General features: G+C 41.0%; 1 long non-coding RNA gene across 1 annotated transcript; it reads left to right on the top strand.

Moving 5' to 3' along the window:
- Positions 1–10,943: 10,943 nt before the first annotated feature.
- Positions 10,944–47,807, top strand: LOC311063959. Its single transcript, XR_014602659.1, has 3 exons — positions 10,944–11,241; positions 16,462–16,528; positions 47,680–47,807. It is a non-coding gene; the product is annotated as an uncharacterized lncRNA (long non-coding RNA).
- The last annotated feature ends 21,971 nt before the right edge of the window (positions 47,808–69,778 follow it).

Genomic DNA, 69,778 nt, shown 5'->3' with positions numbered 1-69,778 from the left:
TGCTTCTTTGGGGAATTCAGATTTTTTTTGTCATTTTTTATCATTTATATTTTAACTTTTTAGCACTTTTTCTTTTTAAATGATGGAAGTCAATGGAAAGAATATTCAAATTGACTACTTCAATATGCTCTACCTTCCTTGAGGGTAGAGTACGCTCTTCAATAATTCCTTTACTGAAAAAGCAAGGTAACTGGTTTAAATGACTGGCGACAGATAGCACTCACCCTAATAGTGAGCAAAATGCTTCGAGAAGCATGTCAAGGAGACAGTGGTGGGAAAAAGTACTCGCATGTTTTACTTAAGTAAAAGTATCAATACTGCAATGTAAAAATACCAAGTGAAATAATAAGTGAAAGTCCGTTATTTAAAATGTACCTGAGTAAAAGTACAAAAGTATTGCCATCAAAATATACTTGAAGTACCAAAAGTATACTCAATATGCAGAATGTTTTAAAATGTCTGGAATCTGTATACAAATATTTTTGAAAGATCTAGCAGATCTACAAGCTCAAGATGCGTTGTGAGCTTGTAGATCCATGCAGACCTCGGAAGGTCTTCATCAGGGCAAAAATGTGTCCTGAGGAAGACCTTCCGAGGTCGAAACACGTTTGTCAGTTGCCTTTTTACTCCTGAGTGCCCGGATCGTCATAGTTTTTTTTCTTCTCGCATGCTTGATCCCGTTTGATCCGTGAGCACCATTGACACTTTGGACTGTTATCTTTTTATATCTCCTGGCTGTGAGCACCTGGCTGTTCTGCTTTTACTCTAGTCAGGTTCACTGAGGACATGACAGTGATAGGCCTGATCACTGATGACGTTTAGACAGCCTACAGGAGAGAGGGGTGGAGAACCGGAGACAATTCTGCTAAGAGAAAAACCTGGCCCTGGCAGCGGCCCTCAGCGTTTGACAAGACACAAGAGCTGATGCAGGGACTGCAGGAAGAAGACATGCAGGCAGAGATCACACCCCCGTCTACGTTGATGCCGCCCCCAGTGGAAAATCTGTTGTGCCAGGGACCCACATACAAGATTTGTGTTATTAAAGGTTTCATGACATTCAGTTTTACCACACATTAAAAGTCTTTGTCATGGTCCTTCAAACGTGTATAAAAAGTTTTAACCCCCCCAAGATTGTCTTTAAATGGCAGCTCTATACAAGATCACAACGCGTGGCATCGTGGCACGTTGTGAGCTTGTAGATCTGCTTTATTTCCCTTTCAAATAGCTGATGTACAGCATATAGGGTTAAAACTGACTTTGATTCAATATTAACTCATTTCGCTGGGGACCCCCTGGAATCCACACAAGGACCCCTGGGTGGGTCCCTGGGGACCCCCCGGACTCCACTTTGAGAACCACTGATCTAGAACAGTGGTTCTCAACCTTTTTCAGCCTGTGACCCCCCCAAAATAATCATATTTGAACTGAGGACGCCCCCACCCAGATAAGCATTTGGAATGTAGGAGTTGAGCCATTACATTTTGTTTGCCTCAGTTCCACAGATAAATGTTGTTAGAATAGCCGATACAAGCTCACAACGCCTCAGGCGTTGTGAGCTTGCTGCGAGCTTGTTTTATTGACTGGATTACTTTTAACACAGTAATGGTCGTTTTTTTCTCAGTTTTTCCCCAAGGTATTTAAAAGGTCTTAAAAGTCCCTAGACTGTCACTTCACTGTCATCTGGGGGGACCCCAAAAATCATGTGGGGTCCCGAGTCCTGACCCAGAGGTTGAGAACCACCGATCTAGAGCAACATACAGTGACTCTTTCCGTTACGTTCATTGACTTGGGCTTTTCTGACGAGCCTTACTCCGACACTGGAAAGTGTTGGCAAAGTCCAAGCTGTTCCTTTTCTTATGAGATTCATAATACCTTATATTTTCTTCCTAAAGCAAAGGCTTTGCTACAGCATGCATCACTCACCATGCAGCACACTGCTTCGCATCCAGAAATACACAGTGGGCGGTTGTTTGTGTGGATCCCTTATTGTTTATAGAGGGCAGCGTGTTATCGATTCATTTTCTCCCGTCGTGATGCTTATTTGGCCAGCTTAATCTCTGCTGGCGCTTATTTTAGCAATCTGACTAAATGTGTGCTGCTTTCACAATGTGAAAAGAGAACGTCGCCACTTTCTGGTGGAGTTGCAATCATCACTCACGATCAATAATAATAATTGCCACCGTGTACTATATTGATGTAGAAATGTGAGTTCTCCTGCTGGTAACTGCAGAACTGGGCGCTATTGTGAGGAGTTCCCTGTTTTACCTTTTAAAACCACATTTCTAATCACTCATGACTGTGCATTGTTTGCATTCACTGTACAGTGTTTACATTTACAGCAGATGCATTTTACCTTCCATGATGGCTGTCAACGTTACATAATACCTAATAGATAAGACTGACTGACTGACTGGAATGCTTAGTTACTTTCCACCACTGGATTACAGACAATTATGCCATCCCTACGATTAAAAAAAGTGGAAATACGGTTGAAAATCTTACTGAAAATGTAATGAGCTCATCAGTCTTTAAAGTGTAGTCTTTGACAGTTTTTTTTCTAGTTCGATGTTTTGCTGCAATGATGTTAATATATTTCAGTTTTTTTTTTGTTACCTGCCTAGAGACTACAGATGTAAATTTGCATTCTTGCTAAACTCCAGCATATTTACATATTTTTTTTGTATAATGATGTTCATTAATTTCCTCTGTCGCTATCAGATAAACAAATAAAGTAAAGTTACATGTAGGTAAAGTAAAGTAATATTAACAGCTACACTTTCCATTGCTGTACATTTTGCTGTACATTTTCACCACTAAAAAACTCTATACTTAATAAACTAATACTTAGTTGTCGGCTCTGTACTTGGTCCACTCTTTTCCCCCCTCTATCACCAAATATCTTTGCCGAAAGCAAAGCAGATCTACAAGTTCACACGCTTGTAGATCTAGCATTTTTGGCAAATGTTCCCCCCCATAATAAGTGGTTAAAAAACTATGCAACCTTTGTTTAATGAATAACATGCAATCTTGACAAACATTTTGACCTGATGGTCAAGATTCAATTTATCCCCTGAGCAAGCAGGCAGGCTCTATTAGCTCAACGGTAAAAAATGTCAGCACTTCAACCGGGTTAGAAGAGGAAAGTTACATAGTGCAGCTTTAAAGTGAATGTAGGCAGCTGGCAACAGAGACGTTGATTAATGGAGAAGCACGCCCCGTCGCCCCCTACCCATTCCATTGGCCAGCTGGAGCTGACATAGGCATGAAGCCAAGCAGCGTTGCTTCCGGCAGGTAAATGTAGGTGTGAGTACTTATATATTAGATTTATTTAGAGCAACTTTGATGATGGAGAGGGCCACTATATTTCCACACTCACTCCAGAGGGCCACATTGCATATACTGTCGGGCCGTTCTATGTTACACAAAAGTAGCAAAAATAGCAGATCTACGAGCTTGTAGATCTGCTTTTTTTGCTACTTTTGATTTGGAATTCAGATTTATTTTTGCTATTTTTGAATTGGAATCCTGAAAAGTTACATTTTTATTTAATTTCAAATGCATTTAGTTATACTTATGTTAACTTCATGAACTTAAATACAAATACATTGGACATAAAAAAGACAATAGAATTGTAATACTAGTAATTAAAGCGGGTCATGTTTGGAATTGTAACAGCTGAAATCAATAATATTCCCATTTTAACCTGTGGGCCGCATTAAGTGAAGGTGGGGGCCGCATGTGGCCCCCGGGCCACCAGTTGCCCATGTATTAGATTCAGTTCTACTGTAATGGACATATCTGATTCCTATATCTATAGGTTACAGGCTACTGTTACTTTGGCCCATAGTCATTTTACCTCTTACTGGTTCCATTTGTCACACTCTCAGAGTTAAATTAACATTGATTTTATAATAAAAGTTGGGGTCCCAGAGATAGAAATGCCATTAAATGTGGGTCTGTAGCCTAATGCATGTTAAACTGGGGGTCCTTGAAATTGAAATGGTTGAGAATCATTGCTAGAGCCGTAAAAATCGTCTCTTATTGGGGTCACTGGCATAACTTTTCAAATGGGGGTCCCTGGGCTAATGTGTGTCAATTTGGGGGTCCTTGACGCAAAAAAGGTTGAAAACCACGGTTCTGGAAAATCTAGGAGTTAGGTGCCATGAAGCAAAACAAAACAGTGTTGTCCCACTCCCCCCCCCCCCCCCACAGCTATTTTCATCAGTGTTCTGTCTTTAATTATTCATCGTTCGTTTTGATTATCGTTAAACAAAACTTCATAATTGAAAACATCTGCAACCTATTTTCATAACCACTGAAAAAAACAAAACCCGTACATTCGGTAATGATCTCCCTGAGTGAAATTCCCAGGGTGGTGTTGTCACACAAGCAAATAAAAATAAACTCTACAAACAGAAGCAATTATCTGTTGTGTTGCTTTCATCAGGCGTCGTTTTGGAGTCCAATTACCTGTAAAAATCCCTTCTGAGAAACGATGAAAATAAAACTGTACAGAAACAGGAGAATGGTGAACAGTATAGTGGAGAGTAAAAGGGAAATGAGTTTACCGTAATATCATTCTGAAGCCGCGTATCGTATCTACTTCAAAGTGTCAGAAGTTGTTTTAATAGACTATATATCTGCTTCTATCAACATGACGAAAGCCTAAGAGATCGGATCGGAAAATTAAATTAGAAATTAAACTTTTTGTTTGTTTCTGATGCCATCTTTAACCACGTTCAACCTGGTGGCCATAGTCAAACTATTCAAAAATGTTCAAAACTGTATTTACTAAAGGTTTCAAAAATATTTAACATAGCAGATCTGCAAGCTCATAATGTGTTGCTTTGAGACGTGTTGCGAGCTTGTAGATAGGCTATTTTTGCTATTTTAAAATGGGGTTTAAGTGGTTATCTGAATTACAAAACAACTTTGCTTTTTAAAACATACTTTATCACTTCAAACATCTACATTCATCTGTAGTACTTGCTCTAGTCGTATTTGGGTAAGTGTGTGTGTGGATGTGATGTGTGGCCTGACAGACAGCTGTTTGAAAGCTATTTTATTACTGGCATCATTAATATAAACTTAGTAAACAGTATGGAGTTAGTGACTAAACTGTAGCTAGTCTATAATATGGACTAAAATGCTACATATTTGAGCCATACTTTATTTACTTTTTCTGCTGGGAGTACAATTTTGAGGTACTTTTACTTAACTGAAGTATTTCCATTTTTCAATACTTTATACTTCTACTCCACTACATCTCAGAGGCAAATATTGAACTATTTTTTCTCCACTACAATTATTTGACAGCTTTAGTTAATAGTTACTTTGCAGATTTAGATTATTAAACACAAAACATACAGTAACCACTTCCGGCCTATTACTTTGTCTATTAAAAAATAGCAGATCTACAACACTGTACTTTTACTCAAGTACAATTGTGAATACAGGACTTTTACTTGTATTTCTACACTGTGGTATACTACTACCTTTACCTAAGTAAAAAGAAAAAAAGGTGAGTGATGTGACTGATGATGTCACTGGTCATGTGACTACTCCTGACAGGAAGGAGCATGGCGGCCATTTTGAATACTTTCCTGTGAGGACTGAACCATGGAGGTTTCATTTGAAATGTTAAATTAAAAGTATATTTATTATTATTCTCTGGGATAGTTCACCCCCAAAATGACTTTTTTTGTAGCTATTACTCACCCCATGAAGATTTGTTTTGTTTTTGTCGCATTCCTGATCCTAAACCAATACATTGATGACTCAATGGAGACTCTTTGAGTTTTCTACCAGAGACCCCCATTTGATACCATGTTCTTTTTTATTCTCTGGGAACCCTATAATCCACTGTGTTTATTTTCTGAGAGTGTACAAATGGAACCAAATGGACCCGTAGGTTGAGACCCAGTGGATTAAGGATTCTATCAGCGTCTCTAAGGATCTGTCAGAGAAACAAGTACAAGAGAACCTGCTAAAGGTAGGGAAGTGTACCTGCATGTATGAGAGTGTGCTGTTGTGTTGATATTGTGTTGTTGCTGCTGTTGTGTGTTGTTGTTGTTGTTGTTGTTTGCTCTGATGTGTATTGTTGTGTTTGCTGTTGTTGTGTTGGTGCTGTTGTGTTGTGTATTCTTGTGTTGTTGTATTTGTGTTGCTTTGTTTTATTAGAGTGTCAAAACAGTGGGTTCTATTTGTCTCTATAAGGATGGTGTGATTTATCCTCAGTGAAACAGGGTTTAATATGGACCCTGTTGGTTTAATTTGGACACTATTGGTTTAATATGTACCCTGTTGGTTTAATATGGACCCTATGTTTGTTTAATATGTACCCTATGTTGGTTTAATATGGACCCTGTTGGTTTACTATGTAGCCTGTTGGTTTAATATGGACCCTGTTGGTTTAATATGGACCCTATTGGTTTAATATGTACCCTGTTTGTTTAATATGGACCCTGTTGGTTTACTTTGTAGCCTGTTGGTTTAATATGGACCCTGTTGGTTTAATATGTACCCTGTTGGTTTAATATGGACCCTATGTTTGTTTAATATGGACCCTGTTGGTTTACTATGTAGCCTGTTGGTTTAATATGGACCCTCTTGGTTTAATATGGACCCTGTTGGTTTAATATGGACCCTGTTGGTTTAATATTGACCCTCTTGGTTTAATAAGTACCCTGTTGGTTTAATATTGATTGAAACCTTTATTTATTCTCGAAAAGAGCATTGAGGTTTACCCTCATTTTCAATGCTGACGAGATTACATACACAAAAATCAACAATTAAGGCACATACAGGTATAAAAACACAGAAACAACAAAACAAACCACAACAGAACATTTGTAAGTTAAAAACAATTACATGTTGAGGTAGGGAGATTTAAGAGCAGGTGATTAAATTGTCCATAGGATATTGGGGCATTAATTCTTAGCGTGAGTTGTAGAGTGTTCCATGAAATAGGGGCATCGAAGCAAAAAGCAGATTTCCCCAGTTCAGACTGAACAGGTGGAACCTCAAGTGTAAGCCAGTCACTTGAGCGGGTCTGGTAAGTGCTTTTTTCCCATTCTAATAGTAATGTAAGGTAGGGTGGAACCTTCCCATCGATAGCCTTAAAAATGAACTGATACCAGTGCCTATCTCTTCTCTCAGAGAGGGAGGACCAACCTACCCTGTCATAAAGGGTACAATGATGGGTGCTGTAGCTTTCACCCGTAATGAATCTGAGTGCTGAGTGATAAACTGTGTCTAGGGGTAAAAGGGTAGTAGGAGCAGCATTTCTATAAATTACATCACCGTAATCCAATACTGACATAAATACAGCTTCAACGATCCTTTTCCTACAGATCATCGGGAAGCTGACCTTATTTCTGTAAAGAAATCCAATTTTTTGTCTCAATTTGGTGGTGAGCACAGCAATGTGATGTTTGAATGATAGTTTTTCATCAAGCCAAATACCCAGATATTTATATTTTGTAACTCTGTCAATAGAGGATCCACTAAAAGTATCTATATGTAAACAGTTATAATCTATGTTTTTAGCTCTTGAAAATAGCATATATTTAGTTTTGCTTGAGTTCAGGACTAGTTTAAGTGCGATGAGTGCATCTTGCAGGGAGTTGAAAGCTTGTTGGAGTTTTTCCATTGCCACTTGGACTGTGTCAGCTGTACAGTAAATAATGGTGTCATCGGCATATAGATGGGAATGACAGTCTTTTAGCTTGGAGACTATATTATTTATGTAGATGGTAAAAAGGACTGGGCCTAAGACGGAACCTTGAGGCACACCATTAGTAACCTGCAGGAATTCCGATCGAGCATCCCCTCCCTTGACACACTGACGCCTGCCGGTTAAATAGTCCTGGAACCAACGATGGGCCATATTGTCAAGGCCAATATTGCTAAGTTTCTCTAAAAGCAGGCCATGGTTTACAGTGTCAAACGCCTTCGAGAGATCAACAAATATAGCAGCACAGTGTTGTTTATTGTCTAATGCATTAATTATATGTTTTTTGACTAAGGTGACTGCTGATACAGTACTGTGATTTGCTCGAAAACCTGATTGCTGTGGGCTTAAAACTGAAAATGTTGAAAGAAACGGCTTGAGTTGGTTGTTGACTAATGATTCCATGATTTTAGCTAGACAGGGCAGTTTTGAGATTGGCCTGTAATTGTTTAAGTCCTCTCTATCACCACCTTTAAAAAGAGGGGTCACATGGGCCGTTTTCCACAAACTGGGGAAGACACCTTCACAGATAGAAAGATTAAAATATGTGCAAGAGGCTCTGCAATAATTGGAGCAGCTAATTTAATAAAAAATGGGTCCAAATTATCCTCCCCCGGTGAACTTTTTGCATTAATTGTTATTAATTCATCCAGAACAGCACGAGGGGTAAAAGGTTTAAAAGAAAAACATTGGCGGTGGTCCAAACGACACATGTCACTGTTGGTATTCACAAGGGGTCCTGCATATGTATTTTCAAATAAGTTCCCTGCATCCTCAAAGTGTCTATTAAAAGCCAGGCAGATTTCAGCTTTGTCTCTAAGCACCAAATTACCATATTTAATATGTATAGGCAGTGTATTTGTACTTGTTTAAATCAATAGCTTTCCAAAAATTGGCTGGGTTGGAGTATGAGCTAGTGATGAGATCTAAAAAGTATTTTGATTTGGCTTTCCTTACTGCGGTGGTACATGTATTTCTGAGTTGTTTAAAGGACCACCAGAGTGCGGGATTTCCCGTGCGTCTAGCACGAGACCAAACACTATACCTTTTTTTAAATAGGGCTGATAGCTCCTGGGAGAACCACGGTGTTGTTCTATCCTTTACTCTGAATTGCTTCAGTGGAGCATGCCTGTCAACAGCTGAGTTAAAAATATGTATAAAGAACTCTAGGGCCGGTTGTAGCTCTGAGAGTTCTGTTGTGAGGTGAATATCACTATGGTGTAGATCGGCTAAAAACGTGTGTTCATTAAAATGTCTAAAAAATCTTTTAGTGACCATGCAAGAATTTGTTTTTGTTAAACGTGTACTCCTAACACAGGCAATTGGGCAGTGGTCGCTTTGACCAAGCTCAAAAACACCACTGGCCACGATTTTATCAGGTTTATTTGAAAATAAAAGATCAATAAGGGTATCCTTGGTATTGTCCTTCAAATTTGGTCTGGTAGTCTCAGTTATCAGCTGGGTTAGATTTAAGCTACTGCAAATTTCTTTAAAGCGGTCAGATGAAGCATTAATCCATTTTTGGTTAAGATCACCCATAACGATACATTCATTGTCTAAGTATTTGGATATTACACCTGCTAAGGCATGAATTGAATCCGACACAGCAGAAGGAGGTCTATAAACACCTACCACAACTACAGGAGATGGCCCTATTTGAATCTTCAGAGCGAGCAGTTCATAATAATTTGGCCGTGTCACAGAGTCTAAGATTGATACAGAGAAAGATGATTTAACATAAATGACCACCCCCCCTCCTCATTTTTCTTTATCAATTCTAAATAAATTATATCCGGTTAAAGCAATGGCTGTATCACTTATATGTTTTTTTAGCCATGATTCGCTCAAAATAAGTAGGTCAGGATCAGTCTGATGAACTAGAATTTTAATATAGTCCATTTTTAGATTAACACTTCTAATATTTAAATGAATCATCCCTAGACCTTTCCTATTTTTAAAAACTTCTGGGGACAATGGAATAGATGAAATAGGAGTAGGGGCAGTCATGATAGGTTGAATCGAAATTGGAATTAAATTAGAGGCTGTAACAGTGTGATTTGAGTATTGGGGATGATCTCTAATAGAGATTACAGTAGGGATTTGGAAAGTAGTGGATTTCATGAGTCCACCTGGCCACCGGGGGGCGCTGGGGTGGTTGTGAGCAAGACAGTTTGGTTGTTTTGGTTGTGAACCGGAAGTAATTCGAGTGATACCGGAAGTGGTCACCTCGGCCGTGTAAACAGACTGGTCAGGTGGTGTAAACAAACAGTCAATAACGTGGTCGCGAATGTTCAGCCACAGTGCGACGCAGATTAAGTTGAAAGCATTTGGATTCCACATTTATTTGGATGTAGGCCGTCTGGCATATAAAAAGAGGAACGGTCCCAAAACAAGAAGAAATTGGGAATGTAGCTAATGTTTGGGGAGAGACTGTGACATGTAGACTGAAGCCAGTAGTGGAGGGACTGTAAACGGCTAAAGCGAACATTGCCGTGCATGGTGGGCAGAGGACCTGAAATATAAATGGTCTTCCCACAGCTGCTGAGAAGACCAAAGAGCCGTTTAAAGCTCGTCCTTGATATTTCAGAATGTCGATCATTTGCTCCTGAGTGGACAATTATTTTTGTGATGGACAGCGGGAGAGAGGCCAGGATTTCGGGGACTTTTTTCGATGAGTTTGGTTGTGGTTATTCCTGGAAAACAGTGGACTATTGCATTGATGAATCGGACATGCTTTATGATAGAATCGCCGATAATAGCCGTGGATGGAGGAAAGAGAGGCAATGGAGCGGCTACGTCAGGAGGCCCCCTGGGGGGGGCGATGGACAAGGACCCTCCGATCGGCGTTGGACAGCCACCCTCAATAGTTTGTGGCGGTCATTTCTCTGGCTAGAGAAACTAGATTTTCTGCGGGGTCCACCACCCATCGCGCCCCGGTCGGCTCGGAGGGTGCAATGGACAGTGGCTGGGGGGTGCTCGTCCACCCGGTGGAGTGACGGGGGGGTAAGTGGGGGAATAGAATGGGCGTTAAGTATGGCTCGTTCATGTCTAGGACGGAGAACGGATTGCTAGTAACTAGGGGGGGAGGCAATTCAGTTGGCGGTGAGCGTGAGGGGGGGCTCCCATGTTTACCTCTGGAGACAGTTATCCAGGGGCCTGGAGTGGAGCTGGCCGAGGGTGTAATTTTTTGCCTTACACGGGGAATAATCAAACCAGCGGCGGGGACAGTCACATCGAGCTCCCGCATCGTGGAGGCGGGGCTGCGGGGACGGTTCGGTCCCACGGCGGGGACAGTCGCGTCCAGCTCCCGCATCCTGGTGGCGACGACGGAGAGGACGCCGTCAGTCGCATCGGGGTTGGGTGCTGGGGCAACGGAATCTTGACAAAATGAGTACAAGGAGTCGAGGAGCAACTCATCGTCCTTAATTTGGTGGAGAGTGGTTATCCTTCCCTCCAGCATGGACACCCTCTGCTTCAGGTGGAGACAGCCGTCGCAGACAGGTGATAAGGTGAGTGTCGTCGTCATGGTGGTGTTGCTGGGGAAAAAACAAACTGTGTCTGTGGCCAGTAAAGGTGGAAAGGTAACAGGACAAGTAGATGTAGACTAGGAGTCGTAGTATTGCCGGGTAGCGTCTCAGGACAATACGTACACGCGAGGGCACCAACGGGTGCCCACAGCGGAGAGTAGGCCTTAGTAGCAGAACCGGAACACAAGGGAGATCCAGATGAGAGTGAAACTTACCACCAAGGCCCAGAGACTGGGCCTGTGAGTTTAGTCGGCGTTAGATCAGGTGGAGATGATGGTGGTTCTGTAGGATGGGTCCACAGCAGTAGTGGTGCTTTTTGTCCAATAATGGTATCGGTTTAAAGGGCTTATATATATGGACCCTGTTGGTTTAATATGGACCCTATGTTGGTTTAATATGGACCCTGTTGGTTTAATATGGACCCTGTTGGTTTAATATGGACCCTGTTGGTTTAATATGGACCCTGTTGGTTTAATATGTACCCTGTTGGTTTAATATGGACCCTGTTGGTTTAATATGGACCCTATGTTGGTTTAATATGGACCCTATGTTGGTTTAATATGGACCCTATGTTGGTTTAATATGGACCCTGTTGGTTTAATATGGACCCTGTTGGTTTACTATGTACCCTGTTGGTTCAATATGGACCCTGTTGGTTTAATATGGACCCTGTTGGTTTAATATTGACCCTCTTGGTTTAATATGGACCCTGTTGGTTTAGATAGAAGGATGAAAGCTTCTCGCAGATGGAGTCTGTGAATATTTTTTTTCTGTAGCATTGCTGCTGTTTACAATTTAAAGTGTGTGTGTGTGTGTGTGTGTGTGTGTGTGTGTGTCTGTGTGTGTGTGTGTGTGTGTGTGTGTGTGTGCGCGCGCGCGTGCGTGAGTGGGAGAGATGAAGCCTTTTGAACCAAAATGGTGACATCGTCAGCTGGTGCAGAGCAGAACATTTCATGATCAGATATCTCCATTGATTGATTGATTGATTGATTACTTTATTAACAGTTTGCAAAAAGAGTACAGTCTTACAATAATGCTAAACGGATAACACAAAGCCCTGAAGAGGCTATACTTTGTCCACCAGTGTGTTTCTCACAAAGTGTAAATTCCCTTGATTATCTGAATGTCAATGTTTCTAACACTTTCCTCACAGTCTGTGAAGGATGCATGGCTTGTGCTCTTTCAACATGGAACTGCTAAAGAATTGCTAATGGATTCTGCAGAAAGTAAATAACCTATTTTCCAGGCCACTGCATTGGGTCAGTCAAAAAAAATGAAAATGCAATCTGCTCACCATAGCCAACTATAAGCTTGGTACATTTCATGGTCAGGGTAGAGTTGCTATGAAATCAAAATCAATGTTTAAGTTTGTTCATAATACATAATTGCTCTTACAGTAATGTTCCCTATTGCAGTGGATCTCAAACTTTTTCATGTCAAGGACCCGTAAATTAATGTATATTTGGCCACGGACACCCATCTGAAAATGGTTTGTGCCAGGGACCCCCAGAAGAGAAGATTTGTGATAAAAACTAAATCCCCCCAAAAATTCAACCATTTTTGAGAAGTTTTCAAATGTATAAAATGTATACAAATCTTTTGAAAATAGAAGATCTAACTTACAATTCGACCGATGAGACGCATTGTGAGTTTGTAGATCGGCTATTTTCAACTGAAACAACTTTTTCTTCAATCAAAAACTATTCTAACATTTTCCAAAAGTATTTCTTGAATAAAATTGAAGAAATCAAATAGTTTCCATAATATAAATACACTAATATGTAAGAAGTAGTGAAAATAGCAGATCTACAGTACAAGCTCACAACGCGGCGCAAAGCAATGCGTTGTGAGCTTGTAGATCTGCTATTTTCACTAGTTTGGGTCCAAGGGCACTATAGTTTTGGGTCTTGAGCTAAAAAGTTTGGGAAACACAACCACTGCTCCAGCTCCTTTATTGTTGCCGTGTTTACTTTATGAAGGTACATATATTACTGTTTTATAAAAAGCAATAGGCGACGCAAGGCTGTGGTTTAACAGCTCCCCTAGTTGATCTGAAATCACTTGTAAACCACGGAAGGCCTCTCGGGGCTTTCTGTATGAAGCAGAGATAACCTGCTCCATGTAGCAGCACCTGTGTATATCTAAATGTAAGCCAAAAGAGAACATTACCATAGTAATGTAACATTTTCATGGCAAGGACCCCCACATTTATATATATTTATACATTTACATTTATGTCTATTTATATTGATCTGAATACATTTGTTATCGTTAAAAATCTTCAAAAGTATTCAACATATTTTATCATTTTTCACAGTTATAAAAAAAATGCAGATCCATAAACACATGGTTTACGGTGGTTAAATGGTTGTGGGAACCCACACTGAGAACCAGTGCCTTTTTAAAGGAAGTGAAGTACACTTAAAGGATCACTTCACCCATTTCCAACCTTATGTCATATAATTGGTCCTCGCTAATGCACATAAGGTGGCACCATTTCATCATGTTGTGTCAGGCTGTGGACAGTTACAGTATATAGAAACTATACAGCCTTTCTCTTGCTGGAAAGTTAGCACATATTGTACATGAAATGGAACCTGTGTGTGTGTGTGTGTGTGTGTGTGTGTGTGTGTGTGTGTGTGTGTGTGTGTGTGTGTGTGTGTGTGTGTGTGTGTGTGTGTGTGTGTGTGTGTGTGTGTGTGTGTGTGTGTGTGTGTGTGTGTGTGTGTGTGTGTGTGTGTGTGTGTGTGTGTGTGTGTGTGTGTGTGTGTGTGTGTGTGTATGTATGTATGTATGTATGTATGTATGTATGTATGTATGTATGTATGTATGTATGTATGTATGTATATATGTATATATGTATATATATATATATATATATATATATATATATATATATATATATATATATATATATATAGATAGATAGATATATACTGTAAATAAAATGAGCACAGGTGAGAGAACCAATCAGGTTGAGGATACGGTCTAAAATGGGTGAAGTCTTTACTAAAGCACTGTATCGTCTCTGTTGGGTGGAAAACTCTTAAGTTAAAAACTGTAACTTTTCAGGATTCAAATTTAAAAAATTGTAAAAGTAGCAGATCTACAAGCTCAAAATGTGTCGCGCCGCGTTTCGAGCTCGTGGATCTGCTCCTTTCAAAATGTGGAGATAAGAGGTTTCTGCCCGACAGCAATGATTACCGTATTTTCCGCACTATAAGGCGCATCTGAGTATAAGGCGCACCTTCAATAAATATATTATTTTCATATATAGGGCGCACCGCATTATAAGGCGCATCCGTACTATAAGGCGCACTGACGGTGCGCACTGACGGTGCGCACTGACGGTGCGCCCGATAGTGCGGAAACCAAGGGAACCAATATTGATACATATATAAGGCGCATCGGATTATAAGGCGCATCTGCACTATAAGGCGCACTGGCGGTGCGCCTTATAGTGCGGAAAATACGGTATGTCTGTCTCCTGCAAGAATCGGTGGACACAGTTATTGTCACTGAAGGTGGAAGTGGTACGCTTGAGGTATACTCCGTCGTAAGACGGTTTCTTGCGTCAAAAATAACTGATCGTCAAGCTCACAGCGGGTCGCTGCATTGGCGACACGTTGTGAGCTTGGAGATCTGCTATATAAATTAGTATATATATCGGGCTGTAGTACACATCATGCAAGATCAAGAATATTTCTCTGACTGCATATGCACTGCCAGCAGTGAGCACATTGCACAGGGTCTACCAAGGCCCTTTCGGGGGGCATAAGGAAGCAAAGGAATATAATTATGACCATTGAGAATGAAAGCTGAAGGTCTCAAGGTTTCTTTATTGGTACATCTTGTGTGTACGGGTTCTTTATCATCCATAACACATTCTTCTCTCATTCTTGTCCTCTAGGTAACAAGTGCTCCCGTCGATAGCACTACAGTCTACAGTAAAGTGTGTTTGTGCTGTGTATAGGTGTTCCATCCACTGCCCTCTGAATGCCTGGTGCGTTCTATAAACATTTGTATAAGGCATTGGTTCTCAAAGTGGGTTCCGGGGACCCCCAGGGGTCCTTGAAGGGATAATAATTTTAACCATATTTTATACTCAAAAATAGCAGATCTACAAGCTCATAGTGTGTCACTTTGTGCCGTGCTATGGGCTTGTACATCTGCTATTTTTGATTTTTTTTTTGTGCAAATCTTTGAATATAGATATATTTTGGCTATTCAAAAATAAAAAAAACAGATGTACAATGCTCATAGCACGGCACAAAGTGACACACTATGATCTTGTATATCTGCTTTTTTATTTTTGCAAATCTTTGAATATAGATACATTTTTTAAGTGAAAATGTTTTACTCAAATCTTTGCTTCTGGAGGTCCCTGGAACAATATATTTTGTGATGGGGGTCCGCAGCTAAATACATATAATCTTGGGTGGTCCTTGACATAAATACGTTTGAGAACCACTGGTTTAAGGAGAAGGGTTGCACAAAAGAATAAATCTGTTTAGTATGCACGGTGGTATGGCATCATTAAACTGAGTAAACAGCTTTGTCTGAACCTCTTCCTTATCAATGGTAGACAAAGTAGGCCACTCAACCCTAGTACTTTTTTTCTTTTTTTTTTTAATCACCGGTGGGGATTATGTTTTATCCCTGCTTCTGTTCAGACTGAATACATGCATTTCCTTTTGGGAAATGTAGAATGTTTAATATTTATGTTTTATAATAGCACTCTGTAACAATTTCATTCATCAGTTAATAGAACTAATCAGTTTGAATCGATTATTAAAAAAAGAAATACATTATTGGTCATTTACCAAATCAATTTTTGTTTTGGACATACATGTCATTATAGGTGAAAAGTTTTGAAACAATTTTTGCACGACAAGTGTAAGTATAAAATGACGTTTTAAGTGTTTAATTGATTTGCTGATATATAAAAAGTTAAAATAAAACTTGCCTGTAGATTATTGGATGAATCGAAAAAGGAATCGATATAATAATCAATTACAAAATAATCGATAGTTGCATTCCTACACTACAGTGCAATGGCTGTAAATACATCTTGTCTTTTTTTTAAAGGTTTCTTAACTCTTTCACTGCCAAGGACGACTTTTACGACTTTCTTTCCAAAGGTTCAGACTGCCAAAGACGACTTATAGGACTTCTTGTGTTTTTTTTGTGTTTTTCTACTAGATGGCGCTTTTCGCTAACACATGAGTGACCATTTCATCCCCAGATGCACACAGATCCAGGAGATCACGTGAGTACTGCTCCATTCACTTCCAGGTTAACGTCTTTGGGAAATCGTCTGTATCTCGCCTCCTGTGTTTTACTATGTGTTTTGGACGAGTCGTCCTATTTTCAACGGCCTATAAGCGGACGGGTAGTTTCTTCGTGGAAGCACAGTGAAACACCCCGTGATTACCAACTATCAGGGGATTGATCATATTGGAGATAGATATTCTGTGACTACTTCAAAAGGTAGTGGGTGGCAGTGGGTGCACGCCGCCAGAAATAAGTCTGGCAGTGAAAGACTTTAATCATTTACCTAAAACCTTCATAAACAGCGTTACGGTCTAATCTGATATCATTCTCGGATCTGACCCCAACACTGGGTTATGTCTGAAAGCAAAGTTGTGATGTGATTTAGTCACCAACCTAGGCCATCTGCAGAAGATGTCATATTTTAAATGTTCAAAGGGTTTTTCTGTAGCCTTGAAGTCCTGTGAGGATCACAAGTAGAGCTCCTAATATATCTGCTTGTACTGTCACTCAATGACAATTGCAACGGAAGTTTTAAAAATTCACCAGAAAAGGTTAGAATTCTAGTAATTCATGGTTATCCTTAGTCTTATAAGGCAGTGGTTCACAAACTTCTTCATGTCAAGGACCCCCAAATTGACACTTATTAGCCCGCGGACCCCCATTTGAAAAGATATGCCAGGGACCCCCATGAGAGAAGATTTTTACGGCTCTAGCAGTGATTCTCAACCATTTTAATTTCAAGGACCCCCAGTTTAACATGCGTTAGGCTACAGACCCCCATGTAATGGCATTTCTATCTCTGGGAACCCAATTTATATTGTAAAATCAATGTTAATTTAACTCAGAGACCCATTTGTACACTCTGAGTTACAGACCCTTAAGGGTCCATTTGGTTCCTATCCGTCATTTAGCTGGGGACCCCCTGGAACCCCCTCAAGGACCCCTGGGGGTCCCCGGACCCCACTTTGAGAACCATTGTTATAAGGTAACCCTGAATAAAGGATAACTATACATAGGCCTACGACTGTGTCCCCATCTCTCCAGCTCTTTAGTAAACAGAACATGTATTTTCAGGATACCAATATCCAATCAAAGATAGAGAATTCAGTCAGTATACAGATTTAAACAAGTGAAATTGGAAGTGATGACACAAATAAATGAGCAGACAAAATTGGAACTGGAACACTATAAAAAATGAAGCTGATAAATGGGTTCTCTCTCCTGATTGGCTGAAATGTTGTCCTGAAAATGTATGTTGTGTTTATTAAAGAGCTGGAGAGACACTCTAGCAATGATTACTATCAGAATATTTAAAAAAAATGTTTAAGGGTTACAAATTTGTGGAAAAAAACTTGACTAGGGACTAGCACAACCGAATATAAAGCTATACTTATTTGCACATTATTTCAACATGTACATTGATTGGATCCATTGGATCCTTTTTTTTTTAACATACAAGGTTTTTCTACCTGATAGCGATGATTTGTTATTTGTTATTCTTACATTATATCGTTGCTCTCAGGCAGAAACCTTGTATTTCCATATTTCTACTTTTTATGTTTTTTTTTGTAAATTAATGCCCTACTTCGTCACCGTTACCAGAGTGTCACACAAAAGTATAGTGAAAATGGACGATCTACAAGCTCACAACGCTTCGCATCGCGACATGTTGTGAGCTTGTAGATCGTCTATTTTCACTATTTGGACGAAAAAAATAAAGTGTTACGATAATAAAACGGTGTTGGACATACAAGGCTGAGACGATGTTATATACAAACTAGAAAATGTGCTCCTCGGAGCACAGGTCTCCGCCAGTACTGTTCCTGATTAATCCTGTCTTACCTCACTTCAAAAGATATAAATTATCTTTTGAAGTGACACACCTATTTATAGGACTCTATTTCATCATGCATCTCGCTAGCCAATCAAAGCACACCCTTTCAACATATTGTCACGTGTCACGTGAAGCTTGACCAATGTTAGCTTGGTGGACACACGGAAGGACGAGAACGAAAACATAGTCTCTTGGCGGAGACAAAAATCACACCCAGTGTGAAGTGAGGGGTTCTATTCATGAGTTATTAACTTCATCATGCGTCTCAATAGCCAATCACAGTACATTTTGCGAAGCTTAGCCAATGGGCGTGTTTTCCACAGCATGGCGTCACAGCGAAAGACAAATTTGAATACTTACAGTTGGCTGCGTAATCCTTTCCGAAAACATTTTGTGCCAGCGACCCCGCCCCATTCAAGACTAGTGTTTTCCCCCCACAGGTTCTTCCAATGTTTATTGTATTAAAACATTTTCATAGCTGATCTACAAAACATGTTTGCATCGCAATGCGGTGTGAGCTTCTAGATGTGCGATGTATATAGGGTTAAACTGATTTTGATGCTATATCAACACATCGTTTTTTTTCCGTAAAATGAATGCCTATATTTCGTCCTATACAGTGTCACACAAAAGTGGCAAAAATCGGCTGATCTACCAAATAGTTTGCTATTGTTTTGAAAGTGAAAGTGGTTAAGTGTATGGCAGGGGTCTTCAACGTTTTCAGGCCAAGGACCCCCTAGCTGAGAGAGAGATGAAGCAGGGACCCCCTACTCTATATTGTATACAAATTGTGTTTCAGATTTAACTGTTTTTGTTTACTTGGTCTGCTCTTTTTTTCCCTCTACACCAAACACCTCTGTGCCAAAAAATAGCCAATCTACAAGCTCACAACGCCGAGGCGTTGTGAGCTTGTAGATCTGCTATTTTTTGGCAAAAGTTCTCCTCAGAAAAGGGACGCTAGGGTTCAAGTGGTAAAGGTAAAAAAATAAATCACATCACACAAAGATTTGGCGGACCCCCTGTAGTAACTCTGCGGACCCCCTGTTGAAGACCCCTGGTGAATGGGTTTCATAAATATTGAACCAATGAAAAGTATGTCGTTTTTGACATACGTTTCCACAAGGTTTCCACCTGACAGAGGCGATATATGTAAAAGGAGACAGACTTATGGAAAGTGAGCATTACTGCATTACGTGTACCCCCCCCCCCCCCCCCCCCCCCTCCCCCTCCCCCCAAGGCTGCTATGTGCTGAATCAGCTGCGATCCGGCAGCCCCCCTAATCAGTCTGCTTGAGGGGCCAATTATACAGAGACTGCAAATCCCCTAACGACACTATTATCAGAAGAAAGGGCTCCGTTATCGTCATTTATCTACTGTGGATATTCTAGTAGCAACACACACACACACACACACACGTTTCTTTGCTCCCGTGTTTGAGTCAGAGCGACGGAGGTGGTTGAGGGAAGGAGGTGGGGTTCTATAGTGAGGACCTAACCTCGCGCAGTGGTTGAAAAAAGTACTAACATTTTTTACTCAAGTAAAAGTATCGATACTGCAATGTAGAAATACTCCATTACAAGTAAAAGTCCGGAATTCAAAATTGACTTGAATAAAAGTACAAAAGTATTGGCATTAAAATGTACTTAAAGTACCAAAAGTAAAAGTACTCATTATGCAGAATGTCCCGTTTCACAAGTTTTCAAAAATAAATCTTTTGAAAATAGCAGATCTACAAGCTCACAATGCGTCGCATTGCGACGCATTGTGAGCTTGTAGATCGGCTATTTTCAAATGGCCAAAATATATATACAGGGCTGAAGTGGTTAGTGTATGTTTTGTACTAATAATCAAAATCTACGAGTTAGAATAAAAGACGGACATTCCAAACGATTATTTTGAATTCGCCCCTTGGAAATGTAGGTTCCACACAGAGATTCCAGACTAATATCTACGCCGCGTTTCTAGCTTGTAGATCTGCTTCTTTTGCTATTTTTGAATTTGAATCCTGAAAAGTAACAGTTTTGGCAGGGACGTGCACAGATAGACTCTAGGTGGTGCTAGAGCACCTGCCCTTTGCCCTCTTGACCAGAAGTGCCCTTTTGAAAAAAAATTAAAACATTTTTTTTTCCCCAGTTTACAGCAGGGGTCTTCAACAGGGGTCCGGGACCCCTAGGGGGTCCTCAGAGTTACTACAGGGGGTCCGCCAAATCTTTATGTGATATGATTTTTCTTTTTACCATAGCCACTCGAAACCTAGCATCCCTTTTCTGAGGAGAACTTTAGCCAAAAATAGCAGATCTACAAGCTTGTGGGCTTGTAGATCTGCTATTTTTGGCAAAGAGGTATAGGTGTAGAGGGAAAAAAGAGCAGACCAAGTAAACAGAAAAAAGTATAATTTACTTGAGCACCTGCCCCTCAAAATGTCTGTGCACGCCACTGAGTTTTGGACATATGAGGTTTCCACCAGACAGAGACGATAAACGGGTGCAACATGGCAAAAAAAAAAGTGGTGCAGAAAATACACCTTAGGACACAACATTTTCTCCTAGTGTTGTTGTTAGTTAACTGCCCTGTCCAGTGAAAATGCCACCCCAGTGCTCCAGGTGTTGCCTTTGGCAGAAAGACAAATGGGAATATAAAATGCTGGGCTCAGTGAGTGAGTGAGTGAGTGAGTGGCAAGCCTGACCGGCTGGCTGCAACCAAAACAAACCTGATGCATCCATCCTCTGTCCCAGGGGCTCACAAACTTTTTCACCTCGAGACCCCACAAGATACTTCTTGTTGTTCCAAACTTTCACAAAGAAATACATCATGAATTAACCACTCAAGCAAAGAAAAAAAACATTCTATATAAAAAAAATCTTGAAATTCTTCAGAAATAAAAGCAATATAAAAATGCACAGAAAATGTTATTTTTTATTTCTGATTTCTTTATACTTGGTATTTAACCACTTGAATCCCAGCATATTATGGGGGAACATTCGCCCCAAAATAGCCGATCTACAAGCTAGTAACGCGTTGTAGATTGGCTATTTTTAGCGGAGAGATTTAGTGTAGAACAAAAACGAATGCAAAAAAACAGTGCAACTCATGTCCATTTTACTAAGTAATAGAGGGTCTAGGTGGTTAAACTGTTGAAGTGATATTGATAAATTCCAAATATTATCAAAGTATTCCACGGCACCCCTGGACTGGCGTCATAGCACCCTAGGGTGCATTATGATGCATTATAATGCTTTTTTTTCCATTATTATAATGCATTATAGACCCGACCTTTAAGTAAAGGCAAGCTTCCCTGTTGACGTGCGGACCCCACTGGCCAATGAAGTGTCTACCTATTTATGTCTATGGCCAAAACATATGTGCAGCCATGAATGTAGGTGTAGTTCTGTCTGTACCCATGAATGTAGGTGTAGCTCTGTCTACCCATTCGTGTAGGTGTAGCTCTTTCTGTACCCATGAATGTAGGTGTAGCTCTGTAGCCTGAAGGCCATTTGCAGCATCTCACCCAAAAAGCCTGTAAGCACTAATACTGTACATACATTTGAATTAGGAGCAAAAAAAAGGCGAGCTGCTCTGAAAAAGAAAGAGAGCGGTCTGCAGACTCCATGAGTCATCAAACACATGCCCTCTGAGCACACGGGGCACATCGCACACAGGCAGCCATACTTCAAACAGACTGCTATCATTAACATTCCTTAAAGGGCCTCGCAGGGCCTTAATTGGTGATGGGAGAGGAGTGGAGGTGAGCGAGACAGACAGACAGACAGACAGACAAAGTGTGAAAGACAGTGAGAGAGAGAAAGAAAGAGTGAGAGAGACACAGAGAGAGAGCGAGAGAGAGAGACACAGATGGGACACAGATGCCTGCCAAAAATAGCGGATCTATAAGCTCACAATGCTTCGCTAACGACGCACTGTGAGCTTATTATAGATGGCTATAGGTTTTTGAGAGAGGGAAGGGAGAGAGAGATGACAGTGCGGCAACACAGGGGGATTTTGCCCAAAATGCTATGTTGGCATGGCAACGGGTTGTGCAGCTCATTAACCCTTTAAAACCGGGAACGCATCTATGTGTCATTTTAAGATTTCTTTGGCTATATGAAAATAGCAGATACACAAGCTCATAGCGCCTTGTAGATCTGCTATTTTTGGGAAAAATCGTGAAAATGTGTGCAAATCTTTAGTTTGATATATAGATGTACTTTTTTAAAACGAAAAGTTTTTAACTCAAATCTTTGCTTCTGGGGATTTTACTAATGTCTTCTATTTTTTATTTTACTTATGTTGCTATATTATCAATGGTTTTCAAACTTTTTTCATTTCAAGGACCCCCAAAATAATATGTATTTGTCCGCGGACCCCCTTCCATCTAAAAATATTTTGTTCCAGGGACCCCCAGAAGCAAAGGTTTGAGTTACAAATGTATATACAAATTTTTGCACAAATTTTCACGATTTTTCTAAAAAATAGCAGATCTACAAGCTCACAGCACGGCACTCGGTGCCGCGCTGTGAGCTTGTATATCTGCTATTTTTGAATAGCCAAAGACACACACATGCGTTCCCTTCCCGGCCTTAAAGGGTTAAAGACGTGAGGGAGCATGCTGCTTACATGAGCATAAAGAGCTGCTTCCTGCTCTTCAAAGACCATTATCGCACATCATTACATTGTCCTTCCCACAGGCTGCACTCCATGTATGCATGTATGATATATGTATGTACAGTATGCATGTGTATTGTGTAGTGATTTAGACCCGACGGGATCGAACCCCAGTGTCTCCCACTCGACAAATCGAGGCACAACTTACGGTTCCAATAGAGCTGAGCTGAGCTTCATTGGCAGAGCTGTCGTGGCCGGGTCTTGTCTGGGGCACTACATCTACCCAGTGGTCTAAAGTAACTAAGTACATGTACTCAAGTACTGTACTTAAGTGCAATTTTGAGGTACTTTTACTTTACTGGAGTATTTCCAATTGTCTATAATTTTACTTCTACTCCACTACATCTCAGAGGCTCAATGGTTAGTAGTCCTTAGGGTGGTTGTATGTATTCCATTGCCTAACCTTCTTTTATCGCAACAGTTCACAAATCTTGCTGCTGTGTTCACACATTGTTGGATCTCTCCCAGTAGGTATGGGAGTTTTTTGTCGTGGGTCATGTTTTCAAACTCACTTGGGTGTATGTAATAATCTGTGGGAAGTATGTGTCTCTGATGTCTTGGTATAGTGAGCAGATGGTTAGAAAGTGTAGCTCTGTTTCCACCACATTGTGTGCAGTGGGTGCATAGTGTGTCTTCCCGTGGGAGCGGGATCTGTCCATGGTGGCATGTACATCCACTCACTAAAGCAGGGGTCTTCAACGTTTTCAGGCCAAGGACCCCCTAGCTGAGAGAGAGATGAAGCAGGGACCCCCTACTCTATATTGTATAAAATTGTGTTTCAGATTTTTTTTACTTAGTCTGCTCTTTTTCCCTCTACACCTAAAGCCTCTTTGCCAAAAATAGCCGATCTACAAGCTCTCAACGCCTCGCAGCGCGAGGCGTTGAGAGCTTGTAGATCTGCTATTTTTGGCTAAAGTTCTCCTCAGAAAAAGGGGATGCTAGGGTTCAAGTGGTTATGGTAAAAGAAAGAAATGTCACACAAAGATTTGGCGGACCCCCTGTAGTAACTCTGAGGACCCCCTAGGGGTCCCGGACCCCCTGTTGAAGACCCCTGCACTAAAGTCATCAGTCTGATGGAGGTGAGGCTCGAAACGTCACGTCCAAATGTTGGAAACCAATATATTTTAAACGTTGGAGCAAGCAGTGGCGCGCCTCCGCCCAAGTGGAGCTTACTATGAAAGTCTGCTCGGCTTGTGTGTGTGTCTGTGTGCAGTGCACTGCCTGGGTGCGGCCAACAGAGTGCGCCAGAGTGCAGCTACAGTCAAAGCACAAACACACACAAACACAAAGTCTGTAAATATACAATATTTTCGAGCTGCGTTCGCTTCCAGCGTTCGCGCGTCTTACTTGTTTCTTATTATTACACTTAGTTGAATGCTTGATTCTGATTGGTCAATCACCGAATTCGGCGGTGTGTTGTTTCTGAATAATGACCGATGTGCTCTATAGCAGACCGCTGTCTTTTCAAAGGCTCTGAGCACCTGCTGCGCTGCTTGATTTTATGCTGTACCCAACACCGCAGACATGTAAACAAACACGCAATGTCACTTACAACTAAATTACAATAAACTATTGCTCTCAAGAATGTTTTTGAAAACATTTGAAGCGAGAAACAGACATAGGGGCGGCCATAGCTGAATGGTTAGTGAGCCCGCCTAGGGAGCCAGAGGCCCTGGTTGCCCCAGGTTCGATTCCAGGCCAGATCAGCATATGTGTCGATGAAATGAAATTTGTCCCTGAGCAAGACTCTTAACCCCTAATTGCTCACAGGTTCTCATTGGAAACAAGACCGCAAGGACTTTCATGAACGACCTGTTAAAAGGAATTATCCTTATCCTTATCCTAGACAATGCAGTAACCGAAAATGTATTCTAATTTATCAACACTTCCTTGTTTTCCGAGGCCACTGTGTTGCGCTGGACGGACGGCCAGCGCAACGCTTATGGAATACTTTCATTTCCGTAAGCAAGGAAATACTTTGTTTTGTCATTACTTTTGGGTCTATTTATCAATTTATTTAGTAGCTGTGTAATAAGTGGCTTTTTTTCTTGGGGTTTAATTATCCTAAAGAGAGTTATTTCTAAACAAACAACCGACACACCATCAATTATCCCTTGCTTTACGTACGCATACAACGCATTGTGAATGTCCTGTCTAATCCATCCATCCCCACACACACACACACACACACACACACACACACACACACACACACACACACACACACACACACACACACACACAGTGGGGTAAAGTAACTAAGTACATTTACTCAAGTACTGTACTTAAGTACACTTTTGAGACATTTTTACTTTACTGGAGTATTTCCCATTTTCTGTACTTTTACATCTCAGAGGCAAATATTGTACTTTTACTCCACTACAATTATTTGAAAACTATACTTTTCAGATATAAATTATGATATTATGAAACATTACATTGACCACTTTAGCCCTATTTTATACCTAGGCTATTTGAAAATAGCCGATCTACAAGCTCACAACGCGTCGCATCGTGACGCGTTGTGAGCTTGTAGATCTGCTATTTTCAAACATTTTAGTACTTTTACTTTTGGTACTTTAAGTACATTTTGATGCAAATGTTGTACTTTTACTCAAGTAAATTTTGAATTCTGGACTTTTACTTTTAACAGAGTATTTCTATATTGCAGTATTGGTACTTTTACTTAAGTAAATAATTTGAGTACTTTTTTCCACCACTGCGCGCACACACACACACACACACGCACACACACACACACACACACACACACACACACACACACACACACACACACACACACACACACACACACACACACACACACACACACACACACAGGCTAATATGTATTCTCTCACCTGCTGTCTTCCATCCTGAGGTGAAAATAATACGGAGGTTGTTGTGGGATGTTGTAAAAAATACGGGGAGAGAGGAAGGGGAGCTCCACCAAGGTAACTGTGTGTGTGTGTGTGTGCGTGCGTGTGTGCGTGCGTCCGTGTGTATTACTATACTTGCGAGGACCAAGTATAGTAGAATTTGAAGAAATATACATTGTGAGGACCGTTTTCCTGGTCCTCACCAAGGGGCAAGTCTTAGATATTTACGATGAGGCCGACAAAATGGCCAGAGTGGCGCTGTTTTACCCTGCGCCGACCTGCGGTGTCAGAAAGAATTTATTTTAACGCAAGTGAATGGGTTTTTTGACAAACTTTAGACTAGATTTTCTTACTGTAATAACAATTGTCATAAATTCTCTATGCTTCCAGTCGCTAGTTTAAAGTCTCCTTTCAATCATCAGGATATGCGTTTTGCTAAATTATGCTCCTATTTATTATAAAATTGACGATAAAGTAGGCTATTCTCTAGGAGGGGTGGGATGATTTGATTGACAAGCTACACAACCAATAGCATTCATTCCCCGCCCCCCCCGCTCTTGATTGACAAGCTACCTAACCAATAATGGTCTGGTCTCATTCTGACGCGTATTGAAAGATGGCGGACCTATAATCTTGGAACAATCGGCTTCATTTTGGGTCTGTAGAAAGCAGCGGAGTGGGTTTGTCCATCTCATTTATACAGTCTATGGTCCTCACAAGACAAATGGTTGTTTCATAGTTAAAAAAAACTATTAACTAGAGATACGTTAACAATCAGAAAAACATTCAGGTTAGGATTAGACATTTAGAGGTTAGGTTTAGGGATTGGAATTAAGAGTTAAACATGATTTATACTTAGTTGCGCGCCAGTGTTGTGCACCGAAAAACAGGTGATCTATAAGCTCGACGCGTTGTGAGCTTATAGATCTGCTGTTTTTCGATCTCTTTAGGCTTACTGTTAAAAATGGAAAAAATATATATTTTTAAATGACATTCATAAAATGGCTGTCGTAAAGCGTTGATGTCCTCACAAGTATAGTGATACAAACCTGTGTGTGTGTGTGTGTGTGTGTGTGTGTGTGTGTGTGTGTGTGTGTGGGCGAGAGAGAGGGAAATCACCATCTTTCACTCTGTATTTGTTATTGCACTGACACTCCCAGAAAGTGAGCAGATGTATCAGTCTGGCGGAGGTGTTGTGGAGGGCCTTGTAAAAGCATTTACACATGCTGTAAAGTGCAAGGCAAGCATGCCAACAAAGCAAAGGGCTTCACGTAGACGGCTGAATAACAATGAGCTACGACGGCAACAAGGCAAAAGCGTGCATGAATACCTGGTGGTGGTGGACACAAGTGTATATCGTTGTTGTCGGGCAGAAACCTCTTATCTCCATGTTGAAACTTTTTGTGTTTTTTCTTTTTTTTCCCCCGTAAATCAACGACCTACACAAAAGTAGCAGATCTACAATTTCGCACCGCGATTAGAGCTTGTTGATCTGCTACTTTTGCTATTTTTCCCCCCAGTTTTGGAGGTTTCCACCTGACAGAGACGATATTCTCAAGTAAATACTCAAGTATTCAGTGTACTAGTAGAAAGTAGAGATTACCAGGTACCATTTTATCTTAAATATCTATGTGTTGCTGTATTGATAGTGAATAAAAAAATAGTGAAAATCGCACCGAGTGCGCGCTACGAGCTTGTAGATCTGCTATTTTTATAGAGCCAAAGAAATCTTAAAATGACACAGATGCGTTCCCGGTCTTAAAGGGTTAACATACTCGACCATACAGAGTGGACAAAATTACATTTAATTCATGTCTGCTTGTTCAACACTTTATTTTACGTCTAAGTCTCTTTGCCGAAAAATAGCTGATCTACAATCTCACAACGCATCGCAATGAATGTGCCACTTTGAGAGCTTATTGATTGGCAAATTTTGGCTAATGACCCCAAATAGGGCCTTAATTTACAAAAAAAATAAATTAAAAAAATGATTAAATATGAAGAGGTTTTTGCCCGACAGTAACGTACTTAGTTACCGCCCACCACTGTAAATATCCCTCTCGTACACACACCCACCCACACACACACGCACTAACGCACACGCACACGCACACACACGCACGCACGCACGCACGCACGCACGCACGCACGCACGCACGCACGCACGCACGCACGCACGCGCACACGCGCACACACTCTACACTAGGGATGTCCGATTTTATCGGCCTCCTGATATTATCGGCCGATATTAGCATAAAAATTGATATCGGGAAAATATCGGTATCGGTTTTTGAAAAAAAAATTTTTTTTTTTTTTTTTTTTTTTCTTTTTTGCTTTATAAATAAGTTACAGGAGTTCTTACTGTATATGGTGTGTGTGATATGAAATTTGAGCTTACCCTAATCACAATAATCCCCGCATATATCGGTATCGGTTGATATCGGTATCGGTAATTAAGAGTTGGACAATATCGGTATATCGGTTATCGGTAAAAAAGCCAATATCGGACAACCCTACTCTACACCCATGGATGGTCCCTCTCTTCTTCTTTCTCACAGCAGCACAAATCAGGTCCGTGGCAATGTTTTCCACCATGGACAAGTAACTGTTGACCTTTAGCTGGCTGGGTTGCTATGAGGAGTTGTGTGAAAAGCAATAACATTTAAGAATCAGGGCGTGAGGTGAGACAGATAAGAGGTGTGAAGAGAGAAGCACTTGAGAGGAGGAGAGGCAGGGGGGGGCTTCCCTCCCTCCCTCCCTCCCTCACTCCCTCACTCTCCCATCCCGACACTCTGGTGACTAAAGTGTGAAATGGTGTCTGTCTGTCTGTCTGTCTGTGTGTGTGTCTGTCTGTCTGGGCTCAGCTATGGAGACGCTGGATTCCATTCTGACAAGCCGGGATGCAGCACAGAGCGTGTTGTCAGTACTCAGTACCCCTCAAGTACCCCCAGGGGTTCTTGAGGGGATACCAGGGGGTCCCCAGCTAAATGATTTATAGGAACCAAATGGACCCTTATGGGTCTGTAACTCTCAGAGTTAAATTAACATTGATTTTACAACATGAATTGGGGTCCCAGAGATAGAAATGCCATTAAATGGGGGTCCGTAGCCTAAATGCATGAGCTTGTATTTCTGCTATTTTTTTAATAGCCAAAGAAATCTTAAAATAACACAGATTAGTTCCCGGTCTTAATGGGTTAAGTCAGGGGTCTTCAACCGGGGGTCCGGGACCCTTAGGGGGTCCTCAGAGTTACTACAGGGGGTCCGCCAAATCTTTGTGTGATAGGATTTATTTTTTTTACCTTTACCACTTGAACCCTAGCATCCCTTTTCTGAGGAGAACTTTTGCCAAAAAATAGCAGATCTACAAGCTCACAACGCCTCGCGCTGCGAGGCGTTGTGAGCTTGTAGATCGGCTATTGTTTTGGCAAAGAGATGTTTGGTGTAGAGGGAAAAAAGAGCAGACCAAGTAAACAAAAACAGTTAAATCTGAAACACAATTTTTATACAATATAGAGGAGGGTCCCTGCTTCATCTCTCTCTCAGCTAGGGGGTCCTTGGCCTGAAAAATGTTGAAGACCCCTGGGTTAAGTAAATGTATTTAGTTACTTTCCATCTCCAGTAAACAAGCAGGATGTATACTGTATGTGGGCCATGATGCAGCAGACAGCGTTTAATGTAGTTTGTGTTGACGGCGAGCGGCCCAGCGCGCTCCCCTTTTCAATGGATCCTCCTCTCAGGTGCTTCTCATTATCAACGAAGACAAATAGACCTTTATGCTGCTGCCGCTCATTTGTTTAACCCATTAAGACCTGCGATTCTTTAAAAAAAAATCCAAATCCTAACGTTTTTTTGAAAAAAAAATTTAAAACAAAAAAATTCAAGATTTTTCAAAAATAGCAGATCTACAAGCTTACATACAGGTAGATTGTGAAATATTTAGTTCCAGAAACCCCCAGAAGCAAAGATTTGACACAAATGTCCGTAAAAAAAAGAATATTAGATATTAGATATAAAAAAATCTAATATTTGCACAACTTGTCATGATTTTTCAAAAATAGCAGATCTACAAGCTCACAGCGCGGCACTCGGTGCCGCGCTATGAGCTTGTATATCTGCTATTTTTGAGTAGCCAAAGAAATCTAAAGTGATACAGATGCGTTCCAGGTATTAATGGGTTAAGACAAAGTCATGTAATTAAAATCTAATCAGAGCCGGGGCCAGAGTGCCAGAGAATACATGAATATTTAAATCTGTTTTGCCTGTGAATCTTAATGAAATGGTAATTTATGAAAGCCGTGGGCTTAATTTTGGCCACGGAGCAAATTAACTGGATTTCCAACAGATTCCCCTAAGTCATTTCTCCTTTTTCCTATCCCTCTTCTCTTCCTCAATATGCGCTCCATATGAAAATAGGAATATGAATTCCATTCAAAAGCTTATTCCAAAAAAAAAGCTTATCCAACAAATGCAGACCCCCCCCCCCCTTTTTTTTCCTCTTAATTTCCAAAATATTACTGTGTTATTCTTAGAAATAACATACAGGCTTTTTCCTCTCTCGCATAGGAGTTTAACCCATTAAGACCGGGAACGCATCTGTGTCATTTTAAGATTTCTTTGGCTAATAAAAAATAGCAGATTTACAAGCTCATAGCATGCACCGAGTGCCGCGCAATGAGCTTGTATATCTGCAATTTTGTTTTATTGTGAAAATGTGTGCAAATCTTTGAATGTATTTTTTTTTTAAGCGAACATTTTTAACTAAAATCTTTGCTTCTGGGGATTCTACAAATGTCTTCTTTATTTTTTTTAAACTCATGTTCCAGGGACCCCCAGAAGCAATAAAGATTTGAGTAAAAAAATTATATATGTATTAAAATATTTGCACAAACGTTCACGATTTTTCAAAAATAGCAGATCTGCAAGCTCATAGCGCGGCACTCGGTGCCGCGCTATGAGCTTGTATATCTGCTATTTTTCAATAGCCAAAGAAATCTTAAAATGACACGGATGCCGTTCCCGGTCTTAAAGGGTTAAATCTACCAGGCCATGCAGGAGCTTCGGAATCATGTTAGAGGCAAGAGGCTTTAATCTGCGCTGACTTAGTGCGGCTCTGGCTCTATAAGTGGAGGAGTTAAAAGTGTTAAGTTATGTAAGCGTCCACCGGGCATGTGAATCTGATGTGTAAATAATAGAAGATGTTGACACTGGCGGCGCGCGCTCTGCCTTCTCACCATTCACCCAGAGCTTTGTATTTTAGAGAGTTGCCTCGCCTCGGGGGCAGAAAACACCGCCCGTCACGTGGTTCGTGTAAACTCGAAATAGTGACAAACGCTCATAGACTTCCAGTACATTCCGTACTCAACTTCAGGTTCCGGGCTTGGTCACTATTCGACCAATAGAAGGCTCTGTAGAAGACTGGCCCGATGAAGTGAACGGAGGTGACGCAACTCTCCTTATATGGCTCTGCATTCACAATATTCACACGGCGGCCATTTTTGCTATTAAGTCATACTTGGGCACCCCGGCAGGGTGGCGTTTTTCTTCCCAACCCGCAAATATGACATGAGAGCAAAATGGCCGCTGTATGGATATAGTCAATTGGCTTAAGGCAGTGGTTCTCAACCTTTTCAGGTTGCGACCCACAAACATTTTCATATTTGAACCGGGGACCCCCTAAAATAATAATTTTTTAACCCCACCCTAACAAGCACTTGGAGTTGAGGCATTACATTTTGTTCGACTTGAATAAATATTGTGAAAATAGCCGATCTTACAAGCTCGGCTATTTTCACAATATTGTTGCCTCTTTCTTATATTATTTGACAATTTGCCGTTTTTTGTTTTTATAGTATTGTTTACTTTTGATGCAGTAATGTTTTTTTTAGGTATCAGGACATTTTTATTTTTATTTTTTCAACAGTCGAGAGGCTGCACAGCCTGCGCTATCGGGGGTGCGTGGGCAATGGCCGAAAAGTAACATGGCGTTAAGGAGAACTCCTTCTAACGCTATCAGAGCTAAGTGTACCCAACACCCATTCAACAGTACAGCAGATTTTTGGCAACAGATGCTTTCCAACACTTGCCTCCCCCGGCGGTGGAGAGCTACTGTACCTTTAGCCTAGTGCTTCTCAAACTTTTTGAGTTTGAGGACCACTTTTTTTTATGTATGTGGCTGCGGAGTGCGGACCCCCATTTGAAAACATTTTGGTGCCCATAGACTGCCATATAAGGGGGGAGGGGGAATAGGATTAATGCAGGGTTAATGTGGTTTAACAGATTTTGTATTGATGTTATATTAACCCATTTTGCCGGACCCCACTTTTAGAACCAATGATATAGTAGACAAGTCGAGGTCTTATTGGCTTATAGACTTCCCCTCAACTCCGGCTTATTTTTCACTCAAACTGCACACTCTTTGTTAAAGTAATTATTCTTTATTTATATAATTATGAATAAATAGTATTAGTCAGTTTCACTTTTTTCTTTAACTTTTAACCTGATCCAGTGATGTCATCCCTCCCACCTCGTTGTGCTTTGCAGCCGCAATCACTTCATGGTTTGATTCCCTGATTGGGATTCATTTTTGCTTTAACCCATTGAGACCTGAAGCCGATTCTACATGTCTCCTAAATCTCAACAGTTTTCTGAAAAATGTATGTTTCTATATCAGTGGTTCTCAATATTTTTCATGTCAAGGACCCCCAAAATTATATGTATTTGGCCGCGGAGCCCCATCAAAATATTTTTGTTCCAGGGACCCCCAGAAGCAAAGATTTGAGTTGAAAATGTTCGCTTTAAAAATATATATATTCAGAAGATTTGCACACATTTTCACGATTTTTCAAAAATAGCAGATCTACAAGCTCGTAGCGCGGCACTCGGTGCTGCGCTATGAGCTTGTAGATCTGCTATTTTTGAATAGCCCAAAGTGTAAAATAATGCTTTTTTAGCTCAAATCTAAAAATGACACAGTTCCAGGTATTAATCGGTTAATACACTTCAATTTCCATGCTGATTACCCAAATGAGACATGTGTTTATTTCATTTGTGAGCTTTTGTTCTCTTTGCACAGAGAGTCAGGCTAATTGTATAATACTGAATGTCTGCTGTGTCTGCTCAGTGTCTTGCATTTCTTTTAGGTATTACATTTCTTTTGTTTTTACACGCCATTATAATATTCTTATTTTGATCATCAGGACACAATTACTGAGTCTCCAGGTTTTCTTCAGAATATGTATGACACTGATTTACTACGGCACACCAGGAGTCCACTAGGACAGGGGTTCTCAAACTTTTTCATGTCAAGGACCCCCAAAATGATGTGTATTTGGCCGCGGACCCCCATCTCAAATATTTTGTTCCAGGGACCCCCAGAAGCACAGATTTGAGTTAAAAATGTTCCCATAAATATATATGTATTCAAAGGTTTGCACACATATTTTCACGATTTTTCAAAAATAGCAGATCTACAAGCTCATAGCGCGGCACTCGGTGCCGCGCTATGAGCTTGTAGATCTGCTATTTTTGAATAGCCAAAGTATAAAAGGTTAAAATTATTGTGATGCTATATTAACACATTTTGCTGGGGACCCCCTGGAACCCCCCCCCCCCCCCAAGGACCCCTGGGGGTCCCCGGACCCCACTTTGAGAACCAATGCACTATAGGACAGTGGTTCTCAGACGTTTTATTTTCAAAGGACCACCATGACTCTTGAGAGTGTAGAAATGTCTACACTCTCAGAGTTACAGATCTGTAATTGTAATTCAGGGCTATAGCTCTTTATATGTAATGTCTACTCATTTTGTGTGTCCATGGCAATTTTCTAATTATGAAAAAAATGTCCACCACAAGGCAGCATATGGCGATGACCCCTGTGTTCTAACAACCCACAACATTGCAGCAGGGGCGTCACGGCCATTCACTGTGCGTATGACACGACACCCTCACTCTCACAGATCCGTGATTTCATACCACCCACCTTTTGAAAAAAAGAATATATAATAATAATAATAATATATCTTTTTTTTAAATAATAAATCGGTAAAATCAGGCAAAAATAAGAATTAAATAACCTAACCCTAACCCTAAAACCGAAATAAAGTAACCAAAACACCTGAAAAAAACGAACAAAAGCCGCCCAAAAAACGCACATTTTTGAAAATTCAAAATTTGTTTACATTTGACAGTTACAAATGTTCGCTTGAAAAAAAATGATATTCAAAGACTTGCACAAATTTTCACGATTTAAAAAAAATAGCAGATATACAAGCTCATAGCGCGGCACCGAGTGCCGTGCTATGAGCTTGTAGATCTGCTATTTTTTTTAAATCGTGAAAATTTGTGCAAGTCTTTGAATATCATTTTTTTTCAAGCGAACATTTGTAACTGTCAAATGTAAACAAATGTGTGCAAAAGCTATTTTTGAATTGCCACAAGTATAAAATAAGGGGTATAGTCCACCGAAAGTCCACCCGCCCCACCTTCTGAGAGCCTGTGATGTCCCTGCTTTGCAGTCATTCAGGACACATCTTTGAATGTTGAAAGCCTTGGCGAAAGACAGAAAGTCATCCCTATTTTGTGTGATAAATTGGAATCATGCCAAGCGCTATCAAAGACTTTGTACCACAGGATGAATACATGAGGCTGATTCAAGGAAAGTGCTCTGTCATACAGTAGCCGTCACATTCCCCTACAAACAGGAACAAACACAAGAGGACATTGCAGAACACATAAGCCTCGGAGAAAGACCGAAAGTCTATTTTGTGTGATAAACTGGAGTCATGCCAAGTGTTATCAAATACTTTGGTACCACAGGATGAATACATGAGGCTGATTCAAGGAAACTGCATACAGTGGCCGTCACATTCCCTTACAAACAGGAACAAACACAAGAGGAGGACATTGCAGAACACACACTCAGACAGCAAACACGCAGTCATGCTGTCAAGGCTCATTGCGTAACAACATTGGTGAAGTACTGAGTAGATCACTGGTTCTAAAAGTGGGTCGGGACCCATCTTTGGGTCGCGGACCAATTTGTATGGGTCGTGAGTAGGGATATTATCGGCCTCACAATGTTGTGAGCTTGCAGTTCTGGTTAAAGGGGTAGTTCACCCCACAAAATGACTTTTTTTCTATCGATTAGTCAACCCATGAAGACTTGAATTCAGACTTAGGAATGCGACAAAAAACAAAAAATATCCATGAATTCAACTCTCCATTGGGTGACTAATCGATAGAAACATTTTTTTTTTTGAGGGTGAACTATCCGTTTAAGTCTGTCTGTGGAATGAATATCAAACCAATGACAAGTATTTATAAGAGCTTGAGACTAAATAATAACTACATTTGATCCACTGGAACACGTATGGTTCTTGTTTATTGTTTTCATTTTCTGAAAAGTGTTTTTGTTTGAACAACCACCCGACAGCGACAATATACAAAAAAAAATCGTTCAAACACTCAATCCACCATGTAAAGAAAGCTGCCATTTGAAGTATTCATGCCCTATTCATGAAATGGAATTTGGTGTAAAGGTCACATAGGTCACACTATGACTTTATTCCCAACTTTGTCCAGGGGACGTTTCTGTGTTATTGTTAGGATTGGTTTCTCATAATTTCGTCACATTTGTGAACACAGCCTCCTTTGGGGCGTATGGCAATTTTGAGACATCTAATATTTAATGGGGCTTGAAATTTTCATGTGCCCGAAGGCACCTCGTTCAGTCACTGGGAACCCCCCGCCCCCCCCCCCCCCCCAAACATCTCCTCACATTTTGTGAGTGTGATAACATTCTAATTATTTCATCTGGAGAAGAGCCTGTTAGGTGATGACGAACGTACTGAATACATATTTTTGATATCGTATTTAATGACTATTTTCTTTTTAATTGCTAAGCTTTGAATATATATATATATTTTAAAGTGGACGTTTGTAACTCAAGTCTTTGCTTCTGGGGATTCTACAAACGGCTTCTAAATCCTAACAGTTTTTTAAAGACACTTTTGTTGCTATAATCAGTGGTTCTCAAACTTTTTCACGTCAAGAACCCCCAAAATTTTATGTATTTGGTCGCGGACCCCCATCTCAAAATATTTTGTTCCAGGGACCCCAAAGAAGTTGAAACAGAGTTAAAAATATATGTTCAAAGATTTGCACACAATTTCAAGATTTTTCAAAAATAGCAGATATGCTATTTTTTTATAGCCAAAGAAATCTTAAAATTACACAGATGCGTTCCCTGTCTTAATGGGTTAAATAATCGTTTGGAACCTCCTCGAGGAACCCTGAGGGTCCCTGCACCGCACTTTGAGAACCACCGCTCTACAAAGCTGACGGGAGAGAGCACAAAGAGCTAGGAGGAGGCACGGATGATTAGGGGTTAAAAAACGATTCATCAATTAACCAATGTACAGAAATGTAATTGAATTAAATCGTACGTTGAATAATGGGTTACGTGGTGTGTGTCGTGAATAATAATAATAATGCCCCTCTTTGTGCCATATGGAAAGTTATGCCTGTCACACTAAGCAAACATGTTCAAGAGGGCTGATTTTGTAGTTTGTTTTCTAGTTTGGGGTTCAAAACCACAGCAGTTTAAAAACATGGCAGGCTGCTTAATGCTGACCTCATGGTGCACTGTGAATGATATATGCAACGCAGCTGCAGCTAATCAAATTAATAATGGGTGTGTTTAGAAAAAAACAAAGTCGCACACTCCGGCTCCATACGCAGTCATTTAATTGACGTTTTTGGCCCTTAGGCCAATTCCTAAGAATCAACAAAACCGCGAGCATCACCATGAGGTCTATTTGAACCTGCATGGGGTAAGCGTTTCTTCCTTGGCCCCGCCCGGGAGTGAGGCCAAGTTTCACGCCGATCGGTCCAGCGGTGCCGGAGATCAGCTATTAACAGACAGACGGACCGACACATGGATGGACGGACATGGGCGAAAACATTGTCTCCGGTCTTGGGGCGTCCGTCCGGCCTGGCAGAGACGAGACATTGACCCATTAAGACCTGGGACACATTTGTGTCATTTTTTGAGCTAAAAAGTATTATTTTTGCACTTTGGGCTATTCAAAAATAGCAGATATACAAGCTCATAGCGCGGCACCGAGTGCCGCGCTATGAGCTTGTAGATCTGCTATTTTTGAAAAAATGAAGAAAATGTGTGCAAATGAATATATTTATATTATTTTAAAGAGAACATTTTTAACTCAAATCTTTGCTTCTGGGGGTCCCTGGAACAACATATTTTGAGATGGGGGTCGGCGGCCAAATACATATCATTTTGGGGGTCCTTGACATGAAAAAGTTTGAGCACCACTGATATAGAAACATACGTTTTTCAGAAAGACATTTGTAGAATCGGCTTCAGGTCTTAATGGGTTAATAATTGTTAGTCGTGGTGGCCCTACCAAGGATTTGATGTCAGGCCAGCTGTCGCTAGCACTGTGGAGGTCTTAACAGCTTGTCAGTCAACTGTCACCGGCCCCGTCCTGTAGCTTTCCATCAGCCAGCACAGTACAAAAATAATAATACAAACCCCTCCCTCTCCTCCAAATTGGACTCCATTGTATATACAGGACACTTGGCAACGCTCCAACATGGGGTCTCTGTGCCCTCCTGCCAGAATCATAGATCATACACACCTCCATCAACAGAGCCCGCAGGAGGCCGTTTCAGTAGCTGGATAGATGCCTCTGCTACCTACTGCCTCTCTCTCTCTCTGCGTAAAACATGCTCTTCACTAAAAGTGGCAGACAAAGTATGTACTCAAGTAAATACTCAAGTAATCGAATGACTTCAAAGTAATCAAATCAAGTAAATACATTTTATTTTTAGCATCAATACATTGCTGTATTGAAATTTTAAAAAATTACGCCATGATACTGACCATGATACTGACGGGACTATAAAGCCCCTATTTGACTCCATACGTGCGTTTGACTGAGGCCCCTGCTGGGGTTTCCCTGTTGGGCAATGTGTATGAGAATAGCAGATCTACAAGCTCACAACGCACTGTGAGCTTATAGACTATTTTCACTACTTTTGTGAGACACTCTTAGGGCAAAATAGGGCATTAAGGTGTGACGAAAAACAAAGTTATATAAAGTTGAAATTCTCAACTATAAAGTTGAGAATTTTCTGCCAGAGAGCGACAAAATGTTTGAAGAATTCTCCCTTCAATGACGAGCCCAAAATTGGGACACCAGGTTGAAAATGGTTAAAAGGGAGGAAGAAGCAAACAAGAACTAAAAACAGTCACACGCATCCGTTCAAGGTTCTTTTGTACTTGGGTGCCTGGACAATAAAAGCTTCGTGTTGGTTGGTTTCCAACCCTTGCATGTTCTGTGCATCATGGAGGATGGGATTGGTTTAAAGAACAAACACTCGACATGAAAGGGAAAAGTGAAAACAACAAAGAAAAGAAAAGAAAAATAGAAATTCTTGGTCCAAATTGCACATGATAAGAAGGAATGTGTGATGGGATCTACAGACTGTCCGGGCATATTTCACTTCTGTCAAAGCTGTTAGTCATGTTTGCCCCCCTGCTGAGCTGAGAATTCAGTTGAAAGCTGTGTGTGTGTGTGTGTGTGTGTGTGTGTGTGTGTGTGTGTGTGTGTGTGTGTGTGTGTGTGTGTGTGTGTGTGTGTGTGTGTGTGTGTGTGTGTGTGTGTGTGTGTGTGTGTGTGTGTGTGTGCAAAGAAAGAGGCACTGACAATGAAAACTAATTTGCATTTAAACAGTAAATTAATAACTTTTATGTATAATGCATTAATAATGTGTGTTTCTCACAAAACCCCAAGGTACACCTGGACCATTTGAGAACCACTGATTTCGATGGCCAAGTATCCTGGATCGATGCACTGGTGGAAAGTGACTGTGACTGCTTGACTACAAGTTTGGGGTACTTACTTTACTTTACTTTCCTTAAGAATATTTGCTTTTTTTATACTTTACTAAAGTAGCCTAAAGTGTGTGTGTGTGTGTGTGTGTGTGTGTGTGTGTGTGTGTGTGTGTGTGTGTGTGTGTGTGTGTGTGTGTGTGTGTGTGTGTGTGTGTGTGTGTGTGTGTGTGTGTGTGTGTGTGTGTGTGTGTTAGGTTTTCCATGCCTTCAGCGCCTGTGATATTATTATGATTATAATTATGTGTGTATTTACAGTGTGGTAGGCCGACATATAAAGGCATAGGTAAAATACATACATATATGAAGGTTAATACTGCCTGTTTGGAGTCATTAACTGAGGCAGCTCAATAAGGTCTCATAAGTTGGGTCCTTTCTCAGAGTGTGTGGGTCGTAAATTCCTTACCATTCCCTTATCTCCAAGAGGAGAGAGAGAGAGGCTCAAATGACATGCTTGATGCCTATGTTAGGGGGGAGGAGAAAGACACTTGCGAGGTGCTCATCGTATTTGCCCAGTGAGTAAAGGCACATATTGGGGGTCCTTGCTTAGATTTTCTGAGGGTCATAAAAATTCCTTAAAGTCTTATCAGGAAAGAGAGAGAGAACCAGGCCACCTTGGGGGGTGGGCATGATCTCTGGTGGGAGGCAACATCCTTTGTGTGGGTCTGTGTGGCAGAGTCACTGAGAACTCAGTTTCTTGGAGTCCCTCAACTGCCTGACCTGGCTAGACTTTGTTAGTAGAATGTGAGCCTACTGGCAAGGTTGTAGTTGACTAAGATAGTAGTTGACTGGCCGCTTAGCAGCACGATTGGCTGCTGGGTGTGTTAATGTATGTTTGTATTTGTGTAGTAAATAAAAAAACATCAAAGACACAGGTTGGTGTAGGTCTGAGTATTATCTACTTCACACCGATTCAGGGACTCCGGCCTTTTGCGAGGGCCGTTAGCCGACCAGTCGCACAAAGTAGTGTGCGTCGGGTTGAAATTCGTACTGTGTGTGTGTGTGTGTGTGTGTGTGTGTGTGTGTGTGTGTGTGTGTGTGTGTGTGTGTGTGTGTGTGTGTGTGTGTGTGTGTGTGTGTGTGTGTGTGTGTGTGTGTGTGTGTGTGTGTGTGTGTGTGTGTGTGGTATTTGTGGGGGTGGTAATTATGGGTGAGGGATGCATTTTCTCTTTTTAACTGTCAGAAATGTAGATTGAAATGAATGTAACCACTTTCAACCAGGCCTTGACCCTGTTGTGCATGTTGTCATACGCGACAGTTGTCTAAACTGGTAAAAAGAAAACAATAGCAAAATAAATAATGGATAAATGTGATAAAGTATAGCGATGGTCATTTCAAAACTAGAAAACTGCGTCACTGGTCAAAACTAAACCCTCTTTTCCAAGTTGTGTCCATCAGCTTGAAGGAATAAAAATAGTTTTGCGGCCGAGACAAGGAATTTGTCTTGGTCACTTCTTCCTCTGTTTTCACTGTGTTTAAGCTCACATCGTGATGCGTTGTGATCTTGTAGATCAACAAAGTAAAGGTCAAAATAAAGAAACGATTTGTCTTATTCTTCGTCTGTGTAGCCACGAGAGTCAGGGGATGCATACGTACATTAGTTCTGTTTAAAATCGTTGTCGGGCAGAAACCTCTTATCTCCATTTTCTAACTTTTTGTGTTTTTTTTTTGTAAATTAACGTCCTACTTGATTGCACTACAGCAGGGGTCTTCAACGTTTTCAGCCCAAGGACCCCCTAGCTGAGAGAGAGATGAAGCAGGGACCCCCACTATATTGCATAAAATTGTGTTTCAGATGAAACTTTTTTTTTTACTTGGTCCTCTCTTTTTTCCCTCTACACCTATACCTCTTTGTCAAAAATAGCCGATCTACAAGCTCACAGCGCCTCGCAGCGCGAGTCGTTGTGAGCTTGTAGATCTGCTATTTTTTGCTAATGTTCCCCTCAGAATAGGGATGCTAGGGTTCAAGTGGTTATTTAATGTAAAAACCACACCCAGTGTGAAGGTAGCGGCGCCTTTGATACATTTTGTCATCGATATGTGTTTATAATGTGTTTATAGCCACGTGTCACGTGAAGCTTGACCAATCACTTTGTTGACGTACGCACCTGACCAATCAGAACGTTGACATACACACACGGACAAAGTCAGGTATAGAGCAGGATCCGCTCTATACCTAAAGGTATAGAGCGGCTAGCGCCGCTAAAAATAAATCCTCTCACACTAAGATTTGGCGGACCCCCTATAGTAGCTTTGAGGACTCCCTAGGGGTCCCGGACCCCCTGTTGAAGACCCCTGCACTACAGCGTTATACAAAAGCATCAAAAGTAGCAGATCCACAAAGCTCGAAAGATTTGAATTTGAATCCTGAAAAGTAACAGTTTTTGGACATGAGGTTTCCACCGACAGAGACCAAATACTATACTAGCAGTTTCCTGTGAGATAAGGATACTTCCACTTCTGTCTGCACACACTTTCATCTCTTACCACCACGGAAACATCCATTTCTTTACGAGATTGTAAGCCCACCGGGTGGTCTTTTATAGGCTTTTAATTATGAGTTATAAAGATATACGGGTAGCAACGGATCGCCTCACTCAACCTCTCCTCAACGGATCGCCTCACTCAACCTCTCCTCAACGGATCGCCTCACTCAACCTCTCCTCAATGGATCGCCTCACTCAACCTCTCCTTGAACAGAGCATCCATGTTTCTGTTCTTGCAGTGTTTCTCAAAGTGGGGTCCCGGGGACCCCCAGGGGTCCATGAAGGGGCTCCTCCAGGGGGTCCCCAGCAAAATGAGTTAACCCATTAAGACCTGGAACTGTGTCATTTTTAGATTTGAGCTAAAAAGCATTATTTTACACCGAGTGCCGCGCTACGAGCTTGTAGATCTGCTATTTTTGAAAAATCGTGAAAATGTGTGCAAATCTTTGAATATATATATTTTTAAAGCGAACCTAGACAAAGGATCTGAAGCAAATTTTGACCTGAAGGTCAACATTCTATTTATCCCCTGAGCAAACGGTCAGGCTCTATTAGGTCAATGGGGAAAAATGTCAGCACTTGCGCAGGAAACCGGGTTCAAACCGGGTTGTAGAAGAGGAAACTTACATAGTGCAGCTTTAATTACAAGTATACTCAAGTAGGCCTAAATGTGCTTAGTTCCTGCCCATCACAGCATGGTAAATATGCCTCAGCTTGTCGCACGTCACCGAGCTGAGCTGCTTCTCCACAGCGCTCTGATCAAATGAACAGGGACGTGCACAGATAGACTCTAGGTGGTGCTAGAGCACCTGCCCTTTGCCCTCTTGACCAGAAGTGCCCTTTGGAAAAAAAGAAGAAAAAACACGTTTTTTTTCACTTCAGTTTACATCAGGGGTCTTCAACAGGGGGTCCTCAGAGTTATTACAGGGGGTCCGCCAAATCTTTATGTGATATGATTTTTCTTTTTACCATAACCACTCGAAACCTAGCATCCCTTTTCTGAGGAGAACTTTAGCCAAAAACAGCAGATCTACAAGCCCACAACGCCTCGCAGCGCGAGGCGTTGTGGGCTTGTAGATCGGCTATTTTTGGCAAAGAGGTATAGGTGTAGAGGGAAAAAAAGACCAGACCAAGTAAACAAAAAAAAGTATAATTTACTTGAGCACCTGCCCCTCAAAATGTCTGTGCACGCCACTGCAAATGAAAGGTTGAAAGTCCAAAGATTGTTTGTTGTCAAATGTATTTCCTCACCTGTTACGGTGGTCTGAACTGCAATAACAACATCCTGTCCATGTTGTTTTTTCCCAAGAGACATGATTAATGGCTAATTTAATTTGCCTGGGCTGTATAGCGGTAAATAAGAATGAAAGCAATGATATGTGTACTTTATTTTCAATATCGTCTCTGTCGGGGGGGAAACCTCATATGTGCAAAACTGTTACTTTTCAGGATACAAAAAAAAGAGCTCGAAATACCAAACCGCGGCGTGTTTCGAGCTTGTAGATCTGCTGCTTTTGATTAACCCTTTAAGACCTGAAGCCGATTCTGCAAATGTCTTCTAAATCCTAACAGTTTTCTGGAAAAAAAACGTATGTTTCTATATCAGTGGTTCTCAATCTTTTTTGTGTCAAGGACCCTAAAAATTGATATGTATATGGCCGCCGACCCCCATCTCAAAATGTTTTGTTCCAGGGACCCCCCCCCCCCAGAAGTAAAGAATAGAGTTAAAAATGTTTTAACACTTTAATCAAAATATATTCAGATTTTGATTTGCAGACATTTTCACAATTTCACAAAAAAAATAGCAGATCTACAAGCTCGTAGCGCGGCACTCGGTGCCGCGCTATGAGCTTGTATATCAGCTATTTTTGAATAGCCAAAGTGTAAAATACCGCTTTTTTAGCTCAAATGAAAAAGTGACACAGATGCGTTCCAGGACTTAACGGGTTAAAATATAGAGATACGAGGTTTCTGCCCGACAGCAACCGAAGTACAAACTTCCAAAGTATAAAATCAGCCTGACATCAGTGTTCAAAACATTGTTGTGCGCAAAGGGAGATTGCAAAAAACATCACGTCATGTCCTTGTTTTTATTTTATAGGCTGGGATACCAATTGTCTTCAATTAGGGGAGCAATCACACAGGATGCACGATAAACAAGTGAACTTGGAAGCGATGACACAAAACAAAAATGAGCAGACAACGTTGCAACTGGAACACTATCAAATTGAAGCTGATAAATACTCTCTCCTGATTGGCAGCAGTTGGCAAACCCACCTGAAAATGTATTTTCAGCCGGAGAGATCTGGATGGTTATTGAGCAAACACTCTCTATTGCAATGATTACTATCAGCATATAGTGCTTCGGCCTTTTAACACAATACTTTTTAGAATGCCTGGTTCTCATAATGAATCTATCAGGTCTTCAAAGCATGCATTCTACTTTTGCATTTGTTTTTTTGTGGTAGCCCTCTAAAGCAGGGGTCTTCAACAGGGGGTCCGGGACCCCTAGGGGGTCCTCAGAGTTACTACAGGTGGTCCCCCAAATCTTGTATTTTTCACTTGAACTTGAACCCTAGTATCCATTTTCTGAGGAGAACTTTAGCCAAAAAATATTTTTGGCAAAGAGTTATAGGTGTGTACAAAAAGAGCAGCAAAAGTTTATCTAAAACACAATTTTATACAGTATAGAGGGGGTCCCTGCTTCATCTCTCTCTCAGCTAGGGGGTCCTTGGCCTGAAAACGTTGAAGACCCCTGCTCTAAAGCAATGGTCCCCAAACCTTTTAGCTCAAGACCCAACAGGGGAATTTGATGTCTCCCTGGGACCCAAACTAGTGGAAAATAGCCAATCTACAAGCTCACAAGCTTTGTGAGCTTGTAGATCTGCTATTTTCACCACTTCTTAAAAGTTTATTTATTTATGGAATTTCTTTGATTTTGTTTTGTATGTATGAATTTATTTTTATTTCTGAAAATGTTCTATATTTATATAAAAAAAGGGATATTTACTTGTGACCCGTAAAAATGTGTTCGCGACCCACAAATGGGTCCCGACCCAGTGGTTAGGAAACACTGCTCTAATGAGTACAAAAGCAACTCACATGCACAGACACTTCTATTGACACAGAGGGATAGGATGATGGTCTGTTCTGTGTAATGTTGTTGTGTGCCACACTCACAGTAATCTCTCCAGATAGACATGTTGGCTCCCACAATATTTCCCAACGCTTCTGCCGAACAGTCTGTGCCTCAGAAGTTCTGAAAATGAGTCGAAAATAAAGCAGATGTCCCCCTCGCCTGTGCAGTCGCGTAAATAACTCCTACTGGAAACCAAATTAGTCGAAGCCTGTCTTAGCTGGCTGGACATTCAAAAAGATATAAAAAATGGTAAATGGTGCATTTATATAGCACCTTTATCCAAAGCGCTTTATGTCCTGCATTACATTCACACACCGACGGTTGGCAGAGGAACCACGCTCGTCGGGAGCAGTTAGGGGATCAGCGTCTTGCTCAAGGACACTTCGACACTAACCCAGGGGGAGTTGCGGGATTGAATCGGGAACCTTCCGTTTCCCAAGCAGCCGCTCCTGAGCCTGTCTGCCACTGTCTGCTGCCCCCAAGATACTATAAAGATATTATAACCACTTTAAACATGACATGGGGTCAACTCTGTACTCGGCCCGCTCTTTTTTCCCCTCTAGCCTATACACCAATTCTCTTTGCCGTCTAAAAGTGAGCTTGTAGATCGGTTTAAGTGGTTAAATAATTGTTTTTGTGAACATCGCGTCATGCCGCGATTGGTCGAACACCCTTCCGGGTCTGAAGAGCAGTCGATAACTTCCTTTTCTCAACTTTAACCGCGGTTGGAATTACAGCTACTCTCTGTAGCATTCCATGATTGTGGAAGAGATAGTCTGGCTTTTTATGGGTCTGTAAATCTGAGAGTGTACAAATGGAACCAAATGGACCCTAACGGGTCCATTTGGTTCCATTTGTACACTCTCAGAGTTAAATTAACATTGATTTTACGATATAAATTGGGGTCCCAGAAATAGAAATGCCATTAAATGGGGGTCCGTAGCCTAATGCATGTCAAAGTGGGGGTCCTTGAAATTAAAATGGTTGAGAATCACTGCTAGAGCTGTAAAAATAATCTTCTCTTATGGGGGTCCCTACGGCATAACTAATAAGTGTCAATTCGGGGGTCCTTCACATGAAAAAGTTTGAGAACCACTGCACTAGGCCATCGGTGGCCGAGATAGTCTGGCTTGACTGACTACATTCACAGCAACTGTAACAGCACGGCAAGCAAAAAAAAACAACGTTCTGTGTCAGTTTGTGTGCGTGCGTGCGTGACGTGCATGTGTGCATGCGTACGTGCGTGCGGACTGTAATTCGGTGAATGCGTGAACTTACTAAACTCGTTGGAGACTTCACCCTCCAGTCTGCAGATTGAGAGTAATGAGAAGTTGAAATTGAGGACGAAGTGTCGAAGACATGGAGCTGTCACCGAAGGGAGGGAGGGAGGGAGGGGGCTGTCACGTGAAATATGCGAGCGGCGGTCCAGATTGAATTGTCACCGAGACCTCCCCACCCCCTCCCCCCACCTCCCCCCACCCCCGCCGTACATGTCCCCGTTCCCCCCAACGCTATGGCAGCCAGCTGGTGATCTCATTCTTATTTAAACCATGCCACTCCTCCTCTTGACACCGTCTCGCACCCCGTGTCAGGACTTCTTTGATCGCTTCGTTATGTTCTTCAAACCGCTTCGGGGGTCTCGTGGTCTCATCCGGTCCTCCGCCCCTCCTTCAACACGCCATCTGTGTCACAGGCAACACGGGTTGAGTCTTTCCCCCCGCAACGTCCCATAGGGTACTGTATGTATGTATGCGCCGTCGTCGCTCTGCCGGATTGGAAAACCTTGTATGTCCAAGACTCCAAAGCCGGTTACTTTTTCAGGAAATGGGGCGGAAAAAAGAACCTTCCGTGTTCCAGTGGATCCCTACAGTGGTGGCAAAAGTACTCACATGTTTTACTTAGGTAAAAGCATCAATACTGCAATGTAGAAATACTCTGTTACAAGTAAAAAGTCTGGAATTAAAAATGTACTTGAGTAAACGTACAACAGAATTGGTATCAAAATGTACCAAAAGTAGAAAGTACTCATTATGCGAGCTTGTAGATCGGCTATTTTCAACCGGCCGAAATGTAAATAGGGCTTACTGTATGTTTTGTAATAATAATCTAAATCTACAAAGTAACTAGTAAGGGCGCGGTCCCAGTGCACTTTTATTTTACCTCTGGGGCGGAATCTGCCAATGCTTTGTCAATGCAAATGCCTGGATTCATGGTCTTGCGGATTTTTTTCCAAGAATCCACGCATTTGCATTGACAAAGCATTGGCAGATTCCACCCCCAGCGGTAAAATAAAAGTGCGCCGTGGCCGTGCCCTAACTAAAGTTTTCAAATAATTGTAGTGGATTAAAAGTATAATATGTTCCTCTGAGATGTAGTGGAGTAGAAGTAAAAGTATTGGAAATTGGAAATACTCAAGTAAAGTACAAAATTGGACTTAAGTACACTACTTAAGTTGAGTACATTCGTTATTTTCCACCACTGGGATCCTAATGAGGTTATTCTTTAATCACAAACTTTTCATTGGTTCAGTATTATAAAAACCTACACTTTTACACACTAAACTCACTTTCTCTTTAATTTTTTTCAAAAGTAGTGAAAATAGCCGATCTACAAGGCCACACACTGGCCTTGTAGGTCTGCTATTTTCGCTATAGTTTTGCTATTTTCACTAGTTTTCACTAGATTAGAACCATGGTTCTCAAAGTGGGGTCCGGGGACCCCCAGGGGTGCTTGAGGGAGTTCCAGGGGGTCCCCAGCTAAATGATAGATTAGGCACCAAATGGACCCTTATGGGTCTGTAACTCTGAGAGTGTACAAATGGAACCAAATGGACCCTAACGGGTCCATTTGGTTCCATTTGTACACTCTCAGAGTTAAATTAACATTGATTTTACAATATGAATTTAGGTCCCAGAGGCTTACATGCCATTAAATGGGGGTCCGTAGCCTAATGCATGTCAAACTGGGGGTCCTCTAAATTAAAATGGTTGAGAATCACTGCTAGAGCCGTAAAAAACCTTCTCTTATTGGGGTCCCTGGCTTATCTTTTCAAATGGGGGTCCGCGGGCTAATAAGTGTCAATTTGGGGGTCCTTGACATGAAAAAGTTTGAGAACCACTGGTTTAGAATATGGAGATATGAGGTTTCTGCCCCGACTTCAACGGATGTATGTGCATGTACTGTATATATATATATATATATAACTCATGGAGTGCTTTGGATCCAACAGGGAAGTGAAGCGATAGGATGGGCTCTCAGGCAAACAAGTGAAGTACCACTCCCCGCCTCGCCTCCATCTGTCACTGGAGTTCCGGATGCACTTCTCAACAACTTTGTGAGTGTCTGCAGATGTGAGCCAGAAAGTAAAGTAAGTGTGCATGACACCTGCATGCAGTGGTGGAGGAAGTCTTTTTCTTTCTTTCTTTACCATACCCCAGCATCCAAATTCTGGGGAAAAGCTCTCGCAGAAAATATCTGATCTACAAGCTCTGTTTTTTTTTTACATAATTATCTAAAACTACAAATTAACTAGTAACTAAAGATAATTGTAGTGGGAAAAGTACAATATTTGCCTTTGAGATGTAGTACAAATTATCGAAAAATGGAAATACTTAAAGTAAAGTACCGTACTTGAGTAAATGTACTTAGTTACTTTGTACCACTGTCTGCCTGCATGCAGATTGAGAGTGAAGGAAGTTGGAAAACTTCACACCCTTTATACCAGTTATAATGAGCCAGAAGTATGAACATTATGCTCTGCAAAGCACAGCCCCGGCTTCCAAATCTGTGAGTAAAAATATTGACAAATCAGTTGCTAATCTTTTTAAACTCTAAATCTATTAACAGTAACAAGCAATTGTACACAAATAGCAATTGTACACACGGTGAATTTACAATAGAAACACATCTGTATACTGAGAACAGCACTGCAAAGAGTGACTCCCAACCGTGGGCCGCGGCCCCAAATAGAGACTCTCTGAAACCACCTGCACTGCATGTGCTTGCTTGTAGAACAGGGGTCTTCAACCTTTTCAGGCCAAGGACCCCCTAGCTGATGAAGCAGGGACCCCCTCTATATTGTATAAAATTGTGTTTCAAGTTTTTTTTTTTTACTTTGTCTGCTCTTTTTTCCCTCTACACCTATAGCCTTGTTGCCAAAAATAGCAGATCTACAAGCTCTGAACGCCTCGCAGCGCGAGGCGTTCAGAGCTTGTAGATCTGCTATTTTCGGCTAATGTTCCCCTCAGAAAAGGAATTCTAGGGTTCAAGTGAAAGTGAAATGAAACCTTGAATCCATGGATTTATTTTTGTTTTTGTGGCATTCCTAAGCCAATAATTTGATTCCCGTCTCCTACCGGCTAATGTATCCGGTAGGAGACACAAAGTAGATTATTTGTGTCTCCTACCGGATACACACCCGGTCATCAAATTATTGTCTTAGGAATGCCACAAAAAAAAAAAACATGAATTCAAAAGGCTTCATGGGGTGTGCAATTGATAGAAAATAAGTCATTTTTTGGGTGAACTCCTCCTTTAATGTAAAAAAAACGAAATCCTATCACACAAAGATTTGGCGGACCCCCTATAGTAGCTCTGAGGACCCCCTAGGGGTCCCGGACCCCCTGTTGAAGACCCCTGTTGTAGAACTACTATGTTATGCAAAGCCTGCAGAAACACCTTTAAAAACATAGAAATGACTGAGGAACCAGAACTAAATACTTTTACTCCTATAATACACCCATACGTACAAGATGTAACGGTAATGTGAGGTGAGCGGAGGAGGAAACCAGAAACACAGCTAGTGTGAGAGCAGAAGTGGGGCCAATTGCATTTTAGGGAAGAAAATGCCTGCGTAGAAATGTATTAGAGTAAAAGTAAAATGTTTGTCTTGGAAATTTACTAAAGTAAGAGTAATAAGTATCAACAATATCTAATACTCAAGTAAAGTACAGATCCTCAGAATCTGTACCCTTTCACCGAGTGCCGCGTTATGAGCTTGTAGATGTGCATTTTTTTGTTTTATCGTGAAAATGTGTGCAAATCTTTGAATATATATATTTCCATAGCGAACATTTTTAACTGTGTTACAACTTCTGGGGGGTCCCTGGAACAAAATATTTTGAGATGGGGGTCCGTGGCCAAAATTCATATAATTTTGTGGGTTCTTGACATGAAAAAGTTTGAGAACCGCTGATTATAGCTACTGTACATCATTTTTTTTCTGAACATTTGTAGAATTCCCAGAAGCAAAGATTTGAGTTACAAATGTTCACTTTGAAGAAAATATTATATTCAAAGATTTGCTCAAAATGTTCACGATTTTTCAAAAATAGCAGATCTACAAGCTCATAGCGCGGCACTCGGTGCCGCGCTATGAGCTTGTAGATCTGCTATTTTTGAATAGCCCCAAAGAAATATAAAAAAAAGACACAGATTCTTTCCCGGTCTGAAAGGGTTAAGTACAGTACTCAAGTACATTTACTCCGTTACTGTCCAACCACTGGCTCTATGTAGGGAGTCTGCTATAGCTGTCAGGCACGTCCAGCCCCCTCAGGCCCTACGGATAGTAAAGAGTAGGAGACATTGGTTGGGTAGCAGAGTGGGAGGAATGTGAATGTGAGAGGGTTAGGAGTAGGGTTGCCAGATCTGCTTATTATAATTTCCCCGCAAGATTTTATTTGAAAATAGCCGATCTACAAGCTCACAACGTGTCGCATCGCGACGTGTTGTAAGCTTGTAGATCTGCTATTTTCAAATAGCTGATGTATATGTTAAAGTGCTCATGTGGCCCATAGTTGCTTCTTCTGGGCTGGTTTTCCTAGACCTGGTTGCTTGTTTCTCTCACAGAATCTGGCATTAGGAGAGCATTTATATAGGAGAATGGAATGATAGAAGGTGAGGTCCTGCTCTTGAAATTCTGCTAAATATCTACCTTGTTATGAAACCATGAATGAGGCCCAATAGAAACAAAAGTATTGATGGGAACATTATCTCATGGAGCAGTGAAAGGGGGTGTAAGTGGTATTTTGAATACATTTCTATTGATTTATGATTTTTTTTTAAAGAAAAATAAAATCTCAGGTTGGATACTAAACATATAGACTGCCCTAGCGTGTCTGATATCTGGCATAGAGGGGCGGGTTCAAAATCTCCGGAGAAAGATTCTGTGAGATCCCATTGGTTTACCGATCTGTCCGTCAGCCCCTGCGCCCCGTCAACACAACATTTGGAGCGACGCCCACTGCACTCTGGTTGGTTGGGGAAATGAAACGCTTCCTATGCCCGGAACACCGACTCGCTGCATGGTCCAGGCTTTTATTTTTGAGCAAAAATAAAAAATGAAAGCCTGGAGATCGAGGCTAAATTGTATATAATCAGGAGAGATAACTCATATAGGATACAGAGTATAGGATAAACAAGTGAAATTTGGAGTGATTAAATAAAAAAAGTTAACAGGCAAAACAGGAATTGGAACGAGCTGATGAATGATCTTTTTAACGGTTCTCTCTCCTGACCAGATGAAATTCGTATCCCGACCTGTAAAATGTATTTTCGTTTACTAAAAAGCTGGAGAAACAAACAATCCGCATAGCAATGATTACGATCGGAATATAGAGTATATCAAATAATACATTTTTTAACAATATCTTCTTTCTTTTTTACAAAAAAACATACCTCTTTTAACCACTTTCATCCTATACTGTCCCAATTTTGGGCATATCGTTACAGGCGAAAATGTCAAAAACTTTCAAAATGCGATACGTTGTGAGCATACTGTACTATAATAGATTGGCTATTTTTTAAACTAATTGAATATGGCTTGATATGATATTCCAGACAGTATGTGATATGACGTGCTGTCTAAAGAGTGACTTCCCAGCTCAACACTCTCATCCGCACCTCCATTCTCCTTCCCGTCGTCACGTCATAAAAACTCAGCCAAAAGTGCTCCTTCGGTAACCTCAACACCGCCTGCGTTTGGCGGTTTTTCTGGGCTCCTCTGAAAAGGGCTCGTTCTCTGGGAAACATGGCGTATAATTATCTCCCCTTGTCACACTTTCCCTGTTGAAATGAGCTTCGCCTGGGTGGCAGGGGAGGCGGGGGGGGCATCGGACCACCTGTGATTCGGAACTGTCGGCATAAATCAGCACTTAACCCATTCAATCCGGGAAAGCATCTGTGTCATTTTTAGATTGATTTGGCTATTCAAAAATAGCAGATCTACAAGCTCGAAGAGCTTGTAGATCTTCTATTTTTGAAGAAAAACAATCGTGAAAATGTGTGCAAATCTTTGAATATACATTTTTCACTCAAATCTGTTGCTTCTGGTGGGGGTCCCTGGAACAAAGATATTTTGAGATGGGGGGTCCACGGCCAAATACATATCATTTTGGGTGGTCCTTGACATGAACAAGTTTGAGAACCACTGATATTGTAGCAACATAAGTTTAGAAAAAGTAAACTCTTAGGATCTAGAAGACATTTGTAGAATCCCCAAGAGCAAAGATTTGAGTTAAAAAATATTTGCTTTAAGAGAATACTATATATTGAAAGATTTTTCAAAACAAATAGCCCAAAGTATAAAAAATATATATATATATTCTAAAATGACACAGTATGTGTTCCCGGAGTGAATGGGTTAAGTCTATGCTAATGAAGGATTTCTCAATTAAATATCAGGAATGAAATTCACACCCTCTCCCTTTCTGCCCCATTCTGCTGTGCCGCCCGATAGGTGACCTACTGTAGGTCCAACCCGCCAACCTCCGCATCTGTCTATCCTGCCCACTCATTGCAGAGAAAGAGAAAATAAAAGTGTTTGTCACACCGGGCAGTGTAAAGCTCGACTTCGTCGCGGTCGGGCAGAAACCTCTTATCTCCATATTTTAACTTTTTGTGTTTTTTCGTAAATCAACGCCCTATACCAGGGGTCTTCAACGTTTTCAGGCCAAGGACCCCCTAGCTGAGAGAGAGATGAAGCAGGGACCCCCCCTATATTGTATAAAAATTGTGTTTCAGATTTAACTGTTTTTGTTTACTTGGTCTGCTCTTTTTTCCCTCTACACCAAACACCTCTTTGCCAAAAAAATAGCCGATCTACAAGCTCACAACTAGAGCCATATGAAATCCGTGTTAACGGAATCGCGGACGGAATCGCGGAAATGACCAATAAAAATGGAATTGGAATAAAACACGGAATATTGCAGAATTTGGAAAATAAAAAAAAATCGCGGTAAAATATTTTTTTTTACCGCGAATTTTTACAAATCCACGGGACACCACCATTTTGCATGGCCACAACCTACTTTATAAACAGTAAAATCCACATAGAAATAGTCTTAGAAAGACGATAGAAACAATAATACATGCGCGACGCCATTTTGCGCATGCTCAGACCGAAGTCACCGAATTATTTTGGGAACATTTTTGCGTATAACACAACAAGGGCCATGTATGGACTGTTATATCTTGAACATTTATTCATTTCCACTTACCAGACACTTTTTTTTATGGTAAAAATGAGCATAAAAAGCAAAATACATAATTCAGAAATATTAAAATGGAAAAAACAGAATTTGGGAAAAAATAAAACGGAATTGGGAAAAAAATAAAACGGATTTCATATGGCTCTACTCACAACGCCTCGCAGCGCGAGGCGTTGTGAGCTTGTAGATCTGCTATTTTTTGGCAAAAGTTCTCCTCAGAAAAGGGATGCTAGGGTTCAAGTGGTAAAGGTAAAAAAAAAAAATCACATCACACAAAGATTTGGCGGACCCCTGTAGTAACTCTGAGGACCCCCTAGGGGTCCCGGACCCCCTGTTGAAGACCCCTGCCCTATACAGCGTCACACAAAAGCATCAAAAGTAGCAGATCCGCGAGCTTGAAACGCGTTTTGAGCTTGTAGATCTGCTACTTTTGCTATTTTTTCAATTAATTTAAATCCTGAAAAGTAACAGTGTTGGACATACTGTGAGGGTTCCACCCGACACAGAGACGATTTCATACTTGAGAGTGCGCCGAGAATTGGCTCAAAACACGTTGCGGACGTGATGCATGGTGAACTTGTAGGTTCTGCTACACTCGGCGCGTGATGCCATTGCGCAGATCATAAATTAGGCTTAAATTGTCAGTACAGTCACAACAGATTGTTTTACACGCTGTAAATAAAGATAATGTGGATAAAAAGTTACTTGCGGCATTCTCATAAACAATACATAACATTTTGTGAAGTCAAGAGTGGAAGAAGATCCACCCTGGTAAAACTCACCCAAGCTCTGTATATAAACAAATACAAGGATACTTATATCATCAATAGACATTTAATATCACAGCAGAGAGGCTTTCCAGACCATTGCAAGTAGCCGGTTTTGAAAGTGAGACGTTTACAATGTCCATTTATAGGCCAATATTATCCCAAGCACAGTCGATGCAATACATGTACAACTTCAAACGTTTCTCAATTCGTGATTTCACGGCTCTTCATAGTTCATACTCAGACAGCTGCTTTTTCAGCAGTTATGGTGAACCTCTCGTGAACCTCTCTATAATCATTTCTAAAAATCAACTCATTGATGTCTAGCTACAGTATGGACTAGTAGTCTACTGTGTGAAAATATCTGAAGTTGTCCCTTATCTGGAGCCCTGTTACATTTAACCACATAACCACATACGTAAGTAGATTGCCATATTTTTGTATTTAAGTAGATTGCACATATTATTCGGTGCAGAGGGGGAAAAAGGATGGGCCTATACATAGACCCTGGGGGACTTCGGGCAATGCATTATATAGGATTTATGTGGTTATGGATACTGAAGCAGTGGAATGCTTGTATATCAGTTGATTGAGCAGACATGATCAGCCCAGGTATCTCTGTTGTCAGGAAAATGTCCCTTAAGACCTGGAACGCATCTGTGTCACTTAAGATTTCTTTGGCTATTCAAAAATAGCAGATATACAAGCTCATAGCGCGGCACCGAGTGCCGCGCTATGAGCTTGTAGATCTGCTATTTTTGAAAAATCTTGAAAAAAAAAAATTGGGGGATTTTTTTCAAAAAACTGTTAGGATTTAGAAAACATTTTAAAGAATCGCCTCAGGTCTTAAAGGGTTTTAAGTTCCCAGGTTCTTCTGCCTGACATGGGAACATGACGTGACAAAAAAAATCTTTTGTTGCCAGCGGAATGACATTAGATTTTTGACTATAGGCCGTCCGCATAACAAATGAGACATTTCATGAATAGTAATGATCCTATAAGCATACGCATTATGATTGATAGTCATGTTGAATCCAGTGCTGCGGACAGATGGTCTTCAAATAAACTTTGGGTCCTTATTAGGTTTTGATGGATGGCATTGTGTTATGGTGAATAAATATGGAACGGTGCACCACGACATCAGATCAGGAGTTACTGTCATCATCCCCGTAGAAGCAACCGTCCGTAGATTTATACGTGCCGAAAATAGGCGATTCACATTACAAGCTCACAACGCATCGCATTCCGCGGTGCGTTGCGAGCTTGTAGATCGGCTGATTTCGTCCCACGACGACACCGTTAAATTAAGCATTTAAAGCGCATAAATTAAGCATTTAAAGGCTCTTCAAGCCAATAACAGGGAGTTTGGGTTTAGGAACCTCTCGTGGAGGCATTAAAAATGCACACTCCTAAAATGCTGATGTCAAAATAGAGGCTTCTACCAAGCACACCCCAGACAAAAAGCATCGACCAAACTCACACAAAGCACGCCATAAATATCAAAAGGGTTTCATGAAGAAGAAGGAGGAGGAAAAAAAAAGGCCCAGGCCCCACAGAAAACGCTTATGGGTTAGGTTTGCTGCTGTGGGGCAACAGTGCCCCCTTCTGACATGGAGCTGTTTCTGCCGCTCCATGTTGAGTGAATCACTGAGGCTTTCAACTGAAAATGCTCCTTTTGAAAATGGTGTTTGTAATGATAGGATGGTTATGGAAAAAATAGCTGACTTGTTAGCTGTGGCAGTGGTTTACAACCTTTTTCATGCCAAGGACCCCTAAATTGATATATATATTTTGGCTGCGGACCCCCATCTGAAAATGTTTTGTGCCAGGGACCCCAGAAGCAAAGATATCAGTTAATTTTAGCTTAAAAAATATATAAATATTCAAAGATGTGCACGGTTTTTCAAGGTTTTTCAAAAATAGCAGATCTACAAGCTCATATCGCGGCACTCTGTTCTGCGCTATGAGCTTGTAGATCTGCTATTTTTGAAAAAAAGTTTTCAAATAATTTGGTGGAGTAAAAGCACAATATTTGCCTCTGAGATGTAGTGGAGTAGAAGTAAAAGTATAGGCAATTGGAAATACTCCAGTAAAGTAAAAGTGCCTCAAAATTGTACTTAAGTACAGTACTTGAGGTAGGCCTATCGGTGGAGTGACTTTGAGAGCTGTTTCACCATACAATGTAAGTCAATGAGGAGCCTATTTTGAATTAGAGCAATTATGAGCAATTATTTTTGATTTCTTGTCAACCTTTGGAGTTACATCATGGCAAGGTAACTACACGACCCAAACCTCTACAAAAGTGGTCTTGCCCTTTAAGCAAATCATCTGGGGACCCCCCCCAAAATAAATGTGGGGACCGCCAGTTTGGGAACCACTGCATTAGGTCGTACATGTAGGCCATGTTTGTACAGTGCACTCATTTCACAGTACTGCTATTATTGTCTTTAAAAGGAGCACTTCACCCGTTTTATGTAATTGGTCCTCACTGATCAGTGTTGCCAGATTCTGTGAGAGAAACAAGCAACCAGGTCTAGGAAAACCAGACCAAAAGAAGCGGCTGTGGGCCACATGAGTACTTTAACATATAGCCTACATCAGCTATTTGAAAATAGCAGATCTACAAGCTCACAACGCGTCGAGATGCCACGCGTTGTCAGCTTGTAGATCGGCTATTTTCAAATGAAATCTTGCGGGGAAATTATAATAAGCAGATCTGGCAACCCTGTCACTGACGTTCATTATAGGATGACACCATTTCTGTCTACTCGCTCACACTGTGTCTCAGAGGAGGGCTGTGGACAGTTCAGAAACTGAATGTAATAAAATATAATTGAATTGTATTGAACTGAGTCTGATTGGACATAATTATTGCCAATTCTCAACGTTGGGTCTGGGGACCGCCAGGGTTCGAAATGAACAAACCTTTTTCATAAAGACCCCCCCCCCCCCACATTGTAATAGATTAGGCCGCGCACGTGTGTGTTTTTTGTACTTTTGAATACTAAGCCAGTACTTTAGCTTGAGTATAAATTTGATGGAGTAACTTTGACTTATGTAGTTGCGTAAAATTTGACCAGTATCTATACTTTGACTGGGGGTTCAAACTTGAGAGTACTCCTGTGCACTATAAAGCATTGGTTCTCAAAGTGGGGTCCGGGGACCCCCAGGGGTACTTGAGGGGGTCCCCAGCTAAATGATGGATAGGAACCATCTCTCAGAGTTAAATTAACATTGATTTTACAATATGAATTGGGGTCCCAGAGATAGAGATGCCATTAAATGGGGTCCGTAGCCTAATGTCAAACTGGGTGTCCTTGAAATTAAAATGGTTGAGAATCACTGCCAGAGTCGTAAAAATCTTCTCTTATGAGGGTCCCTGGCTTACCTTTTCAAATGGGGGTCCGCGGGCTAATAAGTGTCAATTTGGGGGTCCTTGACATGAAAAAGTTTGAGAACCACTGCTATAAAGACTGCAAGCATGTTATTGAGGTAAATACCAAATAACGAATCCATTTGCTATTCTATAAGGCCCAAGATTATTCTCACAATCGATTGCTCAGTCTAATATGTGTATCATTTGGTGTTCAATCCATTTCAAAGACACAGCAAAGGAAAATCAATGGCTATGAATGGTCCCAATACGTTTGCTATACAGTAAGAATCCTCAGTGTTCATTTATCCATTTGTAACTCTGAGAATGAACAATTGGCAATTTTCTGCAAAGAGTGATTTGGTGTCGAGGGGAAAAAAAGGCGGGGGCCTATTATAGACCCCTGAGGGACTCCGGTCAAAGGAGCATAGGGTTTAAGAAGTACGTAAGTATAAGTAAGGGTCCATTTGGTTACATTTATACACTCTCAGAGTTAAATGAACCTATTAAGACCTAGAACGCATCTGTGTCACTTTAGATTTCTTTGGCTATTCAAAAATAGCAGATATACAAGCTCATAGCGCGGCACCGAGTGCCGCGCTATGAGCTTGTAGATCTGCTATTTTTTTTAAATCGTGAAAAAAAAAAATATTTTTTTTTTCCCGAAAGGATCTAAATTAGGATTTAGATTTTTTTTAGAAGCGGCCTCAGGTCTTAAGGGGTCAACACACAGGATTTTACAGTTTATATATTTGCTGTATGTCAGCGACTCCCAACCTGTGGGTTGGGGCCCGCTGGTGGACCGTGAGGATATTGCAAGTGGCCCACCCATCTGACCACTTAACCAATGCTGTAATAGTATTGCTTCACATCATTTATTACTTCTGCTTTGGAAAAGAAAAGGAAAAGAAATCAGCAAAAAGCATCTCCATAGCCTCAGCAAAAAAAACTATAATAATAATAAAAATTCACCACTGATTAGATTAAACTTCACCAGGAGCGTGTGCAGATAGAAAACCAACATATGGAAGGCATTATGCCCCCTTGTGGCCTTAAGGGTGCACTTTATGAACTGTTTCTCCGCTAGCTTTTACCGTTGTTATTATTACCATCACGTCGTCTCTGTTCGGGTGGAAACCTCATTATTACTTTTCAGGCTTCAAATTCAAAAGTAGCATTAGCATAGAGTTACAAAAATAATAGAGGCGCACCGGAAATCCCCGTCCATTCACTTGTATGGAGAGTTGCTCACCCAGCGCATACTCCCTTTTCACCCCTTCTTCCGGGTTGGGGGAAAATGACGGGCGGGGCCTATGTGACGCGTTTACGCATGCACAGTAGTGTCACCTCAATAGGTTCTATGCACAGCAGCCATATTTGAAAGGGTTTGGGCCTATCTTCCTCACTTCCGTCACAGGTGTTACCAATGATACTAATGAAGGCTCTGTTCCATTTAGTGTAGCACAGTGGTTCTCAAACCTTTTAATTTCACAGGACCCCCATAACTCTGAGAGTATACAAATGGAACCAAATGGACCCTTACGGGTCCATTTGGTTCCAATTGTATACTCTCAGAGTTACACACCCGTAAGGGGCCATTTTGAACCCCCACAAGGAACCACAAGGGTACCTGGTTCACACTTGAAGACCCACTGGTGTAGCAGAGTTTTTTTTCCAGTGAGTCAACATGCACAATATCAGCACCCTGACTCTGTTTGAAGAATGGAACAGAGCCTTCATTAGTATCATTTTTTTTTATTGTGCTCTTTTTTCTCTAAGCACCTTAGTTTGTTTCTTTATCTCAGGTACTTTGTAAATATGTAGATAACTTGTTTGGCCTTCTGTTGTTCTCTTGTTTGATCTCCTTCCCACTTGCCCCCCACCCCTCTTCTTCTTCCTCCCCCCCTCTTTTTTCTATGGAAATTAACGTTGCGATGGGAATGATGATACAAAAACGAATTTCACCCACTTTTTTACCTAGTAAACCTGTTATGTGACAATAAACCTGATTCTGATTCTGATCATTGGTAACACCTGTGAAGGAAGTAAGAAGAAGGCTCAATTTCTTTCCAATACGGCTGCTATGTGCATAGAGCCTATCCTGTGCGCACGCTCGTGAGTTTAGCCCATTGGTTCTGGGGTCTGAGCAAGTAAGTAGCAGCCGACAAGCTCGAAAACGCGCCGCTTTGAGGCGAGTTTCGAGCCGCGTTTCTTCGAGCTTGTGGATCTGCTACTTTTGATGCTTTTGTGTGACGCTGACGCTGTAGTATGATCAAGTAGTAGTAACACAAAAAAGTTATAATATGGAGATAAAGAGGTTTCTGCCCCCGAAAGCGACGACATATTATTCACTGATTAAAAAAAGGGACATAAATGTGTGGCAACACTCCTGCTCCGTATGCTTTTCTCTTTTGATTTGCCACGGTTTCAGCTTCACCAGCCTTTCTTCAGGATCAGAGCAGGGAGGACAGAATCAGAATCATTCTTCACTGTCATCCTCTCTCTCAGCAGCGTTAGTGGGGATAGGCTCACCCGCTGTGCCTCTGAGCAAACCACCCGGTGGTGGACACAGTACTAACTACATGTACTTACTGTACCACTGTACTTACATTGAGACCTGAAGCCGATTCTACATGTCTCCTAAATCTCAACAGTATTCTGAAAAACTTATGTTTCTATATCAGTGGTGCTCAATCTTTTTCATGTCAAGGACCCCCAAAATGATATGTATTTGGCTGCGGACCCCCATCAAAATATCGTGTTCCAGGGACCCCCCCAGAAGCAAAGATTTGAGTAAAAAATGTTCGCTTTAAAAAATATATATATTCAAAGATTTGCACACATTTTCACGATTTAAAAAAAATAGCAGATCTACAAGCTCGTAGCGCGGCACTCGGTGCCGCGCTATGAGCTTGTAGATCTGCTATTTTTGAATAGCCAAAGTGTTAAATAATACTTTTTAGCTCAAATCTAAAAATGACACAGTTCCAGGGTTAAAGCTGCACTACAGTTTGTAACTTCCCTCTTGCGGCTGGCGCTGATTTGCGTTTTCAACTATAACTGGACCGATCGGCGTGAAACTTAGCGCGCACACTCCCTAGAGGCCCAGGAAGAACCTCTACCCGTACCATTTTTCACATCAGCCTTTTATTGCGCCACCAGGAGGCCGATGTTTTATATTACTCCTACAGATTTTGTCCAAACATCACGCAAATCGGTGCACATTATCTCTATAGTCACGTGATCAACACGGATCTGTCCGATTCCTCATATTCCATCCTGATTGGCTATAAGATTGGCCTCTAAAGTTTGCAGAAAGTTTAAAGAAAAAAGAAAATAGCAGTCCGAACAAGCTTACAGCACAGCGCATCACGACGCATTGTGAATGCGTAGATTTAAAAAAAAAACTAAAGCCGTTTTCGGAACCTTTTCGCCTATACTGACACCAAAAACCAAAAAATAGGGTTATCGATAATACATTGATAATACATAATATTATTAAAGATTATAGATATATGTATTTTTTTATGAATCGATTAGTTGGCATGGCACCATTACTGATGTGTTCAATCTGGATGCATGGAAGCAGCCCGGTGAGGAAGCATGCAGTATGTGGTTCTCTGGATAAGGTAGTTTTGCATTTCACCCGCTCCCCGGTGCAGGATCGCGGGGGGAGAGGAGATATCATGGCAGGAATCTGGCAGCGGGAAGCGAGTAATTGGAGAATTCCCCTCGTCTCTCATGCACACTCAGCTCATTGAGCCCCACGGTGTCCTGCTATCCTGGTATCTGCCCCGGCAATCAACAAGGGGCTCCTCCAAGCAGACAAAAAAGGAGTAGAAATTAATCATTTTCTCCCGAGAAAGAGCTGGATGAATAGCACTGGTCATCCCAGCCCACCAGACCCCCCCAATTCCCCCCAACGGAACAAAAACCAGACTAGAAAAGGGAGTGGAAAAAAAAGATCTAATCTTTAGCCAAATAATCAGCCGTAAACTCGAGACCCCATGTGCATTGCAGAGTTTGGATAGAAGTCATTCATTTTCTTATAGCTGGCTGGGCCTGTGTATTCTTGCACCGTGCAACTTTGACAATGAGAATGTTGAGTCCAGGAAATAGTATAGTTAGTGGATTTTACTCTTACAGTTTAATGTGCACCTTGTATTGTGCACAATAGAGTTCACCGTTTACTAAAACATTCTTAGGGTTGCTTTGACGCGGAGTTTGGTTCTATTTACACGTGCGCACTTTACATATATATTTACTGTATATTGTTGTAGTTTTGCTGCTGTGTTCATGAATATGTATGGTCCCACCCAAATAAACAAAAAACACAAAAAAAAGAGGTGGGAAAAGTAACAAAGTGCTTCATGTGGGATTTGTAAATGCATACTCAAGGTTAACCCATTCAATCCGGGAACGCCTCTCTGTCATTTTAGATGTCTTTGGCTATTCAAAATTAGCAGCGCTATGAGCTTGTAGATCTGCTATTTTTGAAAAATCGTGAAAATACGTGCAAATCTTTGAATATATATATTTTTAAACCGAACATTTGTCAAATATTTTGTTCCAGGGAGCCCCAGAAGCAAAGATTTGAGTTAACAATGTTGTATCAAAAAATATATTTTTTTTTCAAAAAAAGGCAGATCTTCATGAGCTTGTCGATCTGCTATTTTTGAATAGCCAAAGTATAAAATAATGGTTACAGCTCAAATCTAAAACGACACAGATGCGTTCCCGGTTTGAATGGGTTAAGTAAGGCCTTGCAAGGAGTTAGACACAGGGGCTACGGTCTATCGCAGCACGCGGTTCTCAAACCTTTTCATGTCAAGGACCCCAAAATTATTATGGATTCAGCAGTGGACTGGACCCCCATCTGAAAATATTTTGTGCCAGCCAGGGACCCCCATAAGAGAAGGTTTGTGTTGTTTGCTCATAGGAGGTAAAAGAGCGTCCGCTTGGGAAACCAGTTCGATTCCCGGGCTCCCCCAGAGTTATAGTGCCGATAGTGTCCTTGAGCAAGACACTGAACCCCTAATTGCTCCCGATGAGCAGGTTGGTGCCTTGCATGGTTTCCTCTGCCGTCGGTGTGAATATGTGTGTGTGTAATTCACGTTGCAAAACACCTTGGATAAATCTAAGTGCACCAAAAAAAAATGCAGTTTTTTTTTTACACAAATCGTCTCTTCTGGGGGGTCCCTGGCTCAAAATAAATCCAGATGGGGGTCCACAGATACACAAATACCTATCAATTTGTGGGGGGGGGGGGACTTTTTTAAAGGTGTTAAAGAAACAAAATTCTGCTTTTATATATTGTTGCCAGGTAGAAACCTCTTATCTCCATACTCTAAATGTTGTGTTTTTTTTCATAAATTAACGCCCTACTTGATCATACTACGGCGTCACACTAAAGCATCAACAGTAGCAGATCTACAAGCTCAAGATTGTCTTTTATTTGCTACTTTTGCTATTTTTGAATTTGAATCCTGAAAAGTCACAGTTTTAGAGAGGTTTCCACCCGACAGAGGCAATATATTAATGTTATATTATCATTAAACAGGTTGAGGATCACTGAAATACAGCACACTGAAATGATGAAGCTGAAAAGTTAAATAACAACCAGATTGGCCTAAAGCCTCAGTAAGACATACTGACTGAGGGGAACATATGGGGATGAGATTGTTAAGCTGTGCTGTATTTACCTCACACAGCGATCTGTGCTGTTCAGGAACTGGGGGGGAAAAAGAAGAAAATCCTTGCATTAAAACTACAGATTGCGGTGAGACTCCCCGGTGGAGCATTCATTCGTTTGTGCTGACGGGAGGTGTAGTGTGAGAGGAAAGTCTGGAAGTGAAAAGACAAAAGCTGCATTGGTACAAACTGTCTGTGGAGCAGTAGCTTACAATTGTCTGTGGTAAAGGTATACCGTTGCTGTCGGTCAGAACCCTCTTATCTCCATATTTGAACTTTTGGTTAAAATGTTAAAATATCTTTTTTTTCCCGCCAAATAAAAGTTGACAAACATATGCATTTACTGAAGAAATATATAGCATTAAAAAAAAACTATCCAAGAATTGATTTGAAATTTGAAAGCAAAAGACAGGTCACAATGAGGTAAGAATGTGTGTGTGTGTGTGTGTGTGTGTGTGTGTGTGTGTGTGTGTGTGTGTGTGTGTGTGTGTGTGTGTGTGTGTGTGTGTGTGTGTGGCACTGACAATGAAAACAAATTTGCATTTAAACAGTAAATTAATAACTTTTGTGTATAATGCATTAATTATGTGTGTTTGTCACAAAACCCCAAGGTACACCTGGACCGTTTGAGAACCACTGATGTCGATGGCCAAGTATCCTGGATGCACAGCACTGGTGGAAAGTAACTGTACTTGACTACAAGTTTGGGGTACTTTTACTTTACTTAAGAATATTTGTTTTATTATACTTTATACTAAAGTAGCCTATAGTACTATACTACTCCACTACATCGCAGAGGCAAATAGTATACTTTTTTACTCACTACAATTATCTGACAACTTTAATCACTAGTTACTTAACAGATTCAGATTACAGGTACCGATCCGCCCAAAATGCCCATATATGGAGATCTCTGTATCTGTCAGCCCTTGTCCCTTTTATTCCCATACATGGAAATCGCTGATATCATCAGTATGCCCATATATGGGCATACCCCTTTTGTGCCCATAATTTGGAGCTTATAAAAAAGTCTGTCCCCCTTTCGTCCATACATGGGCATAGACACATGGGCATCTGCCGGGTCTGGCAGAACCAGGTCTCCTGGTCTTGTTTTGAAAATGTTTGAGACTGTAAAATTTTCAAACATTTAGTCCTTTTTCTGTAAGTACATTTTGATATTTTGAATACCTTTTGTGCAGCCCTTTTTTTCTTTTAACACATTGAGACCTGAAGCCGATTCTACACGTCTCCTAAATCTCAACAGTTTTCTAAAAAACATATGTTTCTATATCAGTGGCGCTCAAACTTTTTCATGTCAAGGACCCCCAAAATGATATGTATTTGGCCGCGGACCCCCATCAAAATATGTTGTTCCAGGGACCCCCCAGGCGCAAAGATTTGAGTTAAAAATGTTCGCTTTAAACAACATATATTCAAAGATTTGCACACATTTTCACGATTTTTCAAAAGTAGCAGATCTACAAGCTCGTAGTGCGGCACTCGGTGCCGCGCTATGAGCTTGTATATCTGCTATTTTTGAATAGCCCAAAGTGTAAAATAATGCTTTTTAGATCAAATCTAAAAATGACACAGTTCCAGGTCTTAATGGGTTAATAGAATATTATATATTGTGTGGTATTGTTACTTTGACGTTTTTTCCTTTTACAATAACAATCTGAGAACTTCTTCCACCATTGTCTGGCTGAGGGCTCTTCATGTGTGTCTGAATCCTGTCGAGTATATACAGTAAGCGAGCACACAGCTCTGGCACGCAGCCACCAACCAGGCAGCCATCAGGATGCCACGATGCCAGCTGCTCTGTATCTCGGTGCCCCTATAGAGTGTGCCATCTCTGGGTGTGACAGACAAGCTGTGTCCCTGGTCCACAGAGGTCAGGGACGATGGTCTCTGTGTGACGGCACAGGACAGCCCAGGAGCAATGCCCCCCCACCCCCCCCCCCCCCCCCCGCCCCCAAATGGACGGCAGATTGCCAGTTTAACCCATTAAGACCCGAGGCGATTCTTAAAAAAAATCTAAATCCTAAGTTTTTTGAAATAGATAATTTAAAAAAATGTCAAGATTTTTCAAAAATAGCAGATCTACAAGCTCATAGCGCGGCACTGAGTGCCGCGCTACGAGCTTGTAGATCTGCTATTTTTTAATAGCCAAAGAAATCTAAAGTGACACAGATGCGTTCCAGGTCTTAATGGGATAAATGACCTTGTCTGTGACTCGGGCAGTGGTGGAAAAGGTACTGACATTATTTGCTTGAGTAAAAAGTATCATAAGTAAAAGTTTGGTATTTAAAATGTACTTGAGTAAAAGTACAAAAGTATTGGCATCAAAATGTACCAAAAGTAAAAGTACTCATTATGCAGAATGTCTCAAACCCCGATGTAATATTTGTGACTTTCACTTCAAAGACAAATATTGTATTTTTTGACTGCACTACATTTCTAGGAAGGGAAGGGGAAAAAGGTGTGTTATGAATTAACCACTTAAACCCTGTTTCAAATATAGTGAAAATAGTTGATCTACAAGCTCACAATGTGCCGCGATGCATCACATTCACATGTTGTGAGCTTGTAGATCAACTATTTTCACTATTATTGATATTTCTTTTTTTTATATAACACTCCAGTACTTTAATTGAAGTACACATTTGACAGAGCAACTTTCACTCGTGGTTGAGTAATATTTGACTAGGAGTATCTGTACTCAAGTACTGGAGTTGAGTACTTTGTTTCGCCACTGGTGACGGCACAGCCCAGGGAGGAGTGATGTACTGCAGTCCTGCAAATGGACGGCAGATTGCCAGCAAATGACCTTCTCCGTGTACTTAGTTGGGCCACTTACTGCCACTTTCCCAGCAGTGGACAAACTACTCAACCTCCAGTACTTGAGTCAAAGTATAGACACTCCAGGTCAAATATTACTCAACTACGAGTAAAAGTTGCTGTGTCAAAAAATGTGTACTTGAGTTACAGTGCTGGAGTACCGACAGAAACGAGATACTCAAAATATGTACTGTAGTCACGTACAGAGCTTGCCCTTGGATGCAGCTTGTATTTTTGCTGTCGGGGCAGGAAACCTCTCATCTCCATATTCTAACTTTTTGTTTTTTTTCATAAATCAACGCCCTACACGATCATAATACAGCGTCACACAAAAGCATCAAAAGTAGCAGATCTACAAGCTCGAAACGTGTCGCGAAGCGGCGCGTTTCGAGCTTGTAGATCTGCTCTTTTTGCTGTTTTGGGAATTTGAATCCTGAAAAGCAACAGTTTCGGACATATGAGGTATCCACCCGACAGAGACGGTGTGATGAGCGTTGCTACGGACAGTGATGGAGGACATTACGACATCTGCGTGACAGCACCCATTTGGTTTGGCACAGAGACACTCCCATTAATGGCTGCGGTGGCCCTCTGTTGTTGACGGATTTTTCCATTAAAACAAAAATGTCAGTATTTCCATATCCGTTTCGAATCGCAATTATCACTTTATTGCTTCATGCATCTACCCATAATGCATTTATGGATATTAGCTGCAAGAAAGACACAGCGGTGAGGATCAGCTGATTATTGTCTCATGTATTATTACACTGCACTGTCTCTTTTGAGTTAGATTTTTTTTCACTCAACGTCAAACTCAATATGAACTAGAAAATGAACTACTGATTCGACTACTTCTCTGCCTTAAAGGAGAATTTTGGACTAAGTATTTATTACCTTTTCTATGATGTTATGATATCTTAGGATGAATGCTGGTACAGTAAAACATTTTCATAATTCCATCCTGGGTTCGCCACAGCTTAAAACGTGCGTGGATAGGCCTTGCGTTAGATCACATATTTTTTTTTTTTTTTTTTTTTTTTTTGAGAGAGAGAGAGATCTGACGTTAATAGTGACAGAACACTGTCAAAAAAAGAATAATAGAGTTGATTGGTAGTACTTTGTATTGACTTTTTTTGGTCCCTAACATTCATCGAGCTCTGGACTTAGTACATTTTCTTTTTCACCATTGGGTCTCTACCGAAACGAAAGTTAAATCCGAAAAAAATCACTAAGTGTGGAGGCCAAAATCGTGCCCCCAAAAACCTGTTAGGAGTACGTTTCAGGCAATTTAGAGTTGATTGGTAGTACTTTAGTGACTTTTTTTTTCGTCCATAACATTCATCGAGCTCTGGACTTAGTAAAAAAAAATCGTTTCGGTACATTTTTTTTACCGAAACCAAAGTTAAATCCGAAAAAATCACTAAGTGTGGAGGCCAAAATCGTCCCCCCAAAAACCTGTTAGGAGTACGTTTCAGGCAATTTAGAGTTGATTGGTAGTACTTTGTAGTGACTTTTTTTTTCGTCCCTAACATTCATCGAGCTTTGGACTTAGTACATTTTTTTTTCACCATTGTGTCACTACCGAAACGAAAGTTTGTCACTACCGAAACGAAAGTTAAATCCAAAAAAATCACTAAGTGTCGAGGCCAAAATCGTCCCCCAAAAACCTGTTAGGAGTACGTTTCAGGCAATTTAGAGTTTATTGGTAGTACTTTGTAGTGACATTTTTTTGGTCCCTAACATTCATCGAGCTCTGGACTTAGTACATTTTCTTTTTTCACCATTGGGTCACTACCGAAACGAAAGTTGGTCACTACCGAAACGAAAGTTAAATCCGAAAAAATCATTAAGTGTGGAGGCCAAAATCGTCCCCCCAAAAACCTGTTAAGGCCCGTTCATAGTCCCTAGATGGGTCTGAAACGTCCGTCACGGGGTGAGGGATTCCGTCCGTTCTTTACGGACTGCATAGTCGCTCACGTTATTTAGGAGAGAGAGATTGCAGGTACCCAACGTTGCCATGTCTGCTTATTCTAAGCGACTTTGGGCTTATTCTTCTGTATAGTTGCTTGTAAACAAACAAGCAATTTTTTATTGGTGGTTGCGGTTTTATTTGGGCTTGTTTCTAAAGTGTAGTTGCTTATTTGGGCCAATTATTATTTAAACCAGTGATTCTCAAATATATATTGTAGATCTGCTATTTTCATATGCAGTGGTGTAATTGTACTTTACTTGAGTATTTCCAATACTTTTACTTTTACTCTACATCTCAGAGGCAAATATTGTACTTTTACTCCACTACAATTATTTGAAAACTTTAGTTACTAGTTACTTTTCAGATATAAATGATGATATTATGAAACATACATTAACCACTTTAGCCCTATATTATACATAGGCCAATCTACAAGCTCACAACGCGTCGCATCGCGACGCATTGTGAGCTTGTAGATCGGCTATTTTCAAACATTTTTGTACTTTTACTTTTGGTACTTTAAGTACATTCTGATACCAATACTTTTGTACTTTTACTCAAGTACATTTTTAATTCCAAACTTTTACTTGTAACAGAGTACTTCTGCATTGGAGTAGTGATACTTTTACTTAAGTAAAACATTTGAGTACTTTTTCCACCACTGTTCATATGTGGCCTAGTCGATTCTTTTGGGCTTGTTTTCATAGACCTGGTTACTTATTTCTCTCACAAAATTTGGCAACAGGCTACAATGCTATGAAACTAGCATTGTAGCCCAGTGGTACTACACATAGATATATATATCTATGGTACTACAGGCAAAACGTAGTCAACGTCCGTCGGGCTGACGGTGAATGTCGACTGAACGGACGGAAAAACTGGAGCCGCAATTGACGGAGGGGGAGACAAAAACGACAACGTAAGGAGCGCCAGCGCTCGTTACGTATCCTTACGTCCGACTATGAATGATACCTTAGGAGTACGTTTCAGGCAATTTAGAGTTGATTGGTAGTACTTTGTAGTGACATTTTTTTTGGTCCCTAACATTCATCGAGCTCTGGACTTAGTACATTTTCTTTTTTCACCATTGGGTCACTACCGAAACGAAAGTTTGTCCCTACCGAAACGAAAGTTAAATCCGAAAAAATCACTAAGTGTGGAGGCCAAAATCGTCCCCCCAAAAACCTGTTAGGAGTACACTCGGAGCATTGTGCAGTTCAGAAGTGAGTATATCCTAGGGATGGGCAACTGGCGGCCCGCGGGCCGCATGCGGCCCGCACCGTCACTCAATGCGGCCCCAGGCCAAAATTCCCAAAAAAAAAAAAAAAAAAGAAAAGTTTTTTTTTGGGCCTAAAATGTTTTAAATAGTTTTTTGGCCAAGTCTACACTTGCAACCACACGTAACTTCTACTTTATTCTTCTTATTCCTTGTCTTTGTATTGGTATTGTTTGTGTTGGAGCGCCTCAGTGCGGCTGCAGAGTTCATGTGCAACCTCTTCCAGAGAGAGATAGAGACACTAGAAACTCTGCTGGAGACACATAACAAATTGTGTAGACTTGGCCCTTTGAAATAAAATGTATTTTGGCCCAAAAAAAAAAAAAGTTTTCTTTTTTTTTGCATTAGTCGACTGCCAGTCGACTATTGGCAATTAGTCGCCAATTAGATTCGACTAAACAAATCCTTAGTCGGGGAGAGGCCTACTAAATGCTAAACAAAAACAAAGTTATAACAAATAATAATAGTTAATATCCCTTATTTATCACATATGTGACTATTATGGGCTTTTTGAGTAATGGGGTACTACTGGCGAGAGTGCCGATAAACGGGCGGGCTGGGACCAAAATCCAGCCCTGGCATTTTGGTCCGAACCGGCGCACCGCCCCCGGACCGTTTTGCCAACGGGGGGGGGGGGGGGGGGGGGGGGGGGTCCCTGCCGATAAACAATGCGGCCCCCCTGCCGATAAACAATGCGGCCCCCCAGAGTGATTGAGGAAATTTTGTGGCCCTCACCATCTACAAAGTTGCCCACCCCTGTCCTAGGATATACTAGCGCTTTTTCTGCCCGTCATCCTCCACCCTTCACATATCATCATTTTGAAGCTTAGGCTACTTAGGCGACTAACCAAGGGGCAACTTGAAGACCTGTTGAGTGTTGTTCAAGTGTGTATTTGCACTTCGTGAAGAAAAAAAAGCTGACATG

Source organism: Gymnoscopelus microlampas, assembly GCF_963454915.1.
Source record: "Gymnoscopelus microlampas genome assembly, chromosome: 17".
NCBI lineage: Eukaryota > Metazoa > Chordata > Actinopteri > Myctophiformes > Myctophidae > Gymnoscopelus > Gymnoscopelus microlampas.
Note: the sequence above shows the minus strand (reverse complement) of the source record. Positions and strands in the feature narration are given on the sequence as shown.